At 40.3% G+C, this 70377-nt stretch overlaps 6 protein-coding genes across 10 annotated transcripts; 2 read left to right on the top strand and 4 right to left on the bottom strand.

Annotated features, from left to right (window-relative positions):
• The first annotated feature begins 3022 nt into the window (after positions 1 to 3022).
• Positions 3023 to 14266, top strand: inpp5kb (inositol polyphosphate-5-phosphatase Kb). 3 transcript variants are annotated; one of them, XM_087178011.1, is made up of 14 exons: positions 3064 to 3219; positions 5725 to 5776; positions 8267 to 8371; positions 8499 to 8607; positions 9032 to 9148; positions 9645 to 9820; positions 9935 to 10046; positions 10140 to 10249; positions 10635 to 10784; positions 11823 to 12036; positions 12163 to 12300; positions 12402 to 12485; positions 12595 to 12699; positions 13182 to 14266. In XM_087178011.1, exons 2-14 carry the CDS (start codon positions 5733 to 5735, stop codon positions 13245 to 13247), a joined length of 1530 nt encoding a protein of 509 aa, XP_087034137.1. In that variant the 5' UTR covers positions 3064 to 3219; positions 5725 to 5732; the 3' UTR covers positions 13248 to 14266. The 3 variants fall into 3 exon arrangements, with proteins under 3 accessions (XP_023277163.1, XP_087034137.1, XP_023277162.1); XM_023421395.2 differs by lacking the exon at positions 10635 to 10784 and having other exon boundaries at positions 3023 to 3219; XM_023421394.2 differs by lacking the exons at positions 3064 to 3219; positions 5725 to 5776; positions 10635 to 10784 and adding an exon at positions 7097 to 7885.
• Positions 14267 to 15001: 735 nt separating this feature from the next.
• Positions 15002 to 20461, top strand: nle1 (notchless homolog 1 (Drosophila)). 2 transcript variants are annotated; one of them, XM_087178012.1, is made up of 13 exons: positions 15002 to 15156; positions 15835 to 16011; positions 16446 to 16666; positions 16846 to 16925; positions 17031 to 17107; positions 17211 to 17308; positions 18070 to 18262; positions 18414 to 18549; positions 18688 to 18734; positions 18823 to 19025; positions 19173 to 19332; positions 19436 to 19506; positions 19596 to 20461. In XM_087178012.1, exons 2-13 carry the CDS (start codon positions 15874 to 15876, stop codon positions 19606 to 19608), a joined length of 1437 nt encoding a protein of 478 aa, XP_087034138.1. In that variant the 5' UTR covers positions 15002 to 15156; positions 15835 to 15873; the 3' UTR covers positions 19609 to 20461. The 2 variants fall into 2 exon arrangements, with proteins under 2 accessions (XP_087034138.1, XP_023277164.1); XM_023421396.2 differs by having other exon boundaries at positions 15004 to 15156; positions 15850 to 16011.
• A 310-nt stretch (positions 20462 to 20771) lies between these two features.
• On the bottom strand, positions 20772 to 26640 carry slc25a1a (solute carrier family 25 member 1a). Its single transcript, XM_023421397.2, has 9 exons — positions 26289 to 26640; positions 25595 to 25702; positions 25350 to 25449; positions 24492 to 24630; positions 24311 to 24395; positions 23457 to 23561; positions 23188 to 23303; positions 23036 to 23109; positions 20772 to 22944 (listed from the first exon to the last, which is right to left on the bottom strand). The coding sequence occupies exons 1-9, from the start codon at positions 26527 to 26529 to the stop codon at positions 22830 to 22832; spliced, it is 1083 nt and encodes a 360-aa protein (XP_023277165.1). The 5' UTR covers positions 26530 to 26640; the 3' UTR covers positions 20772 to 22829.
• Positions 26641 to 28054: 1414 nt separating this feature from the next.
• Positions 28055 to 31630, bottom strand: LOC111666225 (F-box only protein 39). The gene is made up of 6 exons (XM_087178057.1): positions 31182 to 31630; positions 30895 to 31066; positions 29796 to 30089; positions 29152 to 29376; positions 28269 to 28445; positions 28055 to 28180 (listed from the first exon to the last, which is right to left on the bottom strand). Exons 1-6 carry the CDS (start codon positions 31628 to 31630, stop codon positions 28055 to 28057), a joined length of 1443 nt encoding a protein of 480 aa, XP_087034183.1.
• Positions 31631 to 32777: 1147 nt separating this feature from the next.
• Positions 32778 to 34797, bottom strand: LOC111666226 (uncharacterized). Of its 2 annotated transcripts, none has more exons than XM_087178053.1 (6): positions 34757 to 34797; positions 34449 to 34586; positions 34198 to 34364; positions 33986 to 34059; positions 32945 to 33175; positions 32778 to 32822 (listed from the first exon to the last, which is right to left on the bottom strand). In XM_087178053.1, exons 1-6 carry the CDS (start codon positions 34795 to 34797, stop codon positions 32778 to 32780), a joined length of 696 nt encoding a protein of 231 aa, XP_087034179.1. The 2 variants fall into 2 exon arrangements, with proteins under 2 accessions (XP_087034179.1, XP_023277270.1); XM_023421502.1 differs by having other exon boundaries at positions 34198 to 34315; positions 34448 to 34586.
• Positions 34798 to 44066: 9269 nt separating this feature from the next.
• Positions 44067 to 50614, bottom strand: LOC111666133 (uncharacterized). Its single transcript, XM_023421361.2, has 2 exons — positions 50387 to 50614; positions 44067 to 48215 (listed from the first exon to the last, which is right to left on the bottom strand). Exon 2 carries the CDS (start codon positions 48184 to 48186, stop codon positions 46165 to 46167), a length of 2022 nt encoding a protein of 673 aa, XP_023277129.1. The 5' UTR covers positions 48187 to 48215; positions 50387 to 50614; the 3' UTR covers positions 44067 to 46164.
• Between the last annotated feature and the right edge of the window lie 19763 nt (positions 50615 to 70377).

Below are 70377 nucleotides of genomic sequence, written 5' to 3' on the forward strand. Positions count from 1 at the left end.
GCAGGCAGCAGCCGACACACACACTCAAACACGAACACTGTAGGCAGGGTAAAATTAATCAGGCTTTGGATGGCAAAGATTACTTTAAATCCTGATTATGAGGCAGAAGAGGAGCCAGGACAGAGAGCTGCTACACATTTTGTGAGATGTTGATGACACTCTAGGACTCTGCACAGTTTGTGGGTGTGAGAGAGGAAATCTCTTGAACTAAAAACCTTTATGAACCATTAAGTCTGTTTAGCTTACGAGTATAAATGATTTTGATACCTTAAAAGATGTTCTGATTAACTAGACATGTCATAACCTTATCTGACTGAAAAAAAGGGAAGTGTTAGCATGTTTTTTTCATTTATTTTGTGTTAACTTTATAAAAAATAATTTTAACAAATAAGCAGCATAATGACAGCTAACTAGTTTTTGATTACTAGCCAAACAATGGTACAGTTAAGTTTCCTCTCCCACCAATACAGACAGTCAAAGACAGTTTATTCACCTCCAAAACTAAAGTAGCTATCCAGTGACAGAATACAACACTGCACCCTGAGTCAATGTAAAATAAATAATACAAACATTTAGTGGAATCAACTAATCTTTTCTCATTAACATCAATATATGAATTTGGTTCATTTCAAGTTAATTCAACTTTGTAAAAATTGTTGTTTTTTTTCTCCAGCCACTTCAGAATAACATGAATTCTCTCAACTTGATGAGTCTGACAAGTCTTTAAACTCGAAATGATGAGTTGAATGAATGAATTGTTTACTAAACTCAGTGATTTAAGTTTTTAAAGAAACAAAACTAGCATATCATCGGACTAGCATGCTTTGTTATATGGTAATAAAACTCTCCAGACAACCCTCTTTTTTGTACTTTGAAGAAAAAAACATGTTGGAAATGTATAATGTGTAAGATCGTGCTACTTGATCCACCTCCATAGGGGGCAGCATTTCACCTCTTCACCCCTGTCTAGTTAATCATGTTGTTTTTTTTCCCCATGTTCATTTTTTTCCATAAATGTATTATTTATATGTGCATTTATTGTTGATAGTTAAAATTGTTGATAGCACTGAAACAAATTATGAGTTGATATAATACTAACAGTAGGTTTTTATTTACCTATAAAAATATGAAGGCAAGGGGATACTGCATGGCACATGGGTGTCAGGCTATAGCAGCATGAGGAAGGGATGATGACATCATCACAAAGGCAGAATCAGGAAATAAGTTTTATTGCCAGGTAGGTTTTTACTTACAAGATATTTGGCTTGGTGTTTGGTGGAGTATCCAATAAACATATTAACAGGAAGTAGCAATAAAAAGGTAAAATACTGCAACAGTCAAAAAGATAAATATACATAGATACACATATTCAAAAAATAAAACTATGAAAAAAACTATGTACAAGATTGTTGACAAAACTCCTGCTGAGCAGGATGTGAAAAAGATCACAGTATAGACAATATATGCTCTGTGCAGGAATAATACTCCAAGGTGTTACTGTAATGTCGTTGATGATTGATGAGGCCAGACACAGAAGAAAAGGCAGGTGCTGGTCCATCACTGAGGATGACTGGACAGAAATTCTGGTCCTGATACAGACAAACGGGATAGGACAATTAGTTTAGATCATACAAGTTCTTTATATTCAAACATGTTAGGTCTGTTGTGTGTGTATAAAATAAATAGTAAAGACAGATATGAATATGCTAAAATAAATACAATATTAGGTAGTGGATCCTGAACCTGCTGGTTCTGCATCTAACAGTCTCTTTGTCTTAAGTTACTGACACATCCAGCTGGACAACAGCCGCAGGAACAGGCTAAATTCTACTAAATCACTAACACGTCAACATCATACATTTATGCCACTTGAAGTGCTTGTCAGTACTGTTTGTCATTTGTACTAATGAGACTTTTCGCTAGACAGCAACATTAGATGTTACTCACCTGTCTGACAGAAAATGCTTGTGTTTTTCTTCTTTGGCATTGAACGCTATTTCTTGTCGGAGCGGTTCTTCGGGATGGAGATAAAGATCGCTCTTCAGCCATCTCTGCGTTTCTGTGATGCTAGTCAGCAGCTTTTTTTTTTTTAGTCGTGAGCTGTAGCGTAACTTCAAGCTCAGGAGGAAGCTCTACTAGACGCTACACTGAGTCACACAGCATCTAGTGTGTCTAGGTGGTATTACAACACGGTCCGGGACGCAGCTAGTTGGTTAGCATGCTCATTTCAGTAGATATCTCTGAAATACAATAGATGGTGGTCTTGGTCATGACATCATCACTGTGGCTCCTTCACTTACTATTGATGGTGTTAGTTCTTTTTTTGAACATTTTAAACTAAAATTCTGGCCAGATTTGGCCAGATCTTACACATTGCACCTTTAATACATGTTAAGATAAATTATGTATGTTTCATTTTATAATAAAGAAAACAATGTGAGCCACGATCGAGGTTAGTATTAAATTTAGCCCCTATCCCTGTACATGTATAACATAACAGAGTCATTAGGAGCAACCTTGCATGTTGCCATCGCACTGAATTTTCACTGGAAGTGAAAAGCTAATATGTCTGTAGGCATGAAGCGGTTTACAGAGTACTTGTCAGTGTTGCTGGTTCATTAGGAAAAGGAGCCTGACTGTGTACTTCTCTTTTAAAAGTGTAAAGGAATAGTTTGACATTGTCATGCCATTTTAATTACTGACGCAAGAAATCATATTTTGAAACACCATGTAACTTACAATACCACCAAAGCTTTTCATGAGAAATTACTCTCCACCATCTCCAGTCATTGCTCTTAAGGAGACGTGAAGCAGAGCACCTTACACATTCCATACTGTTAACAAAGTGAGGGATTATTTATGAACATACAAAGAGGGCTTTAATGCAACAAATGGCATGCGTCACGGTGACATTCAATAAACAGACATGTCCATTCATGAATAAGATAATACTTTTTCCCTGGACTGTTAGCCAACCTGGGATAATAGCTTGATCCGATGTTACGCTTAAAGTCCAGAGAAGGTTGTGTGTGGGTCCTTGCACCCAGAACAGCTGAGAACAAAGTGCAGGAACCAAAGAGAGAAGAAACAGTCAAACAACGGGACTCACAATAGGAAAGCAGATCCAGTCTCTCGACTCCCCTTTGGAGATCTTCGTCATCTGTGCGCACGGGGTCTGCAGCTTTTTCCGGACACCACAAGAGAAACACACGGAGAAAGGTACTGTAGTGAATGGATGATGGTGTTTTTTGTTTTGAGCAAGTTCTTTAAGAAAAAGAAAATCTGTCAGTCTAAGGGATTTTAGATTAGTTACACCAAACAACGACTCTTACTGAATTTGAGAGAGAAATGTTCTGCTTGACCCAAAGATTAAACTGTCTCACACAAAAGGAGCAATACATGGCTTGCTTCATACTGTTTGTTATATTTTTCTGAAACAGATTTAAGTAACAGTGTAAGTGTTCAAAGTTATTTTCTTCTTTCTGGCTGTTTGGAAAAGGGATGGTTCTTAAAGGTCATTCACATGGTAGCTCCATCCTGCAGGGTCGAAGAACACAGTATTCACTGTACAATCAATGGATTCGGAGGGTTTGAGAAAAATCCAACAAACATTTAACTTAATGGGCAACATTTGATTACAATGACTGGACCATAGCATTATTCTGAAAAGCAAATAATACTATAGTGAAGTATTTTTTAGGGAAAGTCTACCAGGAATAATTTAAGAGTTGCCATTGCAAGTGTTGTATCATGACAACAAATGAAGCCTCTTAGTGAGTTTGAGTGCAGCTGTGTGTGTTTACTTATTTTAGTCATATTGATGAGACAAAAACCCATTCACACAGTCATATTTTGGGAACACGCTCACCTTTCACCTGGTGGACCCTGAATAAATGGTCCCCATAAGGCCAATCGTTTATTTTCAGGTTAGGCTTAGTATTAAAATATTTTAGCGCTCAGGTTTAAGGGGTGCGCGTTCAGGCAGAAAATTATGTTTTTACATCATCAGTGGGTCTGGACTATGTTACCCTCAGCTCTAATGATCATTTTAGCATAATAAATCGCATTGTTTTGGTTTACAACCTGCAACTTTACTTTTTCGGTTCAGTCTCATCAGCAGCAGACAACTCTAAAAACCATATGTATGCTAGCCTACCTGCTCAGCACCAAACAACAAAACAAATTAGCAACTGGCTAGCTAGCAAACATAGTGGAGCATTTAGCAGCTAGAGAGCCACATATTTCCCTCAGGTGTTAGTGCAGATCTAAATAGAGCTTCAAGGTGAGTGACTTTAGGACTTACATTTTTCTGGTGGCCAGAAACACAAATTCACGCAAACGCTGCCAGGGACACTTGAGAAAGGAGACTGCGCACTTAGAATTGTTTCCTGTAACTGTGTCACGTGGGTTTCGCCACCTCCCCGCCCCTTTAGGAGACCGGCGGCAGGTCTGAGTCTGTTTACTCCACTGGAAGAAGTGAACGTGATCACAGATTATGACCTATTATTTCAGCCCATAGTCACCGAAATAATTATTGGGCCCATTATTCACAAGCCAAAGATTTTCAGACAGACAGATCAGGAGAAATTGACCTGCCTCTGTCTCAGCAACAAACTCTCGCGGGATCTAGCAACACAGGTCTCTTTGTTGGTTCTGCCCATGCTGCTGCAGTACTGCCGACATGGCTTTCCAACCGCGTAAACAGAACTTTAGAGGGACTTATACGTGAAACAATGAATTAAAATTTAAATAAAACTTGCTGTGTTTCTTTGTTTACTTTAATTATTATTTAACTGTTTTGGAGGGGAAAAAAGAATATTATTACACTGATATGATTTTGATCAGATATTAACCAGCTGATAAAAACAAGCGGCAAAATTAGGCTCAAATTCATACAATTCATTCATTGATTGATTCATTCAACAAGCAATCACGACAACGCCCATTTAGGAGATAGGAACCATTTCACATGATTGCCACTGCTTGTAATGCATCATCATTGTTACAGAGTATCTTTGATGCTGCTTGTCTCTGCTAACAAGACGTTAGTCATGTGTTTACAGCACGATATGCTTCCCCCAAATAGCTAAAAATATCAATGAGTGCAGGTTTAAGTCAAGACAATGGCATCACAAATGAAAAGAAAGTTTGTGCATGTGTCCAGAAATGCTGAATAGTTTCCTTATAATTAGTCTGTCAAAACACTATATGGTGCAAAGGCCTCAAAAAACTGCTTTTCTGATTTGGATGTCAATGGTAGTCAGGCCAACCAAATGCTCATTTTGTACATACTTGAATGAATATTGATTTTTATTCTATACAGTTTTCCTATGTGTTACTGGCTCATTTTCACTGAGCCCTCTTGTTTTTAGCTGATACATGACCTCACAGACAGATATTCACCTTTTAACAGTATATAAAAATGAATCACTTTTATACATCGGGAACCTTTTGCTCACCTTTTACAAAATGTGTTTTAAAAAATGTCTCTCTCGTAAAGTGTTTCTGTTTTTACATTATGACCTTCAGGGCACTGTCACTTTAACGTGGATGAAGCTAACCGTGATTAGACATGATTACAAAGCCATTTCAGAAATGACTTTCAGGCATCCCTGTCTGGTTTGTCTTTGTCTGTTTTATTAGGCTCCAGAATATTATTGTGCCTGGTATCTTTCCTGTTTGTTTACAGTTTGTTTGGGCATATGTGTGTTTGCGTGCCTACAGGGGAGAAAATGAGCACTGGAAGTTTTCGTAGCGGTGGGAGAGACAAGTGCAGGTAAGATAGTATCCTGTCACTTTTTTCTCCCATTCAGACTTCTTCTTCTTCATCTTTTTTTCCGCTTCTTCTTCTTTGTCCAGGAGCAACAGTGACAAAATGTTGATGAAAGTTATTGTGAGAGAAAGCACAGACTTCAGGCAGAAAAGGGTGAATGTAGAGACAGTGAGAGTACAGAAAAGAAGGTGTAACTCTCCTGTAGAGGGTCTCAATTGTATAACCTTCATAGGCTTCAGCCAAGCTTTGTGGCTGCTGGTTCTTAGTCTTTGCAGGTCTCTTTGATAAAACTTAAATAGTCTCCTATTCATAATTTCTCGCTGAACCGGTGAACCCCCGTCGGTTATCCACTTAACACCTCTGCTTGCTAAAGAATGTGCCCAAAGTCTCTGCATGTGACGCTGTTACATGATGTGGCAGGGAGAACTGGGGCACCCAAGATTAACATTTTTTATTTAAAGGGCAGTTTATTCTGGTAGTTTCTTTGCTCCAAGCTTGTTTCCATCCCTCTTTTTTTTTTAAGGTGTTTTGAATTAATTTAATTAATTTCCATTGCTTTTTGATACCATTAATTCCTATAGATCGTCATAGCTGCTGTGTGATTCAGTCCATAGTCTCAGAATCAGATATCCAATTCATGAAGACGGATACAAAATACCATACACATATTGGAGGAAATCATTTCACTGTAATGAGTATAGACCAGGATCTCTAAATGATAAAAGCCAGTCTGTAAGAGAGTCATAGTCTTGAGTTAACTTTTTATAGTTCCTATACTTTCTAATCCTAGTCATTTTTTCACAGAGAAACACATTTTCCAATATTGGCTATTTAACTCTGAAACTAAACTTTTTGTCTAAAGCTGAAAGTATTATTTCACCACGTTCTTTAAACCATTTAAGTATTAGGCTAAATGTTTTGGACTTGCTGATTGCTTCATGCATTATGTGCCTCCAAATCTATGATGTAATTTGTCCACTTTTAACTGTGCTGCAACAATAGAATTACACAATAATTTACAGTTATTTGAGCTTTTGTTATGTAAAAAAAAAAAAAAAAAAAAACTAAAGCATCTGTATCAGAGCTTACGAAACTCCATTTAAGCCCCCCACTTCTCTCTGGGTTTACAAAGATAACCTTTCACCTATATGAGGAGAGACTGGATTGAGGCCAAAAGAAGCTAATGCTATTGTGTGCTGATGTCCCTTCACTAATGCATGGCTTTAATTGCGAGGGTACATGCATTGTTAAGTTTACTCAGCTGATGGAGAAAACACTGGTAGTAAACCTCTTACGCGTCTCAATGATTGCCCAAGTCTTGCAACAATACTCACAAAGATGGGAGGATCAGCCTCTAGTCCTCCTCTTCCACTCCCTGTGACTTGCACACACTCAAAGACAAACACACACGCGTTCACATGCCAGTGATTAGAGTCCAAATCGGACTCATTCTTGCCCACATTCCTGGGTCGACCCCACTGCTTTGTCAGTTGTTGCTCCATCGCTGCATGACCACACAGGACTCGGAAAGGACTACACCAAGACGGACGCGCCTCAAATCTGGGCATTTGGGTTTTTCATCCTGATCAGTTTGGAGGACTTTAAAACAAAAGCTGCCAGAAGCAAACGCAGAGAGGTTTGACTAACAAAGAAACGACTCATGTTGCTCACAGTGGACTGAGCAGAGTGGAGGCCTCTCGCATCAGATGGCTGCAACCAAACCAACCACAGAAGTCTGAGGGGGAAGGAACGCCAAAAGCATTTCATCCACTGGATTTTGCTTGTTGGTCCTTGCAATACGGCATCTTTATTATTTAATTTCAATAATCTTAAAGAACCTTCCTGACCTGTAGAACAGGTAGGTAACAAAGCTGAAAACCAACATCCAAAGATGGACTACTTGTCAGACAGTCCACGTGTGCGCTCAGACAGCATGAGCAGCTCAGCATCTCAGGGCTCGAGGTCCAAGATGCTCCTCCGCCAGCGTTTGTCCCAGCTGCTGACCTGCATAGAGGACATGAGCTCTGATGATGAAGCGAGTGAGGAAGTGTCCCGCACGCTGGATGAAGCGTTCCAGCTCTGCGGACGCTACGTTCCCACAGATGCGTTCAGGTTGACACGTGCACATTGTCACCCGTGCATACACAAGTTTGTTCGAGTTCTCTGAAATGATCAAGAACTTGTTTTACTTACTTGCCATCAGTCTTGTTGTAAATGCTTAACTGTTCAAATCAAGAGGTGCAGAAACTGACAGGACCTTAAGTTGAAATTTATCCGGACATCTTAATCTTAACAGTTATTAAGTGGTTTCCAGTTAACCAAGTAAGATTCAGAAAAACTGTTAAAAAAGTCAATAATTAATGTCTTCTGTGTTTTACTAGTCATAGAAGTATGAATACAATAACCCTGAATCTGGTGTGATTAAAACCTGGAAAATGTGACAATGTAACTTTGGTCAAATACTGTCATTAACCCAAAAACACACATTGACAGGCTGCACATGGTGACCTGGAATGTGGCCACAGCAGAGCCTCCTGAAGACGTCACTGCTTTGCTGCAACTGGATGTCCAGCCCCCCACAGATCTCTACGTGATTGGGTGAGCAACAAACATGTGGAAGCTGCAGTTTAATTTGTCACACTGGAGCTCAAAGCGGCAGGATTTACAGGACGCCAGCGTGCCAGTATTTGTATTTGTCATCCTCACTGGTGTTGGTGTGTGTCAGCCTGCAGGAGGTGAACGCCACCCCTGTGAGGTTCATCTCAGACCTGTTAGCGGAGGACTCCTGGAGCCACGTCTTCATGGACACACTGGCACCCAGAGGATTCGTCAAGGTGAGAGTGAGACAAAGGGGAGGAAAAGGGAAAATTGTACTGTGTGGAGACGTATAAATAACAGTGTGTGAAGAAACTAGTGTAGCTAAAAACAGCTGGGATAAATAACTGTATCCTGAAGGCTTCTGAAAAAAAAAAAAAGTATGTAAAACTTATATAACTGCCACTGTGTTCATATATATATATATATATATATATATATATATATATATATATATATATATCTTTAATGCAATATCTTTAGATATATCTGTATATTTACATATTCTCATATAATACAAGATTACAGTTTATGATATTATATCTATATAACTCAATCAAAAATTGATAGGAGAAATAAAAAAAAACATTTTTAAATAAGAATACAAAAATAGAACAAAGGAAAAATGATTAATAAAATCTCTCACTATCTCTGTCTGTGTAGGTGACATCAGTGAGGATGCAGGGTTTGCTGCTGCTGGTTTTTGCCAAACAAATTCACCTCCCCTACATCAGAAACATCCAGACCACCTACACCCGTACCGGCATCTTTGGATACTGGGTAGGAAATCACAATGGGAGCACTGGTCGGCCCAGAACCTTACAGACAACGACAGCGTTAAACTCTGCCAGCCGGGAATCCCACCGGCTTCAGTTGCTGTGGAGTTTAAGGACACTATGAAAGGCCTGTTGTCTTTGTTTAGTGGAACGTGCAACAGCTTTGACTGAATGAAATCACAAACAAAGAGCATTTGATGGTAAAACTTGTGCACTGGGGCAAACACTTGCAAGACAAATGGTCTCATCAATAATGAAGTTAAAGGGAAAAAATCATCTGACTGAATAAAGACAAGACTTTTTTTTTTATTTGTGGAAAAAAATGGGAATTAAGAGGTTTTTAAAATACTATATTTAATTTTCTTGTAAATACTGTAGGAAAATGAATCTGTATTCATCCGTATAAGCTGACTTTAAACTTATTGTGAGAGTCTGTGGAAATCCACTTCACCTTTCCCTTTCACACACTGTACTCCTTCTCCTCCGCTTATCTGTGTCAGGGTAATAAAGGTGGAGTGTCCGTTCGTTTTTCCTTCTACGGCCACATGGTGTGCTTCCTCAACTGCCACCTAGCAGCCCACATGAACTACGCTCTGCAGCGCGTGGATGAGTTCGAGTACATCCTGGAGGCGCAAGACTTTGACATCACCGACACGCCACATGTCCTGGACCACAAGTCAGGACACACACACACACACACATACACACACACACATTTGCACTGTGAAATATACGCACTGAAGGTTGTGGTGCAGCAAGTGAAATGAGGCTCTCCGTCCCTCTCTCACAGGGTGGTGTTCTGGTTTGGCGACCTGAACTTCCGCATTGCAGACCACGGCTTGCACTTCCTCCGCTCGTCCATAAACAGTGGACGGCTTAATTTGCTGTGGAGCAAAGACCAGGTGATGTGAGGAAATGAGCACACACACACACCCACACAGACACACACACGCTCACTATAATGCACACTTGCTAACTTTCTTTTTTTTTTGCAGCTCATCACAATGAAGAAGAAGGAGCCATTCCTGCAGGAATTTGAGGAAGGGCCATTAAATTTTAAACCCACCTACAAGTTTGACCGCAACTCTGACACCTACGATACCAGGTAACATGAGCCTCAAACAAGCATATTGTTCACCAACATGGACACACACTTCCCAAACATGCACCCAAACTTCACTTGCGCACTTCTTTCCCTTCGAATTTTGAACAGCTCTCCAAAGACATGGTTTGGTTTTAAGTAAGAGACACCACTTCTTTTGTGTTGCATGCCCCACATTCCCTTATTTCTTAGTCCCCGCACCATCTGTCCTCTTTCCCGAAAGCTTGTGCCACCACATTGTCAATTGACAATGTGGTGAGTCCCCGGAGAGACTCACTAAACAGGAGACCAAAGCAGTAAACCCTGATGTATAGATGAAATTGGGAGCAGCTCTTTCTGTGAGTCATATCCGTTCCTGACACTCGCACCATGTATGTGTCTCTCTCAGAAAGAGCACTGTGGCGCTGCCCCTAACCATGTACAGACCCAGGCCCCTGCAGCGCTGCAGCACCACCCTCTTCTTCCTCCTCACCTCCCTCACCTGGGGGCTGCTCTCTGTCTGGTTGGGGGCCTGGTACAGGGAGCTAGACCCGCCAAGGTGGGTGTCTCCATAGATATGCCCTGTCAAGCTGTTATATACATAGGTTAGGTTATATACATATAACCTACAATCACAAAATAACTGGAGACACTGATATAAATGACATGACGCAAAGGGGTAATAGCGTTCATGAATTTCAGATTTAATCTGCAAATTCATGAGACTGCTCCCTTCTGCACCCAGAACCCTACTGTTTATTCCTGCATAATGTATCCCATACAGAAATGTAATATGTGACATATATGCCCCTATATTAAGACAGATGTTGCAATATATGTTACTTATAAGGGGATATATTATTATCACATATATACATCCTCTGGATAAATGAAGATATAAGTTTATAACATATATGAAATACCCATAGTAAATTGCAACTTCTATATGTTTATATACTTTCTTAATAATTTCTTATTAAATGTAAACATACATGTGTATCTTTTATATTTACATATATAATATCAACATTTTTTGACAGGCTTTGGGATGGACATATATTTACGTAACATATGTATAATATAAACATGAACATACATGTTTCTATTAACTAGACATATGTGTTAATATATGAAATTGTTCTACTTTCTAATAGGTTCCGTGTGTAATTTTGACATAAATAGACTATATGTACATGTATGATTTTACTTCATATGTAGGCTACATATATTTCATATATGGAAATTCAATACATGTACATATATTACATTTGCGTATGGGATGTGTTGCTTTTTATAGTGAATGTGTGTAGACATGAGCTGTAATAAGTTACATGTTGTTGTCCATTCCTAATATCCATCATTTCTCCCCAGCATGCTACTCTGTAGGTATATTGTTACTCTGCATTGCATTTGTGTGTGGTGTGTGTGTGGGGGGTGTGTGTACTTTAACAGCATCATTTTCATTATTTCTGTCTAAGAATAGGAATTTGCTATTTAGGTTGAAATGCATCAGAAATGGATATGTGATGTATCAGGTAAGCATTAGAAACAGAGAATTTCAACCTGCGGTATCAACACTTGCCTTTGCTTTGCCCAGTGGCAAGAAGAGGAAACCAGCCTGGACTGATCGGATCCTCTGGCGCATCAAACCCAAAACCCCACCATCAGAGGACGATGATGAGAGGGCATCCACTTCTACTGATGATGGACAAGATGAGTATCCAATCCTGGTCACCCAGGATAAATACACCAGTGAAATGAGCTACGGAGTCAGTGACCACAAGCCTGTGATTGCAACCTTCAATCTGGAGGTGAGAGCAGATTTATTATTGGACACTAGGACTTTGTTTTGTGGTCCTCAAATCTGCTCATCAGTACATCATCTAATATCACGACTAAGTGAAGGTTTTGTTTCTACATTGTTAAATCTCCCACAGCTGAGGAAGTACTTTGACACCCCACTGGTGCACATCTCTCCTGTGGGTGTTTGGAGCGCCGACCAGGATGCACTTCTTAACTACACCATCCAAGAGTACTTCATGTCCTCCACATGGGACTGGATTGGCCTGTACAAGGTACTGGGACCGACACAGAGTGAAAAATGCAACACAACACAACAACAAACAAACAATATAATACAATACAGATCTGAAGTCGTGGGTTTGATGTCCTGCAGGTGGGATTCAAGAGTGCGTCCGACTATGAAACCTTTGTTTGGGTTAGGGAGAATGAGCTGCCAGAGACAAATGAAGTCATACAGGTAAAGTGAAAGTGAGGCTTTTGTATTACGTTTAGAAACTGTTTACAATGAAAATAAACTATAAGTGCAGGTTTCATTATATAGGTAAACGTGTGTGTTTTGTTTGCAGATATCTGTGGATAAGGACGGGATCCCTCTGCTAAGTGGAGAGTATGTTTTGGGTTACTACAGCACAAATATGCAAAGCATCATCGGCCTCAGCGCTAACTTCCAGGTGAGTGTGCCGCTATCACATCATGGTTTTACCTCATCTTTCATTATTGTTTCTTCTCTTAGACAAATTAACATTCTCTGTTAGAATAATGCCAGAAACAGAAAAAGGTTTGACTAACAGTGAAATCTGTACTGGTAAATAATGCAAAGTACAGTTCCTGTGAGAAAAAGTATTAAAAAAAGTAAACTACTAATAAATTATTGGTATGTCAAGCAATGTTTTAGCAGTGATGTCATAGTTAGTATCATGTGGTCCCTTACAATACCACCATTAACTATAACCTCATGGATAAACATATAATTTAATTTTCACATTTCCAACAATGTCAACAAAATATAAACATAATAAAATGTGTAAAGGTAGAATTTCTGGCAGAGCAATTGTTGTACAGGTGTGCCTAATAAAGTAGTCACTAAGTGTATATTCTCAGCAGGAAGTTAATGTGGCATTTTAAGGATCCCATCTCTGTTTTGATCTCGCAGATCCTGGAGTCAAAGCGTGCCGTTATGGAAGGCCTCGTTCCTGACATCAACGGGCTCAACAAATAAGATCAAATTCACCGCAGTGCCACATCACATTCCTCTCCCCTGCAAATTCACACAGAACGGATTCAGACTTTCAAATGCCCCAAGATCAACTCCATCATCTACTGGATGAGCTGACTCAGTCATTAAATAATGGCCCACCACACTGCCCCATCACATGGACTGGAAACTTTAATTTGTTGTTGCTGACTTTTGCCTTTAAGGAATTCACCTTAAATCAGATTCATTCTTGCTGGAGCAGTTTCTCTACAAAAAAAAAAAAAGGTTCATTGCTATAATGAGTAGCCGACCATCACAGGCCTTTTTTTTGCCTGTTAGAGCAGAAAATAAAGGAATAAACATGCCAAACTACACTGTTGCTTTAAAAACAAAAGGCGTGCTTAAGTTGTGTTGTTTGAAAATAGTGCAGGTTAATAAGTCATTGGTCAAATAGTTTTTAAAAACACATTTTTATGTTTTGGTTTGGTCTTCATTAGTGCCAATGCAGAGAGCTGTACAATAAAGAAAGATCTGCCAATCATAGGGAACTGTTTTATAGAGAGTTCTATGATCTTGCAGGCTGTTTTACTTTATACTGTCTTAAATTCTTGCTATCAGTTATTTGCACCAGCCATTGGACCCAAGTGTCTTTGGGTGGAATGAAAAAGATGGCAGAAAGATTTAAAATATAATGTACACATTAATCCCTCGAAGAACATTTCATGTTAGATGTGGATGCTGATGTGGACTTGTACACTGAGGTGTTTTGAGTCAGTTATTGCTTTATAACAAATATGTGTAATGTATTGTATATGCGGTAATATAAGTCTAATGTGTATCATGACAGACTCAAAGGCAGTGAACAGAATCATAATAGGATTATATGTTGAATTTATTTGGATTTGAATTAGATTTGAATTAATTATTTATCTATCTGGCTCTAAACTTCTTGACTGTAGTTTCTTACATTAGTAAAATATAGGATGTCTTTTCTATTCCAATGCAAAAATGGTGATTGTTTTCAAAGAAAAAGTGTCCAAATTTCCTGTTGTGCGCACGCGTGTTATAGTGAAGTGTATATTTGGTTGACTGATTGATAGAGTGAATAATCACAGAACACAATCAACATGTTGGATGTGTATTTGGTCTAGACTCTTTGTTTCACTGTGGTAATGAGATATATGAAGTGCAGGTTGTTTGTTTGGAAAGTGCTGGAAATGCCTTTCAAGTTCATCTGTGATGATGTGACTGCAGTTACGTCTCTTCCTCTGTTTCCTCTCGATGCAAATATTTTAACCCCAGTCAGGGAAACCAATATATGTCTGTTTTTAATTTGGAAGTGGTAGGTAAGTATGACTTTAAGGGCCCACTTTCTCCATATAAACTATATTTAAATTGGGCGAAAATTAAATTTAAAATACAGCAGGCTCTACTCATCTCAACGGTTCTCAGTCAGGTCAGGGATTTGCATTGGAGCTTATCAGGAAAAGCAAGACATGAGGGGTTTTCATTACATTTACAAAACTATTCCTCTTGTACAGAGGAAAAGAAAAACATGATGGAGGAATATAGGCTAATTATATTTATATCAAACTCATATTCTTATAGATATATATAGGACAGACAAAAATGTGTTACTTTGTGACATTAATATCCTCCTAACCCATAAGGCATCAGGATACCATGATTATAAATCCTGAGCTCATAAAAATATTGGCCTAAAATATGGCGCAGAAAATGTACCGAAATATAATAAAAATGAAGATGAGCAAGGCAATCCAGCAAGAAACTCTTCTCACTCCAAACTCCCATAATTCCTTGCGAGAATCCGTCCACTGGCTTGACAACTTCACCTTCCTAGCTTATCTTTCATGTAAAGGCTCTTCGGTGCTACACACGTGGAGAAGTTTAACACATCGCTACCTCGCTGAAGGTAAAGTTTTACCACCTGTATGTGCCGCTGTAATGTCTTATAAAACTGGGCACAGTTGCGTAAACAAACGATGGTTGTCTTGCTGTCCTGCAATCGCTGCTAAAAGGAATTAGGTCTCCAAAATAATGGCTAAACAGCAGGCTAGCGGAGTTAGCTCTGTTGGTTTACAGCGTAGACTATGGTTGACACAGGCTAGCTAAAAGTAAACCGCTAAACGGTTCATTTCAGGTGGTGCGATTTGGTCCAGAGCATTACAATAACAGTGTTACACATGGCTCTGCAGTGTGTTGCTCCTTGTCCAGTTTTCTAAATAAACATTTGTATGTTTAGTTTAAGTAACCTTTATGTGAGGTAGCCTAGTTTAGCTAAGCTATAATGTTGCCTTCATGACGACTGAGAAATGACAGCACCTCCTAGGATAGAAATCGATTCTGCAAATACACCGTCAAGGTTTGATCTTTCAGTGAAGCAGCATCCATGGGCTCAACATTTAAAACAACATCCATCCACTTGTACTGCCTCACTAGAGCCTGGATGTGTTTCAACAAAAAAAATAAATGTTATATTTTACAGCAGGGAACAACCAGTCAGAGATTTCCCTAACACTATAGGAAATAAGACATTATTTACAGAATGGAAAAAAAGTTACCACCTGTTTATACTTCTATCTATATAAAGCTTTTCTTTTGTTAGATTTGGATCCAAACCAAACAGAGGATGACGAGTGAGGACGTGGAGCGGCTCCTGATCCAGTTTCAGGATGAGGAAGGGGAGGTTCTGGGTTCACCTTTTGATGTGCCTCTAGACATCACTCCAGACAAACTGCAGCTGGTCTGCAATGCACTGCTGCAGAAGGTGACTAGCTGGTATTATGTTACATAGATATAGAATTCAAGCTGTGATTAGAATGTAAACATTTAAAATATGTCCTATATATTTAGCCAGTATTTTTGCATATTTACAATATTCAGTTTCAAATGAAGATGTGCATGTCAATGTTTCAAAGTGGTATTACTGTATACAATATATGCACTATCATTTGGTGTAGTCTTGAACACATTTCTCACTCTTCCCATGGTAAATTTTGCATGGTAAATCCCAAATCTAAGTAACAATATTCAGATAAACAAATGTAGATTTTATTATCCCTAAAAAGAGGTCGTCTCTCAAAAGGCACAGATTGGTTTCTGTTTTAGCCCCTTGTAGACACATCACATTATCAAAGTCATATAAAGCTGAAATCTAAAGTCCAGTGAATATATCTAATTTTTGTGTTTTCTTCGCTGTAGGAAGAGCTAGTACCACTGGCATTTTTTGTGCGTGGAGAGGCTGAGGTGGTGTCCAGTCTGGGGTCGTGTGTGAAGGCTCTTGGGGTTGAGACAGAGCAGGTCCTGCCAGTTGTGTACCAGCCTCAGGCTGTGTTCAGAGTTCGAGCTGTGGCCCGCTGTACCAGCACACTACAGGGACACACAGAAGCTGTCATCTCAACTGCTTTCAGCCCCACCGGCAAGTGAGTAACTCTCACACAGAATTTCTTTGCCTTTTGCATGCTCTCTTGTACTCCTGATTTATCAAGAGAGCCCTTATGATTGAACAGTATTTAGATTAAACTAGAAATTCTATTCTAAAGACACGCCCCATGGGTAGGTTTAGACATATTGTTAATGAAGTTGTCCTCGTTTGCTTTAGATATCTGGCCAGTGGTTCAGGTGATACCACAGTGCGTTTTTGGGACTTGACAACTGAGACGCCCCACCACACTGCCAGAGGTATGAAGTCACTTCTGTAGGGCAACAATATCTGCTATACATCAAGATACAAATGATAGTTTAGTGGTTTTAAACACCACTGAACTGTATTCTTTTCTATTTAAGGACACACACACTGGGTATTGAGCATCGCCTGGTCACCCGATGGCAAGAAACTGGCTTCAGGGTGCAAGAACAGTCAGGTATGCCTCCAACATACACATGTCTGATCTGTGTTTGTTAGATGAAGCCGATGAACATTGTAGGTTTTTTTTTTGTTTTTTTTTTCTGGTGATGTTCCTGTAGATCTGTCTTTGGGATCCAGTGACGGGTACACAGACGGGAAAGACTTTGACAGGACACACCAAATGGATCACTTGGCTCTGCTGGGAACCTCTACATCTGTGAGTCATCACTTTCTCATTACTGTACATTGCTGCCTATTATTTTAGCGCTCGCCTAAAATCACATTCAGACACAGCTTCTGCGCTGATATATTTTACTTGTGAAACTGTAAAATTAGAACCACTATAGATTTTCACCGAAGGCAATTTAAATAATAAAATGGATGAAGTCCATTTAGGTGCCTCAGTTTCAGGGTCCTGGTTTTGTGCATGCTGGCTCACTGTAATGTTTTTACTAGGACATTTGAATGTATTGTTAATATTGTTGGCTTCACCTGTGCATTCAGTCAAGTCAGTGCAACCCCTGTATGAGTTCCTAATAGTACACAATGGCACACTAATTGAGTTACTTGCACACTAACTACCAAAACAGTGCACTTAAACATTGTTATATAAACAGCCAAAGTGAAACTACAACTTCTGGGTTTTGTTCCAGAAGTAAGAAAACATCATTCAAATCACTTTGACATTTGCAGTAACACAAATAACTAAAATCCAGCCTTGGGAGATGACCTTACTCAAAAAAGAATCTAATGTGAGGCGCCCCTGTGGCATAATGGTCCCAAAGTTTAACAGACATACTACATAGCCACAACGTCAACAATTCGACTTCCTGTCGGGAATGACCTGAGCCACAGCCACCCTATAGCCACGATTTCAAATAAAGTCCTGGAGCGTGGTGGGTTAACGTCACCAATTTTGACAAAAGAAGTGAGTTCGGCTCTCTGTCGTGTTTACTGTTTCCTCCCTCTCCCTTTCAGTAACCCAGAGTGTCGGTACTTAGCCAGTAGCTCTAAAGACGGGTCAGTACGTATCTGGGACACAGTGTTGGGACGCTGTGAGAAGATTCTGACTGGACACACTCAGTCAGTCACCTGTGTGAAGTGGGGAGGAGATGGACTTCTATACACTTCTTCTCAGGACAGAACAGTCAAAGTGTGGAGAGCCAAAGATGTAAGTGTGTGTATGTGTGTGTGTGTTTGTTTGTGTGTAGGGCTGGCACAATGTTGATCTCTACAGACACAATGAGCCAAATCGAGAGGGAGGAGACACCTGTGTGACAGAGTGACTCTTGATTTGTGTTTATGTCTGTCTGTGGAAACAGGGTGTCCAGTGCAGGACTCTGCAGGGACACGCCCACTGGGTGAACACCCTGGCTCTCAGCACAGACTACGTCCTGCGAACTGGCGCTTTTGAACCCGCAACTGCCACTGTCAACCTGCAGGACCTTACCGGATCATGTAAGGCCTAAAATCCCAGTTGGAACTCCTCTTTTCTGTTCTGCTCTGATAAACAAACACATTTTCTGTTCTGTGGAGGATGTTTTCATGTAACAAGCATTCCTCCTCCTCTCCCCCCCCCCCCCCCCCCCCCCCCAGTGGAAGAGATTAAAGAGAAAGCCTTGCAGAGATATAACAAAGTCAGGGTAAGTACTGTTGTGCTGTAAAGTACTGATATGTTCAAGTCTGTGTGCACCTTGTGTCAGTGCCTTTACTCCTCTTCTGCTGCTTCAGGGTTCAGCTCCAGAGCGCTTGGTGTCTGGCTCAGATGATTTCACCTTGTTCCTGTGGAACCCTGCAGAAGACAAGAAGCCTCTGGCCAGGATGACCGGCCACAGCGCCCTAGTCAACGAAGTGCTCTTCTCCCCAGACACCAGGCTCCTCGCCTCAGCCTCGTTTGACAAATCCATCAAAATCTGGGACGGACGCACTGGAAAGTAAGAAAATCCGTCAACCACAATGTCTACCGTCACATATAACATGTATGTAATACTGCCGTTGTCCATGTGATGGTGCTGGAAGCCTAAAGTGTTTGTCTGTCAGTGTGTGATCATGTCTCTGCCTGCTTGTCTACCTACCTGCAGGTACTTAATGTCCCTGCGTGGCCATGTGGCATCTGTGTATCAAGTGGCGTGGTCAGCAGACAGCAGGCTGCTGGTCAGCGGCAGCAGCGACAGCACACTGAAAGTTTGGGACATCAAGACAGGAAAGCTCAACATGGACCTACCTGGTCACGCAGATGAGGTGAGGGAGGGAAAAATGTCACAGGATTCACAACATGACACAGTAGTTGTGTGTATTTCCTGTATTTTTCTTTCCCTCATTGGTTTGTTGCTTGCGTGTTTAGGTTTATGCAGTGGACTGGAGTCCTGATGGACAAAGAGTGGCCAGCGGCGGGAAAGACAAATGTCTCAGAATGTGAGTGAAATGCCAAGAAGCCTCTTGATCTGTTAAATACCAGTGTTTGCTCTCACCTAACCCCTTGGCCTTGTGTTGTACATTTCCAGATGGAGGAGATAGCCTCACCTCTGTCCTCCTTCCTAACGTTGGCAGAGGATTCACATCTTCTCCTGTCAAGAACCGTGACAGCTGGAACAAGGGTGGCTAGATTGTTCCCAATCCCCCATTTTGGCTTTATTACACTCTCTGGCAAAAGTGGCATTGTGTCAAGGAGCTCTAGTCTGGTCATGATGGAAAAGCCCTGGTTAACATTAATGACTGTAAAGGTGTCAAGCTCAATGGAAATGTAACATAGGAGACTTTATATTCATGGCAAGCTCCATCCATTGAGATGACTGCGACTAGAGGTTGTACTGTAATATGTATTTCCCATTCATGTACATATTGTTTTGTACACACCAGGAGTCCTGACACATAAAGACCTTTCTCCCAGATGCAGAAACCACAAACATGTATTTAAAAATGAATACGTAACCAAATTCTTTAATATCTGAATACAGTATATATTCTAACCAACGCGTCAGGAAAACAAAGCTATTTCTCAGCTTTATGTTTGTCCCCTCCTTCACCTTAAACGTCACTAGATGAACTATATCCTGTAAGTGACAGGTGCACTGAGGAGGCAACAGGTGGGCGCGCTAATACTTCCCTTCTGTGATGTTAATACCGACGGTGCTCGCCCTGCTCCTTCAGCCTTTAATCTCTTCTGTCCTGCGGTCAGCAAAGCCTCAACCTGCTGATTTTTCTCCTGCCTGTGCGGGCGAAGCCAAGTGGCACCAGCTCTGGACTGAGTGATTCGCATCCCAGTGTGGAACAACCAGGTTTCACCACTCCGGTTAAAATGCTGTGTTCTGCATCCAGCTGGCTTTTCGTGAATATTTAACACGAATAAATATTTACGTCAGTTTTTAAATCCACTTTCAATTAATTGTCAGGTTCAATGTAGAAAATCATTAAGAAAATAAATAACAGCAACTCTCGCTGTTTGTCACTCAACAGATACATGTTTGGTTCAGTTGTTGTACATCAGTGAATGCTTTTATTTTAACAAGCAACCTTTGTATGTTACTGGACATTTGCTGGAGGTAGAATTTACTCCAAACTATTTTTACTTGAAGTTTTTTCATCTATATTCACACAAACATACATCCCACCACAGTATCTACATCTTATTCTTCATTTTATTAATCTGACGTCTTGACACACATTTTCCATCACACAAATCAGGTTTATTAAGTTCAAGTTTATTGAGACCAGTGAAACCATGTTATTTCTTATTATGTTTCTACATATGTTTCTACATCTGAGTTTTAAATCATACTTTCCAGCACTGATGTTTTTCAACAATTTTTTTATTTTCCTGATGTCATACCGACATATTTCAGTTTTCCTTCAGCACAAATAAATCCTTCAATTTGCTTTAGAGGAGGATCCTCTGAAATGTGAATGATTGCTCCAAATTGGATATGCTGTACCATGAGGTGCACATGCTGTTTGCCTGTTGATGAAAAGCAGAAACATACGGTAGGATTGTGCTTTTGTTAATGAAACCACAATGGCAGAGACATAAGGATTAAACAGTATTCTACTGCTCCTGATTTAAAATGTAATACAGATTTGCCGATATCAGGGGGTTTCACATTGGAGATTCTACTGAAGTAGTTTGGCAAAGAGGAGTAAAAAGGCCTCTGTGCAATGTCATCGAGCCTCTGACACATCTGCTTTCCCTTTGTTGGAGTTAAACATATGTAAACACTGTTAGACGAGACCGAACACCTTCAAAGACGGGGCTTATCAACAATTTCATCAGTTAGCGCACGAAGAGCTCACGGTGCAGGTTAGCATGAGGTAAACAAAGAATATTTAAAGTGACATAATATCTGACGAGGGGGAAAGTGTGCTTGATGAGTGCATCAGGACGTGCAAAAAAAAAACCCACTGGAGGCTCAAGCGCGTCGGAGTCGTATGGCTTACGGAGTTGGACGTGAGAAGAAGTGAATACGCTTGTAAATTTCAGGCAGCGCACCAGCACCTGGTTTGAAAAGACACGGGTCACCTTGGACCGGGGATGTGAACAAAGCATTACTGGTCACATATTCTCAAATAAAGCCTTCGCACGCAGCTGTAAAGAACTCAACCACCTTCTCCCAGTAACTCACTTGATGTTGAAAAATCTAGTTATTCTCCGAGAATGGCAACAACGAAGCTCAAAAAACCCCCTACGAATAAACCTACTCTTATCTCCTACTCTTAAGACTGCATGTGAAGATTGTGCTACATACGGATTTGTGTCCTACAATAATTACGTGTGTCACGTTAAAAACTTTCGGCAGGAGAGGTACTGACTCCAGACCAGTTTGTGTGGCCCCGACAAGCCTGCGAGCCACTGTCATGTGTGACAGATGCCGCATCGAGATTTTCGCGCAGCCGTACTCCGTTGGACCATAAAAAGCACAATGAGCAGTATCTGAACGTCATCACCAGGACACAGACAGGAAATACTGTGAATACTTTAGTGTGATGATGCCACAAGCACAGTCAAGTAAGCAATTACAACACCGAGATGTGTTGAAGTACTGCACTGACATTTTGAAGTACTGCAGCGGGCTTGTTTGCGTCCAGTAGCATCTCCATTCTTCCCTCAGTATAGTAAGTACTTAGTGAATCAGAAGACACATTTATGGTTTCAGTACAAAGTGTTCACTCTACAACATGTACAGTAACAACAGTCATAGAAACCTAAAACATTAGACATATCTTTTCCTTTTTTTTTTAACCTACACAAGTTTTTTAGTTGTTTTTTTTTCTTTTCATTCCCTTTCTAATTTCAACCTTTGGTTAGTAATACCTGTCTGTGCGTGTTCTATAAATACTGTATACTTATCTTTCTGGTAATAAGACTCAAGAAACTGAGTCTACAAGCCTGGCCGGGTGCACAGGACAACACATCACCTGCTTCATTTCACTTTGTCTTTTCCTGTCCTTCAAAATAAAATGATCCCTCTTTATTCCTAAGTCTGACCACTAGAGAGAAAGCAGTGAAATGCAAAACTGAGCTGTTTTTCTGCAACTGGCCACTCTCCCTAACTTATTATCACTGTGTTTGGATAAGGCCTGCAAATCAATTTATCTGATGAGTGGAAACTGGTCAAGATGAAGTGTCATCTGCTCCGGGCTGATGCAGAGAGCGAGAATGAACTAGAATAGAGGTGTTGAGTTGTGCGTAGCATGAGGCACTGGTCTGTGCTTCCCTCTGGTCCCTCTGCCATCGTGTGGCCCTTCTACTGGGTCTTCCACACATTGTTGAGTAGTTTGACCACCTCCTCATAAATGACAAAGACTATGGCCACGTCCAAGCACACGCGGCCAAGCCTGGGAACTGTCCCTTTGTAGAACCTGCAGGGAAGACAAGATGAGATGAGGTCGGACGGTTTGTCTACAGTAGTGGAAACTAAAACGGTGCAAAGCGAGGATCAGGGTTACTCACGCCTGCGGCCCTTCGTGCTTCAAAATCTGGAAGGCACAGTCCATTGTGTTTTTGTAGCGATGGGCCTCCAAACCCTAAAAAAAAAACACAAGCGTCTTAGAAAAGGCAAACCCGAGGACTGTAACTAAATCTTCAGAGGGTGGGTTTCCTACCTGCATCCTGGTCTTCACCACATCCAGGGGTGTGTTTCCAAAAACACTGGCAGCTCCGGCCGTTGCGCCAAACATCGCCGTGACAATTGGGTGCATCTCTCGTCTGGGATCGTCCCCTTTGACGCCAAATCCAAAAGTTGGATTCATGGAGAGTGGAAGGAAGTAAGAGGAAAAAGGCATCAATCGATCGGACCGAGAAAGGACACAGACTGGTCAGAAACAGGACAGGGGCATTGGATTTTGTTTTTGCAGTCAACAGGCTCTCTCACCTTTGTACCAATTGCGCAGCAGGTTCATCACATAGAATCGAATGGCCTGATTGGTTCCTTGTTTCAGCACCGTCGCTGTGAGACCTTGATACGTCCCCCTCACACCTACAGAAGTCAAACGGATCAGGTTTCATTGTAGAGCGAAAACCACACACGAACATATTGCTACTTATAGAAGCCAGTGTTTCCTCTACATTCATTTAGCAGTGGCGGCCCGCCACTGCTAAATCATAGCCGCCACGCCTTCAAATTTATTATTTTTATTTATTTATTTTTTCTATTGTCGCAAATGCACCACCGCCACATCTCTCCACCTTCACAGCACAGCCTGTGTGATGATGAGCGCAACAGCGGGGGGAGGGGAGGGAGGGAGTGGGGTGGTTGGGGGATCCTATTGGAGTTAATTACTCGCGAGAGCGCGGCCTTGAAAGTGACATCACGTCAGGCACCAGGTGAGAGTCAGAGAAGTGTAGTCGTGAGGAATAAGGCAGCGAATTACCGGAGAAAAGGTGGACTTATTAGCCAACTCAGTGACGCTAACTTGGGTAAACTAATTGATAGCATTAAGCTAATATCTACACGTCATTATGTATTAACTGCTGAATGCATTTTCAGATGAGCTTGTTCAGATACTTCTCTAAGAAGAGGAAGACAACAGGTGAAGAAGACGCTAGTCAGGTAGCATCATAAGCCTTTTACTGACTCGTAAATGATGATGGTTAGGTAAAAAATAGTATTTTAACCTGCCCCCCCCAAGAGCATGCCCCCCCACTGCTGAAAAAAATCCTAGAGGAAACACTGGAAGCAGTTCGTAACCACTGCTTAAACATTTAGGCCCTCAGATCATCTCTTACCCTGCTCTCGGATAATCTCACTAACGCCATGAAAGAAGCCTCTGTAACGGGGTCTGAGGGAACACTGGTCATGGATCATCTTAACCTTGGAGGAAAAAGGGAAGGACCATAAATGAGACCAATATTCATTCAGACCAGCGTTGATGTAACAGACATGGAAACAGCATCCAGCTCCACTGACCTTGAGCGTCTCCATGGGACAAACAACCACGATGGCCTCTGCTATCCCCGCTCCTAACCCACACAAGAGGCTCCGCGTGTTATCTAGACGACCTGTGGCATCTCGCATGGGGTTGCTGAGCATTTCAAACGTGCCAAACCTGAGAGGGAGGAGGTGATACGTTCAAGAACAATAAGGGGTCAGAATAAGAAACCATAGGGGGGACATTTGTTTGATTCATTCCACTGTAATCCATAGTCTGTTGCTGGAAGTTTCTGGCTCCAAACAACTGACTGTAACTTTCTAAGTAGTATTATGGTTGATTAATTGGTTAGTTGACGGCCAGGAAATTAATCATCACCTATCTTCCTAAGTGGTAGTATAAGCGTTTATAATCTTTCAAGCAACAATAGCAAACATCTAATGGTTCCAGTTTCTCAAGTGTGAGAATTTGCCGCTTTTTCTTAACATTACGATAAATTAAACATCTTCGGGGTTTGGACGGACAAAATAACACGTGATGAGATCAGCTTGAGCTCTGGAAAGTTGTGATGACCATTTTATAGACAAAATGATTATTCAATAATTACAAGAAGAAAATAATTAGCAGCTTAATTGATACTAACAGTAATCATTACTTCCAGCACTTCACATTTGTCTGGCTTTAACGTTAAGCACCAGGAAATGCTGAGTCACTGCTTTGATATCAGTCAACTGTTAAATGAAATCGAAGATTATAACCCAGGCGATCTGTGATGCTATAAACCAAAAGGATGCAAGAGGAAAATGTGCTTTTCTACTGAAGCTTTTTTTGTGTGTGTATTTTTACATAACATCTGTGAAGTAAAAGCTACTGTATGTCAATGTGTGCATCTTCACCTCACTGCAGACTTGGGTATTGATCCATAGAGCAGGGAGCTGAGACCTCGATACAACCCTCTGAGCCCATGATCCTGCACGGTTAACTTCACACAGTCGCCTGCACACACAGACAGACACACACACACACACACATACACACACACAAACACAAGAGCATCCAGGTGTGATTAACCCACCAGAGGATTAGCACCACACAAACCTGCAGCAGTCAGTCAGCAATCATGCATGTCCCAGTGACCTACCGATCCCTCTGTATCGCGGTGGGTTGGCTCGCTCATCTAGCTGCAGCTGGGTCTTGACATACTCTGTGGGGAAGGTGATACAGATCTCGATCCCGCCTGCGATGCCACCTGAGTTGAGAGGGAGGGAAAAAGGAGAGAAACACTGATTTGTTGACTCACTGTGCAGGATTGTTCTTGAATATTCTGGGAGCAGGAGGAGAACTTGCCAGCATTTCTATTTCAGTGAAATAAATAAATAAATAAAAAGATTAGATGCATAAATTGCAGAGTGATGGTGATGCTAGATCGCTGCTGGCAGACAGTGTCTTTATTTTTAATTAAATGCTATTGTGATGTGATTATACAGCAGTACCTGTATTGAACTGGAAAGAATAGCTGAGGGCTACTGAATGCACCAGCCTATATTCAACACACAGCATAAACCTTCCAGCATCTTTATAGATACGTTTAGATTAATTCAAAAGAACAAAATGTCACTTAGTAACGAATATATGCAGAAGAGACACACAAATACATTCAACTACATCACGCGAGTGCTATAGCATCACTGTCGGCTGAGTGCGTTTTGACCCAGTTCTGCATGGGTAGCTTTAATGAGCGACTGAGATTAGGCTGTGCTGTGCGGAGAGCAATAGGCAACTATGATGGGGGGGAAGAAATCTGCGGGCTTGAATATTAGGGTTGCAAAATCAACCTGCAAGGATAGCCTTCCCGGGATGCGTCATTTTCCTCCCTCCGACTGCAGCAGCCGCCAGGTTCCTCCTCGCCGCGTACGACCGCTGGTGGGCCGGTAGCGATCCCAGCCCCGCCGCGGCGGTCAGGCGCTGGAATGGAGGCTGCTGCTGATGTGCAGCCGAGCTCGGGTATCCTCTCCTGACACCGCAGCTCTCGCACGGCCCCTCACACACCGAAAACGGCTTCAGCAGTGAAGACATTTTGGTCGTCGGGGCTGGTTACAGAAATGTCCTGCTGGTGGTGATGTTCCCACTCAGACAATGTCAGACACAACAACACAGGAAGGCGCACCAATGTGGCGGCGGAGGGAGCATCAGTATTCAAATAGCGGTCAGGTGATGGGGCAGGCCATTGGCTCACCATGCTGCCTAATGCTATTATTCAGTCACGTGACAGTGAACGACTTTTGGTGACCAATGACGTGGAGGATGCTGTTGTATGGATGTGTCGAGGCTAATCCTGACTGTCAACTACTATGACAGTTCACAGATCTGATAGATAGATAGATAGATAGATAGATAGATAGATAGATAGATAGATAGATAGATAGATAGATAGATAGATAGATAGATAGATAGATAGATAGATAGATAGATAGATAGATAGGATGCCTCCATCCAAGTCAAGTCAACTTTACTTCAATAGCACATTTAAACACTGCTTGAGCTGACCAAAGTGCTGTACAAAGGGCAATTAGAGTAAATAAGAATAAGCAGGTAAAACAAGTGTATACGGTACAACAAATGTATACAGTACATAAGAGACATATAAGTATAATAACACAAACAAGTAGACAACAAGAAGTAAATACTCAATATAAACATGACAATGGACTATAAGTTAGTGAGCTAAAAGGCCAGTGAAAAAAAAGATGTCTTTAACCTAGACGGAAGGAGCACATCTGATATCAGGTGGTATCAGGTTCGATCAATATGTAAATGAGGATGGTAAACGGACTGCACTTATATAGGCCTTCGCAGTCACCAGGTCTCAACCCAGTTGGACACCTATGGGATATAGACAGCGCTCTCCACCACCATCATCAAAAACACCGAATGAAGGAATATCTTCTGGAAGAATGATGTTCAGTTTGAGAGACCTGTAGAATCAACGCCAAGGAGCACTGAAGCTGTTGGCCCAACACCTTACTAAGACACTTTATGTTAGTGTTTCCTTCAATTTGCCATTTCTCTGTATGTACTATAAATACAGAGGTACGTATTGCGTCTGTACAAGTATATAATAATAGAGGGATAGTGAGGTATCATTATACAAATAGAATATTGTAATAACAATTAGAAGAAATCTAATGAATAATATTTAAAGCATACAATAGACTTTACTTCCTTGCTAGTGTGTCATAAGCCATGCAATCAAGAATTTGGTATATTACTGTTGCCTCTTAATCCCTGTTCCTTTAAATAGTGCTCTCGCCATGCCAGAGCGCGCACACACACACACACACACACACTGCCTCCCCCAATCACCCTTTACAATGAAACTAGGTCAGTGTTTCCACACGCACACCCACAACCCCCACCCCCCCTGAGAAAAACATAGACAGACTACAGAGAGAGTCAGTCAGTCAAAACGCCAAACTGAAGTGACCAGTTATTGTTCATTCAGTCGACCGATTTGTAAAACAGGTGAATTTCATGCTTCATTCATTTTATTTGTCTGGTGTTTTCGTTCTCGTCTACAAGCACCTATGCAAGTGTTCAGTGATCACACAAAGGGGTAGACTATGGCGAAAAACTCCAGTTCAGGGGGCAGCTGAGGGGAGGATGACAATATTTCCCCTAGCTGGTCTTCCTGTTCTTCGGTGTTGTCATTTACTGAGTAGACTCTCACCTGGGAGATGATCGACAAGAGCATTATCATGTGTGCATATAAATCAGCGTGTGTGCAGAATCAGCCTGAATTGATCTTTGTTTCTCACTCTGATCTTGTTGAGTAGAGTCCTTTGTGTCAGTCTGATGTGCAGCAGCCTCCCCACAGTCCTGATTTCCAAGAAAGCCCAGATTCTCAGCTGCTCCAGACGCTCACACACCTGAACCAGCTCCAGCAGCTCCTCATCCAGTGATTCATTACAGTTGCTCAGGTCCAGGGTCAGAAACTGCAACGCATTCACATTGTTTTAATGTAAATAGAACTACCTCAATATGCATGCATAATAAAAATTAAAATAAAATATAATATGATATAATATAATAAAATAATAAAATATAGACTTATACTTTTTCAAAATATACATAAAACTCTTTATTTAAACTCTTTATCATCTGTCCCTCTATTTACAGCAAAGCACAGCAGATAAACAGTGACAAAACACTTAATAGCTCTGTCCAGAGCTTTCAACCACATCACAGCTTGTCAGTGGAACAGTTAGGAATTTAATTTTATGCTCCCGATGATATTCAGTTTGGTGCAATCACACAGTGAGTTCGTGTGCAGAAATTCATGGAAATCCAATCAATAGTTGTTCAGACTTGTCACACCAAACCACCAATGTGAATCTTAAAGTGTTGCCAGAGAAATTTCACAAGGGAAAACTTTGACCTCTGAGAAAGTTAAAGGGAATCAACAAAGTCAGTAGGATTCATCCTCTGGGTGACCATGAATGTCTGTTCAGCATAGCTATAAATGCAAGATATCTCTCCACAGATGCAATGAGATGGTTCTGTACAACTACGTTTTACTTTTTTTAAAAAAATTTTATGTGCAAACCTTTGCACACCACACCAAACTGGCCTGAATTGGCATCTTTTTGCATATTGTGTTTCCAGGTGAACATTCAGTTTAACACGCTCGGGGACCCTGACCTGCAGGCTACGTCTGTACTGGGGCAGCAGGTTACAGAGGAGGGGCACGGGGCTCCAGTCGTCATCAGGGGAGTAGAAAGCCGTCATGCTGTATTCTGTCAGGGGAATCTCGCGCTGAAGTATCCTCGCAAGCCGGTCGGTGTTGATGACTTGGTCCACTGTAAGCTTGACTGTCAGGTCTGGGCAGGTTGATGCCAAAGCTGCCCATGAGTTACCACACACCACCTTGAGACAGAAGATGAAGTAGAGACAGAAATGAACAAAGGAAACCTAAGGGCGGTATAGTTTTCACCGGTGGTATTTTAGTTTCTTTTTCTTTCTTTGCTATTTCAGCATGTGCTCACATCCAGCACCTTCACATTAATCCCCAAGCGCCTGCACTACTACCTTGCCAAGAGGCATGTTTCACCTGGCGGATAAGTTAGCAGAATAATTAGACCATGCAGACTGTGCAGGTGTTTGTCCTTACACTGAGCTCCCCAAAAGCTGGCATCTATGATTTTGCAATGACACCCTTCAGTGCCATCATACTTCACCCCTCTATATAAGCCGTGTTCATCGGGGATAGTCCACTGTACCAAAGGCTGCTCCATCCCACTTGGCAATTCAGCAAATAATATTACTCCGTTTGTTTTCCTGCTTACCTGCCGATGGGATTCGTTCGAAGAGCAGTGCAGTGAAAAAGTTTGCAAGCGGTCCCCATCTCTACTGGAGTTTCGACTCTGTCGGAGAGCCATCAGCAGCTCATCTGACAGGCAGGAGTAACTGAGGCTCAGGTTGGTGAGGCCTTGCAGGTGGCACAGGACAGAGGGAACACTGGAGTCTTGGTAGACATGCAGAGAACCAGAAAAGAACCCCACCAAGTCCAAGGAAGAGATATAGCACCGGGGGTATAAGTGGCTCTGAGAGTGTGACAGGGCGGAAAGCAGCTCCAGGCCCTAAAGGTTAAATGATCAGAAATCAGAGGGAAAAAAACTGCAATCAATATCGTCGTTATTGAATACAAGTTGGATTACATTTTCACAATAGTATCATCTTCCCCCTCCTTTTAAAAAAATATATTGGAAACCGTTGAAAAAAAATGATAACATTATTTTTTACAGTTTAATGACATTTATTATGAAGGAATTAAGGCGAGTATAAAGAATTACCAAGACGGGGCGGAAATTACATCTGTCAGATTCAGAGCTTCCTCCTTCAGTTCAGTTATCTGTACATTACATCTGTTGTCACTGACTATGTAGTTTGTTCCTTTTATTTTTATGCCATCATCATAATACAAAAAATTATTATTTTTTGCACACAAGAGAATACACACAAGGATTAGGAAAATGAGGTGGCGGTTCAGGTTACAGGGTATGTTGGAGTTAAAGTGGACCTGCACGACACCAGAAAAAAAACCCTCCATTTAGGTCCAGAGATGATCCATAGCTGTGGGAGTTTCTCGATCTATAGTGATTGCGACATCATTCAGATCATTGTCGCATTACATCACTGATTGATTGTCTTTACTTCAGTCTTCAGTGTGTTGCTGAATCAAATCTTTCCATTGGTACAAACCTTGGCCCATACAAACACCATTCATAAGGTTAACGGCTCATTCATTCACATACTGAGCACCTCTAGTACCAGCCCGCAGCCGATGAGCTCTGATTTACCACTGATTACCACTGATCCTTTGCTGAAGCACCTGTGTCAGTGACATATCTGCTGAGATATTACCTTGGTGCTCATAATATTCACCTGCTGCATGCCGTTTCGCATCCCGTTCATACAAACAGAGGTGAGCCTTGAGGCCCCTCTGCGGAGGAAGTCGATCAGACAGTTTGCCAAAGAATTCCTGAGCCGTAACGTCCAGGCTGACCGGTTCAACTCCAGCCTTACAATTGAGAGGGAGCGCAGTGGGGCCCTTACTCTGCGGAGACCAAATAATGTTTCATTTACAAATGATTTGTCATTTATAATGTGATTGGGGTGCTGAATTGTGTAAAGCCGGTTTAGACAGGCTTTCAGGAAACACATCCTTTTACCTGGTAAGCTCAGAAAACAGTCCACTGATGGTTTGCTCCAGTCGCTGGGCTGCCAAGGACCTGCGTGGAGGACACACACACACATCCAGCCTCTCCAGGTAGGGTCCCAGGTAGCGGGCATAGGTCACAGCAGAGCAGTATTCAGACTGCCTGAATTTGGACAGTCGACCGTTGAAGTGGAAGAAGCGGTAGCGCCAGAGAGAGGGAGAGCGCATGACATTGTGCCAGTGATGACAAACCATGTCTGCACTCCTGCGGTCATGATCAGGGAGAAACGTGAACACATGCCGCAAGCACACATCAGGAAGTGACGCCCAACCGTCCACCCTCTCTGAGCAGCTCTCGCAACCTTCATCACTGAGATCTGAGTCGTCTTCACCCATCTCTCCCTCAATGGAAGAATCTTTGAAATCAAAACCTCCCACCTGAGTGCTTTCTTCTCTGTGCATGGGGAAAAACACTGGGAAAGAATACAGCACAGTTAGAGGCCAATGCCAATTTAGATTTAGGAAAAAGTTTTTAAAAAATATGAAAAATTACAAAAAAACCAAACATTGCTCAGTAAGAAATGACAGAGAGATTACTTTACCTGAAGCTGAAAGCAGTCCAACAGTGAAGTGGATAATGTTAGAAGAATCTTTCTTCAGAATGTTATGGTTCTATTGTGACTTCACAATGACGACATTCTCAGCTGAGTTCTACATTCAGTTCAATTCAAAATACTTCATTTGTCCTTCAAAAGGCAATTCAAAGCATAAAACTTAAAAATGCACAGTGATTTAACTTAGGTATCACATTTCTTTCACTGGACTATTTTCTTTGTTGTTAATGCAATATTATGAGTTGTGTTTTCTTATTGTTTAATCATATCTTTATACTTTTTCTGTTATTAATTTTTGTTGTTGTTTGTATGTTTAGTCTAAGTAACTCCTGCCTTTTGTGTGTGTTTATTTTTATTTGTACTATTATTTGTACTATTTTCAGTTTGTATGTGAGAATAAACTAAACTAAGCACCATTGTGTATGTAACAACATACATCTGCTTTCTTACAAGGCAGCCTTTATAAAGGGTTAATAATGGCTTTATTAATGGTTACTCATTTACTGATACTTTATATTTCTGTTATAAGTCATGGATAAGAATAAGTTTTGGGTTGCCAGGTTGTGAAAAATCACTGTCACTTTGCAATTCTCTCAAGAAATTGTCTGCTTTTCAAATTAGTTATTATTTCTTATTGTTATTTATCTTTTATTTTATGACTTTTCAGATTAATCTCTGCAAAAAATGAAAAAGTTTAAACATTTTCAATAAATTAGATAAAAATCATTAACATTGTCAATATTCTTGGAGCAGTGTTCTAATTTTGTACACATGCAGTTTATTTGTATAAAACATATCACAGAAATTAAGCATGAACTCAAAATGAAATAAGGAACGAACATCGTTACGCCTTTGCTTAAACACACAGTTGTTCTCCAGCAGAAACAGATATTGCACATAACTTTTAGGTGAAAAACATTTCCTGAGAGCATTATTACAGAGAGAGTTTTTTTTTTTTAAATACAATCAACATTTTCTCTTATGATGACTCCCATTTATTTGTTTGAGTTCCTCAGCCCTTCAAACAGCAGACACTTAGCCTGTGCAGAGAGAAAGAGAACAGTCAGAGGCTCTTTAGTAAACAGAGTGACATAAGCTGTGGTATGTTTGGTAGAGAATGTGGGCTTGTGTGTCTCTATTTATGTCCGTGTGTGTTTATAACCTCATGCCATCGCAGTGTGTCAGGGGGCAAGCCCAGATGGCAGTGAGGGCACGTGTGCATCTGATTGGGTACTTCCTGGTTTCTTTGCCCCCAGCAGGGGCCCTCGCTGCCCCACAGAGGGCGACATGTGGAGTGGGAGGACCAAGCTACGCCAAAGTGAGGTCGAGGGTCTGTCTGGTAGCTCACTTTCTGGGCACTAGAGGGCAGTGAGGACGACGGATCTGAGTCTTCCTGCAACACAGCCACAGGGGAGAGTTGTGAAGATCTTCCCTAACAGAGTTGCACTTTGACTCAGCTTCAAAAAGTGTTACTCAATATTATCATGAATTCAAGTTTTGATACTTAGAGCCACAGCTTATCAGAGCCAGTTTTCTTTAAAAAAAAAAAAAAAAAATTAAAATCGTTAAACTGCTTAATGAACAAAAGAGGATGGTTTAGAAAACTATTTGATTTAGTGTTGCCATTGAAAGCAATAACATCATGTTCTAATGGGAAAAATTACCTTTGATAAATATTGCAAAAGACAATTATTATAATGAAATTTTATCTGGTCTTCTGTGAAGTCATTCCTTCCATGCTAAGCTTGCTCAGATGTTTTTGTGCACCTTACTTTTTACTCCACTACATTTATCTGACAGCTATAGTTACTAGTTATTTTAAGATGCACAAAAAGAAGCTTTGGTTCAACCTGTTACAACATAAAATACTACATCCATAGTAATGCATTCTTAATAATAATTAAATTATATAATATCAGAGTGGGTGGTTCTTCTGCTGCCAACTGACTACTTTTACTTCTTTTACTTTTTTGTTTACACAGGAAAAAAAGGTCAAGGTTTATTTCTTTAAAGATATGAATCCCCTTTTAGACCAGGCTGTTATATTTTTTTGTACTATGTCCCTGAAATGGAAACATTTCTTTGCACCAATGTTATTTTTTTTATTGCAAAGAGAAGTTGAGTTTGAGTTTGTGAAATGAAGAAAATTCTCAATGTGTCTGATCAGTACTGAGAGTCTGAGATTAGTTAGAAATGTACAAACCTGTTTCGCAGTTTCAGGACGATACTCTGAGTCAAGAGACCTCAGGCAATACCAGCAGGGTTCAGATGGGCGATCTGTGAAGACACACCAACAATTAGTGTAACACATTTCTCCTTAAGTAAAAGGCGTCACATGAGCATGCTCTGGTTACAGACAAACTACTGTAACACCCCACAAATCTCATATTAGTAAGTTGTGTGTGTGTGATTTACTCTCTGTGTTGGAGGGATGAGATGACACTGAAGGGGGGGTCACCTCTTCCTCTCTTGGTAGGGGGGGAAATGGGAGGCAGTCAGCATCCTCCTGTGTGTTTGTGGCTATCAGGGTCTCCTGTGGTAAGGTCTCTGTGTCACTGATACATAGAGCCTCTCCAGCCATCACCAATCATATCAATCAAGAAACGCACAAATATTTAATGAAATTGTAGAAATAGAATATGAATTATATATGCTAAAATCTGACCTGACTGGGCTCTACCACTCCATCACAGGTGTCACTGTCGGCCCGGTCGTCCCCTTCTGCCTCCTGGAGGTTTTGGGGCTCATCGTCATGCTCTCTGCAGTTCTGAGTCGGTGTGTCAACCTGGGTAGAAGTCGTCCCACTGAGGTTTGAGAGAGAAGCAGCAGTATTAACAAACATGACCTCCTAATTGCCCGACTGGAAGGTTATCCGCCAATCAATCTTCAGCTGATTACACCGCCTCAGCCTCTACTGTTACACTCAAGACAAGCACCTGATTAGCTATAAACATTCAACCTCTCCTTGCCTAACCTTTCGCTGCTTTCTCCCCGTTCCTCCAACACTCCCTCCATCCCTGCTCATGTGTCTCCCTCCCAGGGTGCCTGGAGTGTTATTTCCTCTTAATCCCACCGTTCTTTGACTTTCCCCCCCTCTTTTCCTCAGCCGCTGTATGTCCTCCTCTCCGTCTGCCTCTCTGCTCTCTCCCCTCCCTCGCTGCGAGTGTGAAACGGAAACTCCAGGTTTTCAATATTTGATGTGTCTGAATAGCTCACAAGCAGGTTTCTGTAAAGAGTAATCAGGTGAGGGCTCTGGTGTCTCTGGGGTGGACACAGAGACAATAATAAGCCTGCAAAAACCAAGACTGAATACAAATTCAGCAAATTCAGAAGCCAGAAGGTCTGACAACTCCACACAGAGCTCCCACAACATCCATACCCTGAGAATATAACATTTGCTAGAGGCACAATTACTTTATTCAGTACCAAAAAAAAAGGTATTTATTTACATTACAGTAAAATATATTTTCTGACACTAGAAAATGCAGCTTCTAATTCAGGGTGATCATCATCAATACCCATCAGGGCCGGTATTCACAAACTATCTTAAGGCTAAATGTAGCCTAGCTTCTGACCAATTGAGGAGAAACTCCTAAAAATAATGGGTGTATCAGTCCTAACTTTTTTCACCAAGAGTAATTCAAAAAGTCACTTATCTCTAAAAGTACTACCTAAGTCTAGGAGAAGTATAAAGTAGTCGAGAGGAGTATAAGGCCAAATCACAAAGAATTTTCATTAATATTAGCTTATGATTTGGTGATTTAATCAGAAGATATAATGAAAAGCTCAGTGTAAGATGAGCTGCCACATTTGGCCATTAAAAATAAGTTTCCTATTAAACTTTTTCAATAACATTAGCTGCTAAGTTTGGGCACCAACAATTTATTGTCAAGAGAAAATGAAGAAGAAACTAAAAAGTTCTCAGTCAGTTGCATTAGGCATTACAAAACCACCACACCACTCACATCTGCACAGACACCTCTCTCAGTTAAGAAAGGACAACTTCTTATATACTCTTTGTCTCTACTGAGCAATTAGCATGGGAAGAACCAAACTTCATTCAGGGGATCTAAGTCTCATTTGAAATGATTAGTTGACAAATCGTTAATTTTATCAGTAAACATCTACAGTACTAACAAGATGTAATTTGTAATTTTCTAAAACAACCGTATAATTGCTCTAAATCAGACAAATACTTATCAATACAGTATATTAAACTTATGACCACCCCCAAAGTCATGGTATAGCCCACGACATCATTGATGACATCAGCAAGAGCATAAATAAGGTAAGTGTTTGGCTGCCACTCCCTTTACTTTCAACTCCTGGAGTCCATGGTGAGTATGGATCAAGATGTTCAGATTAAACTAATGTAGTACAACTGTAACCGTTTAACCAAAGAATAGTGATGGTAACAGTAACAAAACACAATGCTAACCACAAACAAACCTGTCATACTAAGATATTCCAGTGCTAAAGATTAAGTGTTCAACAAAGCATGAGATTTTTTTCTCACAGTTGCTGTACACACACACACACACACACACACACACACACACACACACACACACACACACACACACACATACACAAAGCGAAAAGAGAGAGCAAGAGATGTAAATGTAAGTGTAAGTGACATCAGTTGCTAACTTCTGGACATTGCAATTACAAAGATAGCTTTAGCTCCTCCTGACCTCTGATTATTACAAGGGTAGCTTTAAGCTACTAACACTTGTTTCAAAGGAGTGTCAACACCAGCTGCTCACTTTGGTCATCATAAATATAAATATAAAGGTAAAATGAAAACATTTCAGTGACATTAGACATTAACTTATGGAATACACAGATAGCATGAAGCCGAGTAACGCAGTGCTGCTAACAATAATCATACATTGTAATGATAGCAGTAGCCAATAAAGTTCTAAAATTCAGACATTATAAGGCTAGCATTAGCTGCTGCTTTTCAATATTTCAAGTGAAGCATTAGCTAACCTTTGGCACTTAGGCTAGTATGAGCTGCTAACCTTTGTGCCTTATAATTACAAAGACCATTTTAGCTCCTATTATCTCTAAATATTACAAAGCCAGCTTAAGCTACTAACAATTGGATAGAGAGTAGCATTAAGCTACATTGCACAGTAATGTGTGCCAGTAACATTAGCTGCTAACTTTAGCTGCTAACTTTGGTCTTTATGAATTTGATGGTAAGATAAAATGAAAACATGTCAGGAGCATGAGCTGCTACCTTTCGGGAATTTCAAGGCATACACTTCTCCTTGTTGTTATCTTTATTATATTCAGGTATTTCAATTTTTTCATACATAGCAGTCCAAACCATGAAAACCATCCCTAGAACAAAAGTATAGAAAAGTATAGAAAAGATATGCGCATATTTTACTGTACTTGAGTATACTATACTATTGTAGCCTATACTATGTTTTGGTCATTAAGTGTATTTCATTTTTTGGAGGTTTTGTTTATTTGTTGAACATCATGAGCCTACATGATTTTTAAAGCTGAAAACCAACCAGAGTTTTAAAAAAAGAATGTGTTGATTCTCATTATAAACTTTTCTTTTCAAGTGATTTTAAGCACACCTTTATCACAGCCAATTCTGTGTGGACTCAATAGCAGCCTGAAGATGGTGTGTGACAGTTTTATTTATAATTTCTTTTCTGTTGTATCATCTCCTCTTTTGTATTTTCACATCAGAGACAGTTCCAATGAGGAATCCCGAGACGAGATGCTTACTGGTGAGTTTATGTTATATATATATATATATATATATATATATATATATATATATATATTCTTAGGACATATAACTGCGGAAACCAAGAAAGGCCACTCGCAAATATTTTTTTATTCTGTTATCTTGAGATAATAGAGCTTTGTTTTCTCTTTCTTTTTGTTTGTATCATTTTTTAGCAAGAATTGTTCCCCAGTTCCAGTTTCTCAATTGTTAGGACTCTCAGCTTGTGTTTGTCTTATGTCATATAAATTAACAGAATATCTTGAGTTATTGAGAATCTTGTTGTTCATCAAACAAAACTAGCAACATAAAGAAGTCATCTCAGACTTAATGAAAACCATCCAAGTTCTGGACTGGTTTGTTGAAAAACCTTTTTTTAAAAAAAAAAAAAAAAAAAAAAAAAAAAAAGTCTGAATATACTGATATACAGTTGCAAATGTTAGAGCTACATAGATAGATACCCAGAGGTGGAGAGTAAGTACATTTACTCTTATACTTATGTACAGTTTTGAGGTATTTCCACTGAGTATTTCCATTTTATGCCATCCTACATTTCAGAGGCAAATATTGTTCCTTTTACTTAATCACTTTCATCTGAAAGTAATACAGTATTTCCTTTGTAGATTTAACACACAAGATATATGATCATCTTATAAGATGATGCATTGTTGTGGATTCGTTTTTTAATTAGTAGAAAAGACATGATTTAGATACACTAGGTTAGTGGATGTGTCATTCTGTACATCGTGTTCATTCAGGTCTGCCATCTTGTGCACACAGCATCATGACTGCATTGTAAGTGACTCATTCTTCCAGCAGATGGAGGAAGAGCATTTCTTTTGAGGTTCATAAATTGCAGATGGTCAAACAAGACCAAAGCCGCGTCACTAACCCAGGGAATTTCTGTCTTACTCTCTTCTCCCCTCTCTTTTGTCCATTTTGTTCTCCTGGCATTTCATCTCTTGTATGAGCAGCTCTCTATTTAGCTCTCTATCCTTGTGCATTAACTTCGTCACTGGCTTGAGTGTGCCTTTCACAAACTCTGAATAATACCGTCAGACATGATAGGCAACACACATCAATGAATGCCATTTTCAGCCACAATTATCAGCTAAATTATGTGACTTGGGTTTTAATTTCAGGGTCGTTTTGAAGAGCTGTGGAATGTGTGTGTATGTTATTGCTCGTCACTAAATGGTTTCTGTGTGTGTGTTGTGTGCCAGCGCACTCAGTGACGTGTGTGTGTGTGTGTGTGTGTGTGTGTGTGTGTGTGTGTGTGTGTGTGTGTGTGTGTGTGTGTGTGTCTGTACGTGTGTCTGTACGTGTCATCCTGTAAGTGCACGGCAGGTAGGGAGTGATTTGAGTGTTTTTCCTGTATATGTGTGTTTTTTGTGGGAGGAGGGAGACAGGAACATAAGTGGCGATGACTCACCAGTCTTTTGTGACAGTGGCGCAGAGAGAGTGCTTTTCACCCATTTCCCTCCCTTGGGGCTTGCATACAAAACAAGAAATGGAGAGAGGATAAAGAAGAAAAGGAGAAGAAGATTGTGTGTTAGGGAGCATTAGGGAGGAGTGGGGGGCATGGATAATTGGAGGAAAAAAAGGGAAGAAGATGGGAATGAGGGTAGAAATTGGGATAAAGAAAGGGGAAGAAGAGATGAAAGAGGGAAGCAAAAAGACAAGGGTTGCAGAGATCATAAACAAAGGATGCAGTTTCAAAGGAGAGGCCTTTGCAGCTCAGCCTCTGTTGTCCTAATGGCTGGTAAAAGCATGGCTGATGAGGTTTATTCTGTGGCAAAGATTATGTTCAACAATGGTAGTTTAACAGACAACAAAAATTAACAAACACGAGGAGGACGGATCCGCAATGACGAGGTTCAGCTTTAATTTGAAAAGCTGTCTGAGGTCAGGAGCAACATCACACGGGAAAGTTTAAACATCCTGATTATTTGAGCAGATTTCATACTGACAGATAGCATTCAAGCCATTTTGTGATACTAACACTAATCCTATACTTTTGCCGAGGGGATCTATTTATGTATGTCATGTCTCATGTTTTTTGTTTGTTTATTTTAGATTAATTAATAACACAACAACATTTTGTTAGTTAGCCTTCAAATTTTTCACCTGGTGCACCATAGCACTGTACAGATTTTCAGTATGTTAATTACTTGTCAAATGTAGGGGACTATAGAGTTCAGTGGGTAAGAAAAGGCATCCTGGCTTAGTAATTTAATCACTGTTACAAAAATGGCAACAATGATGGGTCACGTTTCATGATAAATATCAATTAGTAACATTTCTCGGTTACAAAACAGGTATGGAAATCAGAACGTGAATTTTTCAAAGCAACATGAGACAACTCACAAAGAAAGAACAAGACCAAATCATCTTGGTCTCGGTCTCAGTGAAAAACACTGTGGAATCATGAAGAATCACATTAACAAATGGATTAAAAAAAAGAAGGCTATGGTCATGCACAGTGTAGGCAGCTTTTTTAAACCTTAGTTTAATTCAAATGATCTCAAAATCTCTTATTTTCAATGAGAAAGTCTTGGCCAAATTGCCAGTATAATTATGCCACAGAACCCAATACCCACAGAAAACTAGAATTACCGCCTCGCGGTTGTATGTCCCGCCACTCAGAGTAGTTTCAGTTTACATCCCTGTTTATCCAGATTCATATCAAATATTAATCATTTGTGTGCTATTTTGCTATGTGAAGACTTGAGTAATCGCTAAAAAGTGTTTTGTGAGGTCACCACACCCTTGCTCTTTGACTTTTAACCACAATAATCTAATTAGTTTGTCCTTGAGTCCAGGTGAATGTTTTTACCAAATTTGAAGAACTTCCCTCAAGGTGTTACAGAGATATTGCAATTGCAATGCATCAACTACAGTTTACTGAACAAAAAGAACATAAACAAGATCCTGCTAGTTGCCATACAACCTAATGTGATCCATTTTGTATCAGCGTTTGGAAATGTTCATTTGGTTTTCCTGTTTTTTTTTCAAGCCACGTGTAAACAAATTTTCTTGCACCAACTCTTGCAGAACCAGATGTTTTGCCAATGTTGGTGATTTTGTACTTTGAGCGCAGAAACATTTGTATATGTTTAGGCTAGTAAAGACCTCTTAGCTAATATCATGCTAACATTTAACGTTAAAGGTTAAACCAATATCCCACTGCTGTAGAAATTCACGATGATTACTTGAACATATTTTGAAGGTGTTATAGCTGTATTAAGTGAATATTCATACTAGTAATGGCTGTGTTTTTCCTTGTGTTTCTGCTACTGTAAATGCATGGGCTTCTTGGGGCCTTTACTGATGAATTGCTGCGCTGTCAGACTCTTTTGTGCTAGGAGCTGGATGTATACCAGATTTTGTGCCTGTGAGAGTTGGAGGCTTTTGACAAATTCAAATTGCATTTTAATTATAGCACACCCACCAGGCAAAATATAAATGATTACTATAAGGACGTAATGTGATCTAAAGCTTGACACACAATTATCCCATTGTGCTGAAAAATTTTTTAAATCTCAATTGTGTAGAATGCCACAGAAATATGAATGTGTGAATGTAAATAGCAGCATCTCAACAATGCTCTTTTTGTTCACAGCTTGGCAACAAGGTGTGAAAGGGGACTTTATGAAGGGCTCGTTTTCATAAGCAATGGTGTGTGTTTCCTCTGCGTGGACCACATGTATTACCAGAGTGGACCTGCTTAGCCACATTCTCAGGTCTCAAACCTGTTACGTCTACTGTATGAGGTAGAAATTAGCTTGAAAAACTTTGTTGGACTACAGAGAGGTGGATCTAAATTCTCTAAGACATTATACATTGTATCACAGGTTTCATACTACTGTATAAAAGTGTGGTCAAAAGTCCTACATGTAGCATATAACCATTAATAAATCATCAACCCATTCATTTTGAGAAGCCAATAGGATAGAGGGTGTCGAATGCTGTGCAGATTGGGAAGCAAATTTGTGATGTGTGATAGTGGACTACATACAAAACTGATTTGACTTGACTGTTGTGACGAACACCATAGTCTCAGTTATATGGCAATTGCACCAAAGTTTCATGTTTAATTTGATAATGTTGTATTCATCTTGGTTATCATTTAGAGACGGAGTACACAGAAAAGTCTTACTGCGTCCAGTCAGGACAGCTCAGTCCAAACACCTATCATTGATGTTTGCAATGTGACAGAAATCATCCAGCGGGCAGCAGAGATCTGGGGCGGAGTCGTGTCTTAACTTAATTTGCTCTCTACTGACGTCCACAGCCATGGGTTGACAGGTGACCACTGTGTCGGTGCATGTGAAATCAAATATTCAGTCAAAATCACTTACGTGCAAACAGAGGAATGAGATTAAATTTAATAAAATTGAAAAAAAATCTATAAAACTGTTTATTGAATTACTTTTAAATAAATATTTATATATATTTTATTTGAGATATTTATATAGAATTAAAATGTAATTTAATATAATTTACAGTAATAAGGTATTCATTCATTCAGAATGAATGAAAATGAATGAATGAATGAATGAATGATGAATGAGTAATAAGGTAATCGTAAAAATAAATTAAATGAAAAGTGCTCAAGTGAAAAATTTAATTAAATTATTAATGTAGTATTAGATATATATTTTATTTAAATCTCAATAAATGACATAAAATTAAATAAGATTAAATTAAGAAAATAGATCAGTTAAAAATTAAATGACACATTTTAGATGGCTAGATTAATAGATTACAATCAGAACTGACACTATATTTTAGAAGTTTCTCCTTACAATTAGGAACTACTTTCAACATCAGGACTCAGCTCTACTGAGCTTTAGAGCCCCTGTTTCTGAATGTATATGATAGGCTACTGTAAGATAACATGGGAAAAGATGATTGCCCTTCCTTAAAGCTCTTTAAAAGAGTAGATCAATCAATGCATCAGAACCGATATTGGATTGGATTGGATAAAACTGGCATTGAGTTCCACTTTAAGAGAAACAAAATGGGAACTAGATGTCAAGGAATTAATTATTATTTATTGTTTAATTCTTATGCTCTGTTAAGATGCCTTCTGACTCTAGCCATAAATACAGAGGTGCACTGTCAGGAGAGGCAAACCAGGCAAATGTTTGGGGCCCCCAAGGGGGAAAGGGACCCCTGATGGCGACTCATATTTGCACATTTTGCCATGAGAACTATAAACCCCCTTAAACCTCCCATAAAGACAATATACACTGCACTTCTGTTGCCCCAAAACCTCCCTAAGGGGGACCCCTGGGTGTTGGGGAGGGGGGCTTCTTTGAGGCCCCCCAGAGTCTAGGATCGCCACTGTATAGATATGAGTGGTGTTGATCTTCTCATGTAACTCTCTGCAAATGTCCAGAATGTTGAACAATTTCTTTGCTTTTTGCTACCAACAATACAACACAGCTGGGTGTCATATTATTACACTGCTAGACATACTGTTTATAAATGTTTCAGATAAGGGTCACTTACACATTTCTCAGCTTCTCTGTTGCTGTTGTGTCTTTTTCTTTTCTTTTTTTCCCAATTAACTGGCTGATGGCCAGTGGGAGTTGTGGCCACCATTCATCTTTACAGTCAGTCAGTGGATATCCAGCTTGGATATCTACAGAGGTTACAAGCTGTAATTAAAAATCATAACATGATGTCCAAGAATCACTTAACAAGCCAAGATAAAGCCATGAACGATACCGTTCCAATCAACTGGTGAGCAAGCTGGCAAGATAACATGCGATTAGACCATATTGACAGCCTGCTAATCACTGTCAGTATTTGTACCACTGACAGCATACATAAGGTTTGTTCTGATGCCAAACAAGTAGCAGCCAGAAGCACTTCAAGGAAATTATAGCAGAAGGGCATACTGCCCGTGTGAAGTAAGAGTGAGGAGGAGGTGTGGAAACAAGATATGGCAAAATCTATCAACCAAACACCTTTCCACCGGCCGATTGGCTGGCTTGAGGCAGGAGCGAACATGACTCAATCTTTATCTTGAATGCCAGCAGCTAAATTACTATACAGCTCAAAGAGAGAGAGAGTGAGTGTATGTGTGTGTGTCTGTGTATGTCTGTCTGTGTGTGTTGGAGTGTGTGGTCCTGCGCAGTAAAGTGTACAGATGGATGACTCATCCACCAATCATGTGACTCATCAATCACTGCAGTTACCGTTTCCCTCCCTCCTTCAGAATTTTTCCTTTCTTCAGTTATTCCTCCCCCTTTCAGTCCCATTCTTGCTGTTTTTCTCATGTTCATTTTAATTGTCTGGGAATATAATAAACTCCCTCTATAGGTTTTTTTTTCTTCATTTGTCTCCATACTGATGCGACTGTGACATATATGAGTTGTGCTGTCACTAAGCTGCGACTGATTTTCTTCCTCTTGTGTGTATTTTGATATATTTCATTTATTTATTACTCAAGAATGAAGTGTTTTTGCTACATTCGTTGCTATAGAAGTAAAACAGCACTCTCCAAAAAGCCATTAAAAAACTGAACTTTAATAAAATAATTGCTTTTATTTTTTATCATATAGCAAAACTAGTAATCATCATGCTGTTATTTACACATTGCACGGGCATATTTATTTCACACTGTACATCTTACAATGCTAAAGGTGACATCAACAACAACACTCTCCTTTTACAAGACAGATGGCTTCACTGTGGACACAGTGGCCCTCTTCCTTTGAGATTTCTTTTTTTTATGTTCACAGTTTATTCAGAGAAAACAACCATCTTGAATTCTCCATACTGTTTTATTTTTTCTCTTTTTTTTGTTCTTTTTTTTTGTTCATTTTTTAAGATGCAAGTAGAAAGACGTGCATTTAACGGTTTAAGCACAATCCCTGACTCCCCGGCCTGAAACTTTTCAATGAAATTCTTCTGAAAATGAATAAAATGTTTGTAGCCTCTTGGTGGAGATCTGTTTAAAAGGCTGCAGAACAGATAGTGTGATTTCAAGTACTTTTTTTCGTGGAACGTAAGGGAAATGAGCTAATGGATATGATACAAGGAAAATGGCAAAAGAAGAATGTGAGAAGACACAAAAAATATGTGAGAAAAGATGTGAACTGGATATGGCCAATGAGAGAAAATAAATATATATATATATATACATATATATATGTGTGTGTGTGTGTGTGTGTGTGTGTGTGTGTGTATATATATATATATATATATATATATATATATATGAAGAACTCCTACAAGGGCAAGGAGTACTGTGTGGAGGTGGCGATTGTGGCTCTGCTATAAATATGTTGACACAACAACTTCTGGATCCCAAAATGATTGAAAACCCTTAGTCCACCAGGTTGGAAGTGTTTAGTGTTTAAGTTTGTGCTTTTGGAGTCCACAGGGTTTCTACATTGGGACCGGCAGTGCTGATAATATTATGCATTATGATATCTCCCTTATAGAACCATGGTGCTTGTAAGGCAAAAATCTGAATCTTGACTTTGAAAAACTGAAATGTGTGTATTTGGCACCTTTGCAAATTGCAGCTGTTTAAAGTTGATCCAATCAGGAATAAGAAAGGCAACTACACTACCGGTCAAAGGTTTTAGAATACCTCAATTTTTTCCACTTGTAACTGAAATTTACATAGTGTAAACACAATGTCTCAGTGTTTCTGAAAGTAAAGCATAGAACAAATAAACTGTAGTAATATACAGGAGCCTACTACTTCCTGCAGTACACTATTGTCCTAATAATGCATCAGAGGGTGTAGTAACACAGTTTGCACAGACAGAGGGTTTGGAAGTCATCAACCTGTAGGAAATGTTTGCACTAACTTTCAATGTTTCATTTACTTCCATTGTCGCGTTTAGGGTTGTTGGACTTGAACTGCTGAAATTTCAATAAAAACAGGAAAAAATGGGAGTGTACTAAAACTTTTGACCAGTAGTCTACACACATCAAATACAACAAAAATATACTGTCAACATTTGACAATAGCAGTGTTCTTTTTTTTTTTTTATAGTTCTGTAGATAAGAAGTCATTGAACTACTTTAGTTTTGTAATATGGCATACAGAATATAAAACAAAAATACAAAGTGATGTTGTAAACATGGTTCTCTTACAATGGGCACGTCTGCTTGTGAATGTGTCAAAAATGTGATCATACTGTATGTAGGCGTGTTGGTGTGTGTGTGTGTGTGTGCGTGCGTGTGCATGTGTGTGTGTGTGTGTGTGGGGGAGAGTGTGGGTGTGCCTGTGTGTGTGTCCTCTAATAATCTCTGAATAATGCAAGAGCATCAGAGATTGACCTGAATGGAGGCAGACATACACCATGGTATGTTCTGTTTCAAAAATGTAAACTGAGCAAGAGGCTGAACATGGTTACAGGGAGTTTAAACTGGGACCCCTCCATCCTCTCCCTGACCGAGAAAATCAACAAAAATACAGTGATTAAAACAAGATAAATCTAACTTTTTTCCTTCTTGTCCCTTAAATTTCCATCAGGCTCAAAACACATATCTCCTCTGAGTCTTTTTTTTCACCTCTCTTTTAGCTTTTCTCCAGCTACTGTATATCTATCCCACCTCTGTCAGTCCCTCTGATCTATAAAATGTCCCAAAAAGGTCTCTCAATACATTCTGCGCTTCATGTAGATCCTCTCAATAAAGTTCTCCAGTTCCTCCTCACTGTCCAGCTGAGGTACCAGCCCATCTTCCTCATAGTCATCTCCCGGTGTGATTTGCGGATAGTAGTATGGGGGTCGCCTGCCTCTCCTGGGTGTGGTGATTGGTTTGGGGGGAGGTAGGGGTTGGTAGGTCCGTGGGTGAGGAAGGATATAGTTAGAGATATAAGGGGTGAGAGGCAGTCGGGGTGCTGGTTGCTGCCTCCAGCCCTGTCCACGGTTCTTACCCCCAGCCCTATGCCTGCGCCTTGGGGCCTGGAGGTCAAGTTCCTGGGGGCCGAACGGCTGGTCTCTGGAGGGGGGGGGCTTGCCATAATATTGTGGTTTGGGATATGGGAAATAAACAGGGTAGTATGCTCGATATGGCTTCTGGTAGTATGGATAGGAAGGGAAGGCTAAAAACTGTTTCTGGGGTTTATACCAGTAGTCAAGCTGCTTCTGAGGCTTATACCAATATTCCTGTTTATATGACTTGACTTTGTCCTTGTGCCATTTCTTGTTGGATTTGTTGTACCTATAAGGGGCTTTCTTGGGGTTTTTTGAGGCTGTGTAGTGGTAGATAGGCGGAGCAGCCAGAGGAGGAGGTACCAGAGGCCTGAAGCGTGGGGCAGCAGGGTTGCTGTTGATTGGCTGCTGTTGCAGCTCTTTCCTTTTCTTCTTCTTCTCCTCCACATCACTAATAATCTCAATCACATCATCCGCAGGCAGGTGCAGCTTGCTGCTGATCTCAATGAGCCTGTCGATCATTTGCTGGTCCAGGTCGTCTTCATCGGGGAGGACCTCCTCGGAGCGCTTGTCCTCGGCGGTGTTGCCAGCGGCTCCCATGCTGCTTTTCTGCCGGGGCTTCATGTAGGACTGCTGCTTCCTCCCCATGTACTGCAGCAACATGTCAGAGGCGATGTCAGCCAGCCTCTGCTCCTCCTCTCTGGCACGCTCCGCCTCCTCCTGCTGCCGGAGCACCTCCTGTTTCTCTGCACGCGCTCTTGCCTCCTCTTCCATGTGGGAGAGGCTCTCCTCTTCTTCCTCAACTTCCTCCTCCAGCTCCTCTCCTTCATCCTCAAAGTCATCCATAAAGTTGCCCCCCTTGATGGGTCTGTTGCGGGACTGGTTCTCCTGCCAGTGCTGCTTCTTTCCTGCTCGTGCTAGCTGAGTGTTATATGCCTTGTAGCCCTTCAGAGGAGGCAGGATCTCATTATCTTGGAGACCCAAGTCAATGTTTTGGAAGTAGCCTCTTATTTTGCGCTGCAGAGAGAGATCATCTCCCTGTGAGGTGGAACTTAGTCTGGCGATGTCTAAGAAACTTTCTAAATCTTTCCCCTTCTCCTGTCCCTCTATCTCTTCTTTCCTTCCCTCCTCACTTACACGCTCAGGTCCCACAGACCACCCTGCATTCTCCTCTGACCTTGTGTTTTCATCCTCCTCCTCTCTTTCCTTTAAATCTTCAGCCTGAGCAGCTGTCAAATGGCCCACAATTAGCTGTTCAATAGCCTTATCAGCCCTTTGCCCCTCCTTCTCCTGCTCCTCCCCCCTGTCTGGCTCTGTCTGCCCCGTTCTCCTTATCTCACCACCCTCCAACCTTTCGACGGAGGGCAGCTCCCGACTCTGATCCTCTTCCCAGTCTCTGTTTCTGCTCCCCTGGATTCCACTCTCCCCCGGGTGGTCCAGGGCCTCCAAAAGCACAGCGAGCACCTGCGCAGGGTCCGTCGTTTTATCTGATTGGTTATCTTGACCTGGGCCCCGGCCCCGGTCTAGGGACACGTTGTCAGGGTTGGAGAGACTCTGGGGTGGGGGCGAGAGAAAGGGGGCGAGGCTGTCCTCTCTATGGTCTGTCCGGGTGTGCCCCTCCACCCCTCCCTCCCCTCCCTCACCCCACACAGGGGCGGTGCCAGCCAGCTGTGGAGTGACAATGAGCAGGACCAATAGGATGAGGTGGGCTGTTGAAGGGGCGTGATGACAGGTCATGACCATGCAGAACTGGCAGGAGGGAGGTTAAGCACCTGAAGAAGAGGGGAAGAAGGCAGAGGGAGAGGGACAAAAGACATGAGAAATGATTCATCATTTGTTGTAGTTTTTCCTCTGGAGCAATGATCATGTGGAATTTCAGTGGCAATATGAGCAAATCTGCATTATTAAATTGAACAGCTTGTTTGTAAAAACAATTTTTTTTTTAAAAAGTCTAAAAAATAGAAATGATGACTGGTAAAAAAGACTTCACTGACTTTAGGATTAGAGCACACAATAAATATATATATATATATTTATATATATATAAATTAATATAATTTAGATAAACACACTTAAATTTCCAAACAATCAATTTCACCTTGAATTCACCACACAAAAGCAGTTAGCACTGTGAGCAGTTGAAATGAACACACGTTGGAGGACAAAGCACGCACCCAAACGCAGTCTAATGAGCCATGGCAAATGCAACAAAGAAAGTGGCACGCTTCTCTTTCTCTTCTGACAGAAAAGATTTTTTTTTATTCCGAGTGCCTTGAACGGAAAATCAAATTCTAGTTTATAATATTTCTTATAAGGTCCATCTTGGTCCATTGCTGGGAAACCTGAGTGCATCTGGAAACACAGAGATAAATGATCTGACCGTATTTACCATCTTTAGATGTTTGCCGCGTAAACCGTCCGTGTTTTTCAAGAGGAATATAATCATTCGCATACAGATATTACACCCAAACCCAAACACGAGTCGGTTTTTTTTTTTTTTTTTTTTTTGTCTGCAGTCGTGCGTTAACCTGGTCATTATCTTTCCAACGCGCGGACGAATCGATTGAGAATAATGCACACTGATGTTTTGCGGGGTTTTTTTGTCTTGTCGTGAGATTTAACGGAGCAAACTCTTAAACTGTTAAGAAATGCACGTTAAAGATTGAATTTCCAGTCAAAATTTCTGGTGTATTAAAGAAATAAAGTCTCACCTCGCCCTCCAAGTCAACCCAACCAAAACGCGCGCACCTGCCATTTTAAGCGTCTCTTTCTTACAGGGATAATACTGAAAATAAAAACTGATCCGCGGTCTGTGTCTGAATTAGCTGTGATTTTTGGTATTCCATGCATCAAAGCGATGTGACCAGGGTACTGGTCTCGAGGCGGCACGCACGGGGAAGTCATGCGTAAAGCTGGTGGCTACGGTTGAGCTATTTAACCCTGCGGTCCCTGAGTGGTCCATCCAAATTGTAGATGAGCTGGATGATAAATTTTAGAGGATAAAGTCTTTTTGCACAAGGGACGGGAGGGGGGAGCGGGGGGTCAGTGAGTAAGAAACGCGGCTTTGTCCTTGCGTGCTGTGAGCATGTCTCTCCTCGGTGGCAGTGGTGGAATGCAGACAAGCGCAAATTTGGGCAGCACAGCACCGCGTGCAGCACACAATTTTAACTATTTCCATTTTTATAAACTGGATCAGCAAGGTGGGAAACGAAAGAACACCCCTTAATAAGGTTACTGCCCCGCAGTATATGGTTAAGACTCTAATTTAATTAGAAATTAATAACTGAAAATCGAAAATCAAACCTTGCTGTGGCTTTAAAATCCTAAGATTTTTTTTTTTTTTTGTTACATTCACGTCTGAAAAATCTAAACCGAAATTTTACAGGAGCTTCTGAGCAGCAGCTGCACTCAGAAATATCTATTAAATATAATTGTCCACGCATTGTAGTGTATTAATTCTTCACTCACCCCCCCCCAAATGAATAGAAAATAAGATCTTTTGTTTTTGTTATCACACGTATTAAGTACTATTTTTATACATATTAATACATTAATTAAAAAAAAACTTGGTTTGCTCATAAATGTGTTCATTTTACAATTTAATGTAAAACAAAAAAAGTATAAGAAATGACCGATTACCTGAAGTAACACAATGTATTCCGTTTTACTTAATTTAAAAAGGTGACACAGAAACAGTTCGAGTTCACATCTACTTTACAGTTATCACAACCAACAGTCGCAGCACACAGATCAATTCTACTGATAAAGTAAAGATTTTAAAGGAAATTCTTCCACACTCCACAAGCCTAAAACAAGCATCGCTCCTCCTTTGTACAAAAAAAAAATCATAATTCAATAATAACTAAATAAATAACACTTAGAAAACGTCCTAATCTCTCTGATTAGTATGGCTGGTGAATGATAGAGATTTCGTTCCACTTACCTGGAGTCCCACTCGGGGGGTGGGGAAGTGGTGAAACTCACAACGCGGTTAAAGCCAAGATTATTTCATGAATAGTGGATCACCTGAGAGAATTTCTTGTCTTTTTTTCCCCCTCTCTCTCTCTCTTCAGCCTGTGACCAACATCAAGAAAAAAAAAAAACAAACCGGCGGTTCTTTATTTAGTTGTGTGGTGTGTTTGTATGGCAGCAGCAACGGTGCTAATGTACAATTGAGTGAATGTTTTCAGCACCACGATCAGCGCAACTTTATTGTATATACCCTCAGTGGACCACGTGACGCCCTCACCACCACCACCATCCCCTCCTCCCCCCACCAACACCACCCCCCAGCTGCAGGCAGTGCTGACGTCACTTCCATTGATAAGAATGTTGGTGTGGAGATGGCACTGTGAGTCTAGGCTGGCCCCAGCTGATGAATGAACGGAAATGGCATGAATGAAATAGTACTTTTCCTCAATGAAAAGAGAAAATTGTAGAGATAGAGCTGGTGCGCAGCCATTTTCCTTCTCACATATTAAAGGTTAGTGTGTTGCTTCTTCCTCCCTTGTTCCTTCCTCTGCTCCAAGCTTGTTTCAGATTCAGGAGCAGGAAAAATATAGAGTGACCTCCTTTACAAACTATCAATTAGGGTCATTTGGTGACGTGCTCCCAAGAATCAATGACTTGCATCTGCAGCTTCAGACAGAGAAGTTGTGCGTGCTCTAGAGCCCGATTTCTCTTGCAAGCCCGGTTGTTGTCTGAGGTGGCCCTGATCCTCTGTGGCTTCATGGCTCACGGGCCACGAGAGCAGCCGTGCTTTGCTGCTCAATTTCTGCTCAATTTCCAGGGAGTGCACAATTTTCCACCCGCTGTCTCACATCATTTCTTGCTGCTCTCCATCTGTCAGCAGCACATTGTGTTCTTAACATGGCCCCTCATCACCATTCATTTTTCACATCACAGACACAACACAAGGCTCTATGATAAGGCTGTAAAACACATGCTTGAGTAACGCATGATGACTTAATGCATGCATTACTGAACGTGAGTCCCTGAAAATCGTCAAAGTCGGTATGAGTTCATGTGATTAGTTAATGCTTAATGGATGATTAATTAATGAGTATTAACTCACAGTTTCTTTATACATTAATTCATATGGCAACATGTTTGCTGGAATACAGTTTCATAGGGAGGAGGGCATTTCAGACCCATTCATTTGACAGAGAACCCTATCTATTCCATGTTTTGTTTTTTTAAATGAGTCTGTTATGTTAGCCTAACATAACTGTCTTTAGGGGTTGGGTTTTTAAAATGATATTTTTTGTTGTTGAAGCGGAGTGTAGCACAGAAGCAAATCAAATACATAGAGCAAGCGCCAGTTGATATATTAAGGGAGAATGGACAGACGTGTTTACGGTGCACGTCAACAGTTTACAACGTGGTGAAGTGAGAAAGAAAAACTGGATATTAAATTAACGTTGTGTCAGGAATCTGATTAGGACTTGTTGACATTACTAGAGGTGTCGACTGTTGGGTCGTGCAGCAACATGTAGAGGTTTACATGTTGCTGTGAGGGTGTGATGTTTCTATGATAATTGGTAATGTCGCACGATCAAACACATGGGTCTGAAATGCACTTTTCTAATATGTATGCACTGCTTAAAGTACATGAGGATAAGAATCAAAGGTTTTTCTGTAGTAAACAACTCTGTGTTGCAGAGGGATGCTTTGATTACACGACCCACTCGTGCATTCATCAGCGTTCTTTTTCTCAACTTACTTTCCCCTCTATCTATTATAAAATAAAAAACAACTTCCACTGCCAGACAGTCGTTCACAAGGTCTGCTGTAATGGAGCATTTTGTACATTATGGTTCAAGGGCATATATATATATATATATATATATATATGTGTGTGCACGTTATGTCTGGCAAACCGCTTTCGTGTTGCGCTGAAGTTAAAGGAAGACACTGTGCTGTCATTACTGGCATTCATGTGCTGGATAACGTGGAAACAAGTTGATTCACAATGTTAAAGCCCAAGCTCATTTCCATACACTTCATTTGTCAGTGCCGGGCCTCCGCTCTGGCCTTGAGTGCCACTAAATTCAGCTGTCACTGCTCATACGGGTTAGTTTCTCACTGCATCAAGGCTTTTATTTCCAGGTGTGTGTGTGCATGCGTGCATGCGTGCGTGCGCATAGGTTTATAGATGTGTTTTCTTTGTTAGTGCCTGTGTGTGTTGTAACATGTGTGAATAATTGCTCTGTACGTTCACTTAACCACAGACAGGGATTCTATATTATCAGTGATGTTCTGAGGTTAATTGGATATTAGCTGCAGACGTCAGAATCACATGAGGCCAACTTTATGAAGTGATTATTGTGTGGCCGATTGAAAATGTCACGCTCTACTAATGTGAATGTTAGATTCTTGATATTTCTTCCCTGATCAGAGAAACATAATGAGCGGACGAGCAGAAATATCATCTAAAGTCTTTGATGTCTCATTTTAAATGGAGTTTTAAGCTTATCAAAGACATGAAAATAAACATGCAAAGACTCCTAGTTCCCCTGCAGCAATGATACAGTCCTTTGCTTCTGAGAAGTGGAAGACTCCAGCTAAGGAACATGCTCACTCTCTAACTAAAATGGCGCTTTGTGTCAGTGTTGAGGCACGGTTTGTCTTGGTCTCTGCATGCAAATATGTGTGTTGTATTAGCAGACGGGATATGCACACATCAAATGAAGTTGTAATTTGTTACGATGGCTAGAGGCACCACATAACCTCTGTTTGATTAGATTTTGTGCAAGGGACTGTCTGCTGCAGAATGCAGAGTGTTTGCAAGGCAGTCATGTTATTGTGTGTGTGTGTGTGTGTGTGTGTGTGTGTGTGTGTGTGTGTGTGTGTGTGTGTGTGTGTGTGTGTATCCGTGTTGAAATGCTTGATGGCAGCAGCAGGCTCGGAGAGGTAAGCATGGAGCCGGAGGGCAGATGCTGATATAACGGTCTGGCATTATCATCTGCCACTCAGCATTAGTTGGCCCCTTACCCTCACTCCATGTCCGCACCCCCGCACTGACTCACACTCTGCCGCCTGCTTGGCCACTCACATAGATTAACACTGCTTGCATTTAATGGAATACGCACACTGGAGAAGACGCACACACGCACACACACACACCTCACTGTAATAGTTCAATTTCTCTCTCGGTTATGTGCTCTGTCTCTCTCTCTCTCTCTCTCTCACGCATGCACGCACGCACACACACACGCACAGAGACAAACACACTTCCCCTCTCTTACTGTAATGTACATTACAGACAAATGAACCTCTGGAGGAGGCTGGGGCATGCTGCCGCTGTTGGTTCCCTGTACAAACTGCTAAGACAAGAGGCAGTGACTGTATGTGGATGGCCTTTTGTTCCATTTAATTAACTTTCTCTTACTGTTGGTATTGGACTGAGGAGGGCTGCAGGTTTGTCAGGCGGAGCTGAAAAATCGACATCCTTCAAACAAGGGGAGATAGTGAATGATGAATTCCCTGGTTTTTGCTGACATTTTGGCCACAATTATGGTAATGCAGGCTGGGGGATCTTTCAGCAAGTGTGCTAATGCAGCTCCCTCGCACAGCAAAGGGTTTCTACCTAGAAGTGATAAAATAGAGCTCATGATTAACAGAAGCTTCTCCACCCACGCCACTTTGTCAAGGGAGGGAAGGACAAGTAATTGCACCGTAAGGTTCCTACAACACAATGCATAGCTGGGACTTGATGATGTGTGCAGGACCCTGGCACCCACACTATAATCTACAGTTTCATCTGTTTTGTTTTTTGTTTTTGTTTTTCTCACATACATGCTTTTCAAAAGTTTGCCGCAAGCTACATTAACCTACACAAATTTCCGACATCCATGTTGTGTGTTTGTGTCAGAGGAGAGACAAGCAAATTTGTTTTATGGAGTAAAACTCAAAGATCATTATGATTACACCAATTATTAGGATGTTTTACATCCAGCCATGAAGCCTATTTTTCAGTTTTCAGACACAGAAACAATACTTTGGAAAGTATTACTGTATTCCAATGCATGCTGGTAAAAGATTGACAGTTAACACTGGGTCAAATTTAAACAGAATGCATAATATTTTCGGGATGTTGCACATAAACTCTATACTGTGATATTAAAATAGCAAGAGCAAAAACCAAGCAGAAAACTATAAATGGATAAAATAAGTAAACTTGTCAGTTTTTGGCCGAGCTATGCAACATTTCTCTGTGAAATGTATGTTCGTGTAAGAAGGTGCAACACAGAGTTAGGCGACAACATCTGTTCTACTCAGTGAGACTACTTTGCTGGTGTTATGTTGCGCTGTGATTGTGTGTTTTTATAGTTAAGCAGCTGTGTTTACATCTGGAAAGTGAGGTGTTAGAACAGGATGACAGCAATGAAAATTTTTATAATTAGTATCTCATTAGTAGCCCTCAAAGGCCTACAATGCTCTTTCTCACTGACAGATGATAATACTGCAACTTAAGCTGACTTTTTACATGGAAAATGAGCATTAAATCGCACCTGTGTCTGGTCCACCCACTGACACACTGCAGGTGTAATGTCACCATATTAAAATGAAGGATATAAAACGTCTCTTTTAAAGTGTTTTGCCATTAATAACTTTGATGTTGACATACTCGTCTTCAATATGGTAATTAATCAAGGAGGCATTAAAACATGCCAGAATATTAAAGTGGGAAAACAGAATATGTGATGTGGGCAGGGACTGGAATAACTACAAGGAGCTTTGACACCAACAATATGTCAGTGTCTTGATTATGTATGTATCAACGATGCAACATTACTTATTACTTACATTACCTTCCCTTAAAGGACACAGCAGCCAGTATAACATATGTTTGCTCTCCTTGTAAAGCGCCATTTGTAATATATTTCTGTGTTCTAATGCATGCTGAAAAAGATACAGCTTGACACTTAACACCAAATATAAACAGAATTCAGAATAATTTCTGGATGTTGTACATACACTCGATACTGTGATATTAAAATAGAGCAGAAACTATAAATGAATAAAATCCCAAGATGTTTGTGGCTTACAGGAAAAAATGACAGATTAAAGTGCTCACCATTTTTGTGCTGCCTCCATCCTCTGAGCCCCTTGAAATTCTTTACCAGCACTGCAAATAAAAATGTCTTTCTGTTCATGTTGTACAGCGCTGTGAATGAACACCATCCCTTCATATAAGTAATCTGTGATGGGTTAACATCTCCACCTTGATGAATATGGTGTTAAAAGTAATATTTGGATCTATGAGCCAATATAAATGATGTGAGAGAATACGCTCTGAACAGCTGCTGAATGCCAAAAATCTATCGCATAAATTAGGCCTGTAAGAAGAGTTATGGTGGGAGCGGATGGACATCTTGGGAAGTGGATCCTGTGTGAATAATGTGTGCGCATTGTGGTGATTGTTGTCCTACTCCCTCATTGTCTGCTACTCAGAAATTATTTACCCCCTTGAATATTAGCTGTAAAATGCGCATTGCAACCTTTGAGAAACTGGTGGCATCAGTGACGGATGGTGGCTAGGAGCAGGCAATGAATTTGAGGTTGATGAGGCGACTCATATCAGAGCGTGCGACATCAGCGCTCACCATCAATCTCTTCCCCTCTCCCCCGTAGACATCCTGCACATGCATCAGCAAACACACTATTGAAAATGAATGGAACCCAACCCTGACAACACACACACACACACACACACACACACACACACACACACACACACACACAGTTTCAGAGGCGATGCTGCACATTCAAGGCCTCGTGACACTGGGCCTGCAGCCAGCTGCCTCTAATGTACTACAGTAGAACCTAGCATGAGACTTTATTAGAATAATAGCTTGTATCCACACCATTTGTAGTCACTGCCACAGAGAGCACAGATGGCAAAGCCACAGAATGCAGATGTATTGGCAGGGAAACCACGCTTTTGCGGACCGTCACTATAATGTGCCAAATTTCAAAATCCATGCATCCCTATGCATTGATGTGGTGTGGTCACGTTCATTACCTCATGATTGTACTTGGTAATCCTGTTGTCATTTAGCTTTTATTTTGGTTTATATAGCAGCTATGCAGAGTGCATGAGTTAAAGTGTTTTTTTGTAATTTATCTTATTTCATTTTATTTTATTACTGAGTAGATGATATATCTTTATACTCATTCCTTTTCATAGCTCTGGTTTCCATAGTTTTTTCAAAAATGTATTGAACTGACTAAAGGTATGCAAAGGAATAGATAAATGTAAAATAATATGTAAATGAATAGTTGTAATTGGAGTGTATACAGCCCACTTTCCTGAGAAAAGGTCTCCTGCTGGAGTTCGGTGAGGTAATAGTGTTGCTTTGAGCTATCTAGCCACGGATATAGGTCCTCCTCCAAAAAGACATTTTAATCAAAGTTGTGTCCCTGTAGAGAAAGTTCAACACACTGCTACTTAAGTACACAAGCAAAAGCAGCAAAATCTTATCCACTTTGGCAACATACGTACACCTTTTCATTTCCATGTTCTCCATGGGCGTTGGCCACCTGTGAAAGAGAGAGGTCAGCTGGGAGGAATTTAAACATTACACTTTGAGCAAACAGTAATATGTAAAAGGTTAACGCCAGGAACACACTGCCTGCGTCGTGTGTGCGTGGCGGCTGCCGTCGCTGATCTGTTGTGTAGAAGCATATGTGTGTTCACATCGGCTGCATGTCTGCTGCTGCTGCTGCCAGCTCCAGCTCTCTACATAAAGTTTGCAGGTTACTGGAATGTTACTGGAATTTATTTTCATTAGAAATTAATTTCTTATTTATTTTTGACAGAAAAAGTCAGTCAAGTACCTCTGTCTCCACATGCAGCTATTAAAATAGTTACAAATATTTGTATTTTTTCATGTGTGTGACATATTTAGATTCAGTCTAGACATAGAAAACTACAGTGGAAAGTGTCATGAAGTGGAAGCTGACGAAAAGTCAATATGACTGTCAACAGATTCTTTCCCTGTGTATTTTTGCTGTGAGAGCACGAAAAATAGGTGAGATGCTGAATCTCTAGATCATGCAAGAGATGCACATAACATGCAGGCAGTGTGTGTGTGTTAATGTGCGCTGAAATGAAACCCAAGGCATTGCACCATGCACATGCCACCAAAAATGCAACATTAAACCAAAAATAAACATTGTTTGCTGTATGGTTGGTATGATCTGCAGTACGTTTTTTGAGTTTTCTGTATATGCAGCATATTTCTCATTTCAGTTGTCAAAGAGTTGAAGATGTTTCTTTCATCTGCGTGTGTTTTTTCTTATTAAAAGCATATTCTTAAGGTGCAGTGCATGGGGCTCTCCGCTGAACCTAATTACAGCCAACTACTGTGATGTTACTGTAATGAAATTAACATTGGGGGATTTACATGCAGACCCTTTGTGCATTCTGTCATGAAGTGCCTCTTTATGTAGGTGACTGGATAATCATTTGTCAGCTTAAATAAGCCTTTTTATGACCAAAGACTTAATAAGCTATACCACGCAGCAGTAGTGGATTCATTGATAGTTTTGGTTTCAGCAGCCTCAGCAGTGACTGAATACCTTTTGAGGATTTTTCTATCAACGCTAAGCTTGTCTGTGTGTGTTGCCGACCTCCATGCTGTATGTGTACTGTACTGTGGACCTAATGTGAACAAGCACAGGCTACACACAGGCTATACCTTGAGTCAGACAAACAGATGGAAAGATGAGTCCTCCAAAACTCCTTGTTGAAATGAAAACTGTTATCGGTTATCAGCACACCCCCCGACTGGAAGGGAAGTAATTTGAAAGCTGTTTGAAACGCGGTAATTTGCGGGTGTGACTCATCACCAACACCTACAGCGACAAAACCTCTGATCCTCCAAAAGAAGAATAGGGTTGCAAAACTGTGTGTGTGTGTGTGCGCGTGCGCGCATGCAATGGACCAACAAACTGGTGTTTGAGGATTATTGATAAGGAGGCTATAGGATATGTAGCTCCAATCATTTACTTATGGATTACAAACTACATAACAGTTTGTATACACAGTTTTTTATATTGTGCTCTAAGTTAGCTCTACCAACTGTTAATTAATATAATTAAAACTTTTCAGTCTTTTTTTTTAATAGATTACACACAGCTGAACTACAGTGTCCGTCACAGTGACATGGAACACAGCTTCTTTTATTGTTCAGCCAGTCAACGGGTGTTTCTATTGATGGATGTCTTGATAAGTGTCCTGCGCAGATTTATTGACATTCTATAAAAAAGGACAACAGGTTTGCTGTGGGTTTACAAGGACATCAGAAGGCTGAGATACAAAATGAACAGACCACATTTTCCTATCTAACAGGAAGCTGGGCTGCAGTTAATACAATTTTGATGACAACCTGATGATATCGCAGCAAAATAGGGCATGCTCACTTGAGGTGTCAGGGTGAGGGAAATTATCATGATTAATGCAGGGTTATGACTAAGCAGGAATGTAATCAGTCTCTCACTTGTTAATCATTATCTCTCCCTGATTAATTTTGGCTCAAGATTTAAAATAAGATATCAAGCTTCATTGTGTTGGGCAAAGACCTTAAGATTTTTCATGGATCCAGTTTAAAAATGATTAATCAAATGGTGAACTGTAATTCTGTGAGGCAGAGACATGAAGCACTTGGAGTTAGTAACTCATACTAAATTGCACATTAATAATAAAAATAATTACATTACTTGTACACACAGAATTATCAAAGTGCTTAAAAGGATTGAAAAATGAGCAGACGCCGTACGTTTTCATTCATCTCGTACCCATGTGTTAAATCACACTACATGCCTATCCTTTCTGCACGGCCAAAATGTACAACTTCTGTGTTCTTACTGCATGGACCAATCAATTGGTCGTAACATTGACGCTCACACTTGAACATACAAACATGGAACCATTGATTGGTTTTGTTCATTCACGTCCCCAAAAATGATTGTTCTTTTCTGCAGCAAAGTTCAGTTTTATTTATCAAAATCTCACTCAAGACGGCCACAACATGTAAAATACTACTTGATTAAGAATAAGATTATTACTTCAACAGCCATGTGGGAAATTCAGGCATAAAATTCCTCCAACTGTAAGACAGCCAATTAAAACTTTGGGCATGTCAGAAATCCATCCAGTCCTCCCATCACGACTCCCATCAAACTGAATTTGACAAACTGAATTCAGCGACATTAGCCACAGCTGATCAATTTGGGGTTAAAATTGGCTAATTTGCTTACTTATGAGACAGATGTAACAGGTTTATTTTTTAAGAAGATGATGCCAGTGCTCACTGGCCAACTTATTTCTGTTGGTAAAAGGAATGATGTTGATACTGTTCATATTAATTATTGGTTAGTATGACCAAAACATTAGAAAAATGACAAGTCTAAAATGATTTCTTTTGGCAAAGTGTTCAGTGAATGAAATATCTTGATGAAGTTTCCTTGAAAATTTAAACAAAAGAAAAGTTGGTAGAAAAGTATTTATTTTAGTCTCTATGTATGGGCAGTAAAATGTAAGAAAAGATGAGTTATGTAACACAGGTTAAGATATAACTGTACGTACAAGCTGTCAGTTAGCATAATCGTTATCACCTGTGTTCTGATTGGAGTTTAACACAAGTGTTTTCTCTAAATGTGGTGTGTATTCACTCGAGCCACATTTCCATTGCACAAACAGAAGAGATTTTTTTTTTTAGAAACGTTGACAAAACACAATTGCGAAAGGTCTGCATTTCCATTGAGCGATGTCATGCGAGTAAAGATGGGTCTTCTCCTCTCGCGATATCATTCCAATTAAACATGGTGATGGATTTCCAGTATCTGCCAAGTGTTGGGATGGTGATTTCGTTTGCAGGCAATGAGGTTATCTTGGTGTACGTGATGAAAGAAATGAAGAAAACCCCCTTACGCTTGCAACACACTGCCTGCGATGAGTGTGCATCGCGGCTGCCATCGCTGACTTGTTGCGAAGACGCACACGTATTTGTTCACAACGGCTGCATTTCTGATGTGTTGCTGCTACTGCCAGCTTTAGCTCTCTACAGAGTTTGCAGGCTACTGGAATGTTGGATTTCTTTTGATTATAAATTTATTTAATTATTTTTAACCGAAAGCGTCAGTTAAGTGGCTCTGTCTCTACATGCAGCTGTTAAAATGGTTAAAAAACATATCTGTATTTTTTCATGTCGGTGACATTCAGACTCAGCCTAGAAAACAATAGTGACAATTTTATGTAATGTTGCTGATATGATGTCAATATGACATCAACAGGTCTTTCCTATGTCTATTTTTGCTGGGAGATGCGTGAATAATAGGTGAGACGCCGAATCTCTAGATCATGCGATGCAGCCATGAGACTTGAGACGGCCATCTCACTCGTGTCATACAGGCAGTGTGTCCACTCTAACCTGTTAACATATGCGCCTTAATGAAAACCAAGATGTTCCGCAGCTGCCATGCACATGCCACACATCCAATGTGTTCCTGGCCTCATATCTAGCAGCGGCTACGTATCATTACTCATTATTCATACTAATATAATGCGGAAAAAGCATTTCCATTTCACTTTTCACAAATATTGCTTTGACTAATAGCCTGAAAAACCACCTCATGCGAGTGTGTAAATTTTGCAACATTTGAGAGTTTTCCATTACTAGTTTTTTAGTTTGCAATTTCAAATTGGGCATTTAGCAGTTTAGGGGAGATGCAGCTTCAGACGCTCAAAGAAAAGTCAAGGAAACTAAGGCTGTTTTTAAAAGGTGTGTGGTATATGATAATTTTTAAAGTAGAATTAAACAGTCTCACAACATTTGTCATTCAAATACCATGAGACTGCATTATATTATAATATCTTTAAGTGCAGTTATAAGGGCTTTGATGCTTTTAAAGCATGCCATCTGCAAAACCTTTTTCATAATTCTTTAAAATATTTAAATATTTACCTGAAACGGTGTGCATAACCTTAACAGTTCATGAATATGTAGGAGTGAGTTTTAAATTATAAGAAAAAACTGATAGAACCAAATAATAACAAGCTCATGAAATCCCAAAATTGGCATGACAAGTCGACAAATGAGTAAGTGCAAATATGTTGTGTACAAGTATATATGTATTTTTTCATTAAGATGTGTTCTTGACACTGTTAATCACATTGAGGTGTGTAGGCTAATCCTCATATCCTACACCTTAGTTTATAAATCAAAGAATCAAGCAGTTCAACACCTTCAACATGGTTTTATAGGACAACATGTGAGAAATTTGATCTTGTTCAGCCTCTTACTAACTGTAATTATAAAATACACTTATTTTCTTGCTTGCTGAGAGTAGAGCTGTGACCCTCATTCATTTAAAGGGAGCCAGTCCAGCGGTGCAGTGGGGGTGGCAGTATAAGGGACCAACAGGGCGGTGGCGACTTGAAAAAATAAACACGCAAACCTGGTGTATGGAGGTATTTTGTATTTAACGTGGATTACCAGGGACAAGTTATAGACAACGAAAGCCCAGAATGCAACGGTGCCACAGGAGAAAACACCTCAGACTTATCTAAGCAGCTCACAGACATACATGTGGATCTGTACACAGAATCCAGGGTGAGTTAGTTTCATTTGTTAACTTTATATTAACATGTTGTCAAAATGTTCATATCCTGAAATGTTACTGTTATTGTTTGTGAATTGCAACAGCTAGCATCTGTTGTAACAACGCTACACACAACAATAACCAACATTAGCTTGTTAAGGGTAACATAACCACAGCTAATAATGTTAGCTGGGTGCTGAAAACATTAGCAAACTACAGTCATTAGTATTCAGTCCTTAAGTCTGTTAGTCAGATTAAACCACTGCTCATATATATTGACTATATGGAGGTGTGCGTGCGGCGTGCAGTGCACTCTGTTGTTTTCTGTTTTTTGGTGTGGTATTGTGACATCCCTATTTACGGTTGAATCTCTGTATGGATCAAACAAAGGAGATGAAGTTTTTAGTAGCATAATAATCAGATGATAATCAGAGTTTGTTCCAGGCTGGCTGTTTACCCGTATTCCCAGTCTTTGTGTCAAGCTAAGCTAACCGGCTGCTGGTGGTAGCTTCTAGTCAACTCTCAGCAAGAAAGCAATTAGGTGCATTTTCAAAAATGCCAAACAATTTGTTTAGACTGAATTTTTTCTTTTTCAAAATGTTTTGGACACAGTCTTGCTGCAGGACAGATTGGATGTCATGTGATGTTAGCTAATGGTTCAGACTACAACAGGGAATGACTTTGGTCAAGGGTAATGTAAACAAAACAGAAACATAAAATGCATTTAATCTAGTTGTATGAATAATCACACTACAACAAATGAATACAAAACAGGGGGGAAGACCCATAATAATATCTCTGTTGCATCACAGAGAAAGAAAAGTCCTCACTGTAGCCAGTGGGTAAAACCTGTACTTGTAAATGTAAAAGGATTCAGGCAGTAAAAGAGTGAATAAATGCATCTAGCCACCTCAGCATTCACAAAATCCATTTTCCAGATAGCAGCATGCAATGAAATTTCCCATTTCTTTATCTGTCACTTCCGCTAATCCAGACACTGATCTCCCTGAAACAAAGCTGTGTTTTCTATATGTAACTGAATGTCATAAACACGTCTCTTGTCTCCTCTATCATTTCAACTCATATGCTGCTCTATAATGGCAGCATGCTTTCATTATAATTTCTGTTTCCGCTCTTTTCTGTATATCTCTTCTGTGTGTTTTATTCTCAGGCATGAGTGTGCTTCTCTGTGTTTGCTGTTGTGCTTTAGAAAGAATAAGTGACTGTTGACAGTAGAGAAAAAGAAAACAAGAAAAAGAAGATAGCCTAAGCACTAATATATAGGAGAATTTACATTCTCTATTTATATTATTTATTGTTTATTTATATTATTTTTATTGTAGTTAAATGAAAACAGAGTCTTCTTGTAATGGCTTGCTTCCTTACAGAGTTCATTCACATTCGAAAGTTTAATTTTAATTGCAGCCTCGGTGTGTTATTCAACACAAAAACTTTGGGAATCTCCATCAGTTATAAATAACCGAAAGAGCCTCATCACTTGTCACTATGCAGAGGACAGCAGCCAAAGCGTGGCATAATTAAGGCTCTTTTGTTGGCGTCAGGGACAAAGCCATTTTAACACAATTGTAGATGGATATTGTGTACACACACAATTCCCAACCTTTGTTTTTCTAATACACTGTGAAAAAGTAGACTTGCATAACACTGAAATTGGGCAGGTGGAAATGGGGGAAAAAGAAATGCATGACAAGTGTGGAATTCCTGGCCACATTCACAAAGCTCAAAAGATATTTTACAAGTGAAATATTAAAAAAAAAAAAATTAATAATAATAAAATAGAAAATGCATTTTCTGCTCCACATCTTTTAAATATAAAATAAATATGCTGGAGTAGGTGTGAGAAGTTGAGTGTTACGGATTATAAAATTTGTTTGGGACTTGGCGTGAAAAGGTCTTTGGTCAGCTGTCTTCGTCACAGACCTGATGCACTCAGGCACCTTAGTGATGTATTTAGTGCTCTGTTCATGCAGAGAGGGAATCCGATAGTGTTGTAATTGAAACATTTTATCTTGTGCCTGTCCCTCAGATCTGGACAGATGCTGATAAACTGGGACACTTTATATTTTTTACTGACCCTGATAGACAGAACCAGTCTCCGTCAGAGTGCAAAACACTGCTGGATTGTGCATTACCCAATGTTTACATTGCAAGAGGACCGTATCACAATGTTTCCTATTTCCACATGTCAAGATTGAGTTAGTAGTTGGGTTTATAAGCAGTGGCTTCTTTCTACAAACTTTATTCTTCATATACGCTGAATTTTAACTTGACTGTGGACAACTTTCAATGTTCAGCTGACCCACTGTACACTGATCAAAAGTCTCAAAGTTCTGCTAGCTTCATATTTAGAGTACCAACTGTTCACTTTCTATTTTCCTATGATTAGTACTAAATTGGTTGTTTCCAAGAATCTTCCTCCAAAGTGATTGGGAACACTCATCTATGCAGCACCTTGACATACCAACGCAACCCAATAGTATCTGCTAGAGTTGCACTAACCGTTTGCAGAATATTACTGGGCACTGTCAATGAGAGTGGTGCTAGTTTTTAGTTTAAATTCTGCTTAATATTTCTTTATTATTTTCTTATCTGCCTTGTTGAGTTGACTGCTGTAGCACTGGTGTCTGTCAACATAAAAGCAATTACTCACTGACTTCCATTCTTAGTCACCATTGACGTTATTGTACCTACGCTCTTGAGTATACAGAGCAGTGTGATCATAAGCGTTAATCATACACGTTACTGCGGATACAGTTCACTGGGGTTTAGTTTAAGATGAAAAACAGACGTACAGGACTGCTCATGGTCTTTACATTAAGTCTTTTAGCATGCTACCACACACTACATACATCAGTAGTAATAGACAGTGTTGGGCAAACTACTTGGAAAGTAGTGTGCGAGCAAAGCAACTAGTTACTCTACTCACTAAAATTTCAGTATAATTGTTTGTCAAACAATAACCTGTGATTGTAACTTTCACTTCTCCAAAAGCAGTTTGGCAGTAAAAACAAACAAAAACATGTGCTCCACATTATTACAAAATAAACATTAACATTATGTTGGCTTACCTTTTTCTACATGAAGTTAGTCCTTTTTTTCACACCAAGAAAGTGTAGCTTAATAGTGAAATATTGAAAGAGGCCACCTCAAAGATATAGTAACTGCTGTAGATAATTAACTCAGCAGGATATGTTGGACAGTGAGATTTTTTACGATTAAGGGTCTGCTGTGTCCACAGGCAGCTGTTCTTGCAATGGTTTTGTTGCTAGGCTACCAAAAAGGACATTGTTTGCAAGCCTAAATTGTAGCTAACTGCTTTGAAATACGACAGTGACAAAACTCACCTGACATCGTGGCGGAGGTGGCAGCAACCGTCCACACTCTTGATTTGAAATATTGATCATAGTAACCCTTCAATGTCAGATTGTAAATAACTGGGTTGTCAGTGACAGCCATTTCCATTGTGCATTGTCCTTCCATTGTTGGCAGCGTTGAAGTCATAAGTCTCGCCCCCTTCTTGATTTTGATTGGTTGTTGAGAAGTGACAATGACGAGCTTCGCAATTTTCCAAAAATTGCACTGTTTTTCAACTGAAAGCACCGTGAACGCAGGGTGAGAAAAAAGAAGTTGTATGCTGATCATACAATAGACACTGCCAGCACAAAACAGCTGCCTGTGGACACAAGCCCTAATGAAGGTCCTTAGTTAAGAAAGGACTTTTGATATTAAAGTAAGTTATTTTGGCACAGTCTTCAGTTTTTATTAGTTAGCAAGCATTTATTATACATTTCAATTTGTCAACTGTGTGTGTGTGTGTGTGTGTGTGTGTGTGTGTAGTGTAGATGTATTGCAAAAAAAAAACGTTGAACTTCTTTATTAGTGGTTGTCTTTTTTCCTTACATGTCAGAGATCTATTCAAAGAGTCAAATGTATCTTGCATCAGGCTGCATGTTGAAGACAAACCCCCAAATTAATGGAAGAAATCATGAAAAGTAAATTAAAAGACATTCTAAAAAAGTTACTTGCATTAATTGTGGGCTATGGCGAGTAGATGCCAATCAGAACAATTAATGTTGAATTATATGGATGAAACTGCAGACATTACTGTCAGGGAGCAAGTGCCTGTTTACTCTCGTCTTGTGAATGAAAACTGAAACACAGGAGAAGCTCTTTCGGGGATTTTTGGAAACATCAAACACCCCTTGTCAACACTGGTAAGCCTTTTTTTATCTGCTTCTCTGCTATTTATACAGCTTAATTAAGAGCAAAAGTTGTTTTCTTTGTTTTTCTTCTTACATTTATGTAAGAGTGTGTTTGTGGGTTGCTGTAATTAATACTGGTTGGTTGAATGGTTGCTTGCCCCACAAGATATCTCTGTGATGTGGTCATGTGCATTATGGACTGGTCATATTAATAAAACTAATAACATTAGCAATGGTTCTGCTGTTTTCAAGTGGCCCAGTAAGCCATGACGGTATGACAGTGCAGTACGGTGCTTCCCCACTGTGTAGGAAAGGCCCATCAGTGATCTAGGCATGACTTCCAGCTCTGATGCAGTGTTCAGTATCTTACTTTTCTAGTTAGCTAGTTTTTTTATTTTTTATTTTTATTTATTTATATTAAAAGGACAGTGCACATTAATTAACCTTTCTGTAAATGTGCCAGTGTTAGCCAACAGGCTAAATTTCAACTGCAGTCCTCTGGCAGGATGTCTCTTTTACAAATATATTTAAGAAATTTAAAAAAGAATCAATAAATGAATGACGCTCATTGGTCATCTCAGGAAACTGCCTGGAGGAGAGCACTGCTGTCGGTCCTTAGCAGCGATTTCTGTAGTTTTTCTGTAGTGTTCCTAACACCCACTGATTTACTGATCAGTTTCTCTCCTTGACTCAAATTTACACATTTCTTGTAGCATTGAAAATGGAAACAGACAAAGAAAAAGTAGCAGCAATTTTGCTATTTGTTGTAAAAACAGCAAGCAACAACACTAACCATTTCCACCATATCCAGGTTATTTGTATTTCCTTTATTTACAGGTTGCAGTTTGAAAAGGCTTCAGGGTGTGTGCAGTATCAAACTCAAAATGAAAAAAATCCACAGAAACACCACCAACCTCAGACCATGAATGAAAACTGAAAAGAGTTCCATAAATTGTCAATGGGGAAAAAATGGCAACAAATTTTGAGTCGGGGCATAGATAGCAAAACAGAGTACAACGACGCACAATACGTTTCAATTAGCATATGGATGTGGCACCAGCAAGCCACAAAGACTTACTTCATATTGCTGTTTGTTTTTATGAAGGTCAACAGAGGATTGTAAAGCCCGCAGGAACATCAGCAGTCACCATGAACAACAGCTACCACCAGAGGCGAGGAGGCAGGAAGAGTCAAGGACCACAAAGGGCACAGATCACTACCCAGCTGTCGCCATGATCTGGAATGAAAAGAGGTAGGGGAAGCATTATTACGACAGGCAAAGCCTCGCACAAACATGCATCAGCGTGAGGAACAGGTGCACTCCGGCCAGGTTAAACAGGCTAAAATTTTCATCAGCAGGAACCTGAACTGGTCAGGTTTTACGCCTGCATTTCAAGACATTTTAGAATTCGCTACACTAATCCCAGCATGGAGACTACTTAAACATTTTTTTTTTAGCACAATAAGGTCTGCAGTTTTCATTTTGACTGCAGGTAGATAAGTGGCCATCATCATAGGATCCAAGGATGCTCAGCAGTATGTGAAGTGCAGTGAGATCTGCTACATAGCATGGTGAAAGCCCATGTAATATACTGTTATGTCATCTGGCGTGAAATGGGAGCTGGTGGGAGGACAGAATGGGTCTAATTTTATTGTTTTGAGTTTCAAATTTGGGAAGGAGTTTTTGTAAGAGCTTAAGGAAACACAACCGCTGGTTTCCAAATCTCCCGTTGTAAATATAGGTCAGATTTTAGTGAAAAAACTGTAGTTTTAGCACTGTCTATGACATTCACATCAAACACGAGAGCGGGAATGAATCCAATCAGTTATTTTTTGGGCATTGTATCCGCCTCAATTGACAGCAGAGACAGGCAGGAAACATCAGGTGACGGGCGACGTGAATCAAAGGTCCCTAGCTGAAATCAAATTGGAGATATTGCTATTTTATGAAATGTCACTTAATCACCAGGCTTCCAAAACTCCTCTAGCTGCACTTAATCATGACTCAAAGGCAACAATAACAGGCTGTCATACAATACCTGAGTCCGCATTTCCCAATAACCTAAGATTGCGAATGAGAAATTACAGATGGAGGGACTCACATCCACAGGGATCCTTAAGAAAGCCTCAAAACAAGCAGAATTCTTAACAGAAGGAATGAAAGGCTACATTTCTATGATAATCTGCTTATTATGGAATTCAAATCTCTTTTCATATCTGCAAATAATAATACTTTTTTTTCCGCACACGTATTCGAAGTATATCACTGTTTTTGTAGCTACTCCGACAAGCTTAGGCGGAGAGATATATTCAGAAATTAGGCTATGTAGGCTCGAGGCAATCATTTAAATCCCACACTCACTGATATTATCACCAACTGACAGTGTTTGCGAGGCATATTTTTTTTTGTGGGCTATTAAAAGTCTCTATTCTTCAAAGTCTGCTTTAGGCAACGAAATTCAAGCCATAAATATTTCAAATGTTGGAAATAAATGTGGGGTACTCCAGTGGAGTAGTATCTAGTGCTACAACGTTGAGTCATTCGCCCACTGCAAGGCTTGGATTTTGGATTATCAATGCTGGAGCGAGAGCTGTGTTGTTTGTTCCCTGCATATGTATGCAACCAGTGTCCCTGTTGTTAATCACAAAGTTTGAAATCGACATTGAAAAGTTCCATGTTGATTTCGAAGCTGCAGAATGAGTAGGTGGCACACGACTTCTGTTGTACCACATCATTGTTGTCTTAAAGTGAACTGCTCCAGAGCTACATTTATACATCATACGATATGTCTGTATATGAGCAGTGGATTATTATTAATATTTTTTTTTTTTTTTTTTTTTATAAATATTAGCTGTGTGTGTGTGTACAGTGTGTCTGTGTGTGTGTTTGTGTGTGTCTGTTTGGCTGAGAAGATAAGAGATTAGCATGAGTCAGATAATGATTCAGGACGCCAGGTGGCAAATGCCTCAAATCATGCTCTCCCTCTCCCTCTCTTGTTTCCTCTTACTTGTTCAAAGCCTTCTCTACTTCTCACACTGTCAAGTCTGCTCTTTTGCTCTCCGTCTTCTCCCACCGCTCTCCCTCTTTTCCCTCCCGATGTCAACTTCTGTTCCCCTTCTGACTGCAACTGTGGCAAACTTAATAACCCACCGGTTCACGGGTGGGCGTGGAGAGGTTAACAGGGGAGATAAAAGGGGTAAAGACAGATGAGTGAAGAGGGAAGGTTGGTGGGGGTGTAGCAGAGAGAGCGATGGCCAGATGTGGAGAGATAAACGGGAGCGTGTCGGATTGAGGTGGAAATTGAGCACGAATCTCAAGGAGTGTATAGGGGAAAAAAAAAAAAAAAAAAAAGTGGCTGCTCGCATCGTCCGCGTGCTGGAGGGGGAGAGGGATGGTGGGTAATTTAGAAAGAGTGGGACATAGGAATGTGTAGTGAGAGGCAGAGAGGGTTATAGAGAGCTGTGTAGAGGTGGATGGAGGCAGGGATAGAGAGATAGAAGGAGGGGTGGTGATCCTGGGGGCCTGATGACTCATGGCTGTGCTGCGGTTTGTGCGTCACTGGCGCTGGCTGGAGGAGGAGATAGTGGAGAGGTCTACGCATTTAATTACAGCCTTCCAATTTAGACACACTGTACACACACACGCACCTACACACACACACTCGCACAAAATAATATCACAAATAATGGTCTTACAAGTACACTAATTTGTAACACACACGCACACAAGTATGTAGACATGCACAGACGGAGGTGCACGCTGTGGGCTCTCAAAGACATTCGCAGCGTCTTCGGCGTACTTGCAAACTGAATGTAAATGTTTGTCTTTTTTTTTTTTTTATATATATATATTCCTATTTTTTTCATCAGAGGTATCAAGCTAAAATGATTGTGGTCATGAGCATGTTGTGCATACACGTTCTTTGTGTGCAGCCATCCCATCCCAGACAGACCTTGAGACATGAAACTTATCAACCCCCCCCACCCCCCACCCCCCAAAAAAAAGTCCAAAATACCAAACTATGTACCATTTGAGCAGTTGCACCACCCAGCTTGTGACTGGAATATGAAATAGACACAGACATACAGGGGGACGTGCAGG

Source organism: Seriola lalandi, unplaced genomic scaffold (genome assembly GCF_002814215.2).
Source record: "Seriola lalandi dorsalis isolate HSWRI2012SDOR001 ecotype SW California unplaced genomic scaffold, Sedor1 jcf7180002054672, whole genome shotgun sequence".
NCBI classification, from domain to species: Eukaryota; Metazoa; Chordata; class Actinopteri; order Carangiformes; family Carangidae; genus Seriola; species Seriola lalandi.

Excerpts from the sequence above, each read along its gene's own strand:
- nle1 (XM_087178012.1), top strand. The coding sequence starts at position 15,874 with ATGACGAGTGAGGACGTGGAGCGGCTCCTGATCCAGTTTCAGGATGAG. Across the intron at positions 18,735-18,822 it reads AGAGATATAACAAAGTCAGG|GGTTCAGCTCCAGAGCGCTT; the intron begins GTAAGTACTGTT and ends CTGCTGCTTCAG. Across the intron at positions 19,333-19,435 it reads TACCTGGTCACGCAGATGAG|GTTTATGCAGTGGACTGGAG; the intron begins GTGAGGGAGGGA and ends TTGCGTGTTTAG.
- LOC111666133 (XM_023421361.2), bottom strand. The coding sequence starts at position 48,186 with ATGGTCATGACCTGTCATCACGCCCCTTCAACAGCCCACCTCATCCTA.
- LOC111666225 (XM_087178057.1), bottom strand. The coding sequence starts at position 31,630 with ATGCACAGAGAAGAAAGCACTCAGGTGGGAGGTTTTGATTTCAAAGAT. Across the intron at positions 31,067-31,181 it reads CTGTTTTCTGAGCTTACCAG|AGTAAGGGCCCCACTGCGCT; the intron begins GTAAAAGGATGT and ends TGGTCTCCGCAG. Across the intron at positions 30,090-30,894 it reads TGCGAAACGGCATGCAGCAG|GGCCTGGAGCTGCTTTCCGC; the intron begins GTGAATATTATG and ends TTTAACCTTTAG.
- LOC111666226 (XM_087178053.1), bottom strand. The coding sequence starts at position 34,797 with ATGGAGGGAGTGTTGGAGGAACGGGGAGAAAGCAGCGAAAG. Across the intron at positions 34,060-34,197 it reads TCATCCCTCCAACACAGAGA|ATCGCCCATCTGAACCCTGC; the intron begins GTAAATCACACA and ends GTGTCTTCACAG. Across the intron at positions 33,176-33,985 it reads GTCCTGAAACTGCGAAACAG|GAAGACTCAGATCCGTCGTC; the intron begins GTTTGTACATTT and ends GCTGTGTTGCAG.
- slc25a1a (XM_023421397.2), bottom strand. The coding sequence starts at position 26,529 with ATGTCTTCACTGCTGAAGCCGTTTTCGGTGTGTGAGGGGCCGTGCGAG. Across the intron at positions 25,450-25,594 it reads ACCGCGATACAGAGGGATCG|GCGACTGTGTGAAGTTAACC; the intron begins GTAGGTCACTGG and ends CTGTGTGTGCAG. Across the intron at positions 23,562-24,310 it reads TGAGATTATCCGAGAGCAGG|GTGTGAGGGGGACGTATCAA; the intron begins GTAAGAGATGAT and ends TGACTTCTGTAG.
- inpp5kb (XM_023421394.2), top strand. The coding sequence starts at position 7,665 with ATGGACTACTTGTCAGACAGTCCACGTGTGCGCTCAGACAGCATGAGC. Across the intron at positions 9,821-9,934 it reads CCACATGTCCTGGACCACAA|GGTGGTGTTCTGGTTTGGCG; the intron begins GTCAGGACACAC and ends CCTCTCTCACAG. Across the intron at positions 12,301-12,401 it reads ACTGGATTGGCCTGTACAAG|GTGGGATTCAAGAGTGCGTC; the intron begins GTACTGGGACCG and ends GATGTCCTGCAG.